Source organism: Hemibagrus wyckioides, linkage group LG26 (genome assembly GCF_019097595.1).
Source record: "Hemibagrus wyckioides isolate EC202008001 linkage group LG26, SWU_Hwy_1.0, whole genome shotgun sequence".
Classification (NCBI taxonomy): Eukaryota; Metazoa; Chordata; class Actinopteri; order Siluriformes; family Bagridae; genus Hemibagrus; species Hemibagrus wyckioides.
This window is the reverse complement of record NC_080735.1, coordinates 15,308,033-15,380,121: the sequence shown is the minus strand read 5'-3', so window position 1 is coordinate 15,380,121 and position 72,089 is coordinate 15,308,033. Positions and strand designations below refer to the sequence as shown.

The window sequence follows — 72,089 nt, the reverse complement described above, 5'->3', positions numbered from 1 at the left end:
CAGCATGAGAGATGAATGCAAAAAAAAAAAAAACACTCCATCATTTTTAAACCAGGTGCAATCAATGGGGTCTCAAGTTGAAAGCTTCTCTTCAGTAGCAGTGGAATGATTCCAGTAAAATGGTGCTGAAAATGCATTTCGATTTAAACACGGCTGTCAATGATTGCTCAATTAACCCTCATTTTGTGGGCACCATCCTTGCCATCTCTGTAGATATTCTGACTGTATAATGGTAACGTTTATTTCTAATTGCTCAATACAGCTCACCGCTTTTAGAAATCTAAATATTAGTACTAGGTTTAATACAGTGCTCTTCCGTCGGATTCCGTCAGGCTTCACCCAAGACATAGAAATGAAATTTGTTTGTCAGGAGGTTGATTATATTACAGTACAGTGGAACCTTGGCATAAGAAATGCCCTCCCTATAAAATTTTTGCCTTAAGAATTGAAATTTTGCAACAAATTTGCATCGGCATACAATGCATTATTAGCATGAGCATCAAACCGACCGCCGGCTAAGTTGCGTGTATGACCGGGCATCATTCAGAAGTTGTTTGCATCTGTGGAAAGCCAAGCGAAGCCAACCGAAGCGAGTTCACAATTTTCAGCGAAAGCTGTTCTGAAAGAGTCAACCCACGATACCAACGTTGCCTATGGCATGCGTTCAAAAGCTAGGTGATTTTACGTCTGTTTTTTGTTGACAGATTTTGTTGATGTGGGTGGTCTGTTCTATTTTTAGCCCAAGCTTGGTGGCACGACTTCCTGTGAGGACCCTTGACAAGGAATGCTTGGCTTGGGTCAGTTCTTTGTAAGCAGCCATACAGTTTCCATACGCTTCGTATTTGGAATATTGGTGATATTTTTGGGTGGCTGGAACGGATTATCTGCATTTATATTATTCATATGGGAAAATTCATTTCACAATACAAATTTTTCGCCTTAAGGGCTCGCCTCCAGAACGAATTAAAGTTGTATGCCGAGGTTCCACTGTGTTTGTGTTCATTTGCGTCAAAAGAGAAGCTGGTTAGGGAGCAAGATTTTTATAGCTGCTATAACATAAGTGAGTGGATAAAATGTGCACGGCTTTAGCAAATTGTACACCACACCACACCGTCATTGATTATTTTCCTAAACGGAACAATTTTTATTCCTTAAATATTTGACCTTGTTACCGTTGGGACACAAAAACAAGAAATTGAGCCCAGTACATATATTTTTTATCATTGCTATTTTTTCTTTTTGCTGTTTTTCTTCTTACAGACATGACATGTCTGTCGTGAAATCTTCCATCATGTGCATGTAACATGTCATCAGAAGCAACTTTGAACACACACAGGGAATTGCTTTTAGCTTAGGTTGCGTTACCATAGCAACAAAGCAGATCTCCGCAGTATGAGTCCCAATTGAGTTTAACAAGTAGCTGAGGTCAGCACAGGCCGAGTTTTCAATCCCTTTACTTATGTTTTTGTGAGTCTGAAATAAGAGTCACTCTCATGAAATGTCAGGAAGAAGAATTGTGATTATTGGTAATTATTCCTCTGTTTTAATCTAAGGATCAACCCCAGTTTGTTTATCTGTACAGTTTTTATTCTATTGATTATTACAGATTCATGGGATGTGAATGCTTGAATCTGATTGGTCAGCAGGTTTGTATTATTTTCGGCAAACCGCTAGGTCCGTCTGTAATACGTTTGATATAGTTCCTATAGTAACAGTGCATACACAGGGATTTGGATGGCAACATACAGTCTAAAACAGACTTAAGAAGATATTTATGGAAAGAGTCTCAAGTCTTAACACTTTGAAACAGTCACAGTGCTTTAGAAAGTTTCCCAGCACATGAAAGTATTTAGGACAGAGGAGTTTACACTTTCCTGGCTCTCGGTAATGAAGGAAAAGTTTTTACTGTTTTGTTGTGTGGGTTTTTTTTTTTTTTCCGTTTCTTTCCTTCTTTTTTTTCCAAAAAAAAAAGAAGAGAGAGAGAGAAGGAAAAGTGCTGGTGAGGGAGTGACCTGTGATATCACCGCTAGTGAAAACAGGAACTTGTCTCACAGATGTTCCACAACGTTAAATCTTAACGACAAAGCGTTAAAATGAGCGATGTGTTAGTAAATAAACAAAACATTGTAACCATTGGCAAATTGATGGAGTGTAAGGAGAATAAGACACTGCAGATATATAGAAATAATCCACTTCTGCGTGGCTTCACGTGAAATCACACGTTTTTGTAGAATTTCATGTGTAAATGCAATGACTCTTGTAGTGTTTTTTTTAAGTAGATGACATGATAATGCCAGCTCTATGTTTCATGTACACTGTATCTTCTTCAGCTCAAGAGCCAAAACCCATTTCAGCCCATCTAATAGCGTTTGTGTTTCAGGGTCCTTGAAGTTTAGTGCCAAAATGGGCGGTCAGCCTCCATTTATTGTTCAACCATTATCACACGTTTCCCCCCCTGCTGGCGAGGCACGGCTCGTAAAACAGACGAATAAGCCTGTACATTAACTTAATCGCCTCTGTGAAACTCACACTCGTACCCGAGCACCATCCGTTTTTTCCCCTTACCCAGCGTTTGGCACTGCGACTTTTTTTTTTTTTTTTCCAGACCACTGTAAGATATCTGTTCAATAACAACAGCAGCAGCATGGTGATGTTTGAGCTAGAAAAAAAGAATGTCCTTGTGCTATGTGGTTACAGGAAAAGTGTGTGTGTGTGTTAGAGTGAACAGGGCGGTCTTGACCTTGAGGTAACTCGATGCATGTCCTTCAGAACGGGTTCATTTTGCCGAGCCATGAAATATGAATCAGCGATGCTGTTTTGGGCGCAGCGTGCAGGAGCGTATCTCCTACCACAGCCATATTAGGTCTTTCAAGGAAGAAGAAAGGATCTGAATAAAAAAGTTCTTCGTGTGTGTAAACGTGACCACCGATAAAACTGACACTGCAATTAAAATAAATAAATAAAACTTGCCCTGGCTTTAGATAAACTGTGACCAAAGTCTCCATCCATCTGGAAAAAAAAATATCCAGAACTGAATTCCATCACCTCCTGCGTTGTGACTGAAGCAGCTTGGCCAAACAGATTGTGTAATTATGGGATGGCGTTTGGGGAGAATTGGCGGAGTTGTTAATTATGCAGAGATGACAAACGAGCATGTGTCTTGTCCCCGGCCTCCAGAGGCGGCATCGACCGCATTCTCCCTCCCGATGCTCACCTGTTGGCCAGCGAGCGCCTGCATGTCTCCCTAACCAACTGCAGCACAGGGAGGAACAGCATGGTGTCCAGCTTCCCCTCCAGAGAACACCTCATTAAGGTATTCACACTCCTCGGGGTAACGGAGAATGATTTATAGATCAGCTCAGAGGGGACGGGGGACGAGAGCACATCAGTAAGTGATGCTGTAAGCAGTAATTTAACACACAATGTGATCTTTCACACTGACACACTGATTTTATTAACACTGTTACTTTCCTCTCTCCTTCTCCTCCTTTCCTTCATCACCGTTTCTGTCACTTTGTCTCGTGCTGCATCCACCTGATTATTCCTTTTCTCTTGCATTGGCATTCTCTCTCTTTCTTTCTGTTGTCCCTTTTTTTTTACTTTTTGTCCTGTACTTTCTTTCTTTTTCCTTCCTTGCATTCATCCATCCATTTTCCCTTTGTCTCTTTCCCCCACTTTTCTTCCTGCATCCTTTCTTTTGCATCCTTTCTGTCACTTCATCCATTTTTACTTTTTTCCAATCTTGTCAATCCTTCTTTCCCCGTCTTTTCAATTTTTTTCCCTTCTTGCCCTCTCCTTTTTTTCCACTCCATGTCTCTCGCTCTCTCCCTCTCCATCTGTACTTTATCCTGTTTTCCTTAATTTCCTCCTTTAGCTCTCCTCTTGCTCTCTCACACACTCATTTATTTTTCTGCCTGTTTGCTCTTATACGCTCTGGCACTTTCTCTCGCTCTTTCCTCATTTTCTTTTCAGCTGATCTTCGAGTCTCTCTGATCATGGTGTCTTGTCTGTTTGTCCTGCAGGTTCTTCTGGCCAGCAGCTTTGTTCCTCTGTATGCAGGAGTGAAGCCAGTGGAATTCCAGGGCCAGGTAATGTGCTGTAGTGTGAGTGAGCGTCTCAGCTCTGAACTGTGTGTGTGTGTGTGTGTGTGTGTGTGCTTGTTTCCGGATGGTCAATTCCAGCTTGTCAGATGTAGCCACTGCGCTTCAGTTTAAGACACTACACATGTCAGCATACCTGATATTGGGCGACGTTTATATTAAGTCTGTAAACACACACTCTCGCATTTAATTCCAGTAGAAGTGGATGGACGGGGGATTTACAGACAGTCTTCCCGTCCTCGCTGTGGGACGAACCATCACCGTGTCTCCGTTCAGCGGCCAGCAAGACGTGTGTCCGCCTCACGTGGGTCGCAGGAAGCTGAACCTTAAACTGGCGAACATGACCGTTACAGTGAGTCTGACCTACAAATAGCTTGCTGTCTCTTATCTTTCTGTGTGTTTAAATCGTCCTGGAAAGTTTGTATTTAAGAGTGGGGAAATCGTAATTACGACAATTCTGTCGGAACAACATGGAGGTGTGGTTTCTCTTAAATGACTACAAACAAAAAACAGCAAGGTTTTTTTTTTTTTTTTTTAACACTGTACTTCTAGAAAGTGACAAAATAACTGACATCCATCATGTTTTCTTACTGACTCGTCCCAACGCAGAAAATCTTGATTTTCCTACTCGTAATTACGACTTTATGGTGTTCATGTGTATTCAACTTCGCCAAGCTGTGTCAGGAAAAATAGCTGAATTATTTATTAGACATCAGATAGGATTTAGTTTAAAAAAATTTGAATACATTTGAAAATGTCTTTTTATCTCATAAACATGTGTTTTAAAAGTTTGTCATCGTCTAGGGTTTTTCAGCCATAAGGGAGACGATGTATTGTTTTTACCTGGATGAACGTAATAGAAAACAAGCAGGAAGGACTTTGAGGTTAGGTGAAAAATGGAGGAGCTGCTTATTATTAAGTAGCGATCACAACTCTCTGCTTTCTTACTGTGACCTGGAGGAAGAATAGTAATTCTCTCATCCATGAAATATTTTTTTAAACACCTGATTGGATTTTCTTATTAGCAATATGTCCACTGACTAAAGCGTTCCATTTTCACATTTCTTCCTTCCCTTGTTTTTTTTTTCCTTCGTTCACACCGCACTAACCCTGGGATTGGGATATAAACTCACAACCATTGTTGAGCCACCATCACTGCCCCGAGCAACATTCATCAATGTTTTATAGGAATATAGTTGGTACACAGTAGAGTGCGCATTGAGCAGAGGCACTGATCTTTTTTGCCTTCGCTTTGATTCTCCTCTCAGCTTTCCACAGAGAACATCAAACGACTGAACCAGGCCTTGTTCCCGCCGCCCTTGCTCCGAATGCAAGAGTTGCATCAAAAAGGCTACGAGGACGCGCTGCACTTTCTCAGGACAGAGGGCTGGACACAGGAATGAAAAACGAGGGCTTTATTTTTATTCGATTTATTTAGCCAAGAATGTGTTCGACAGTAATTCAACACTGCGGTCGAGAAGGTTATTTTTTAACTGTAATGTCTTGATTGAACCCTGTATATATGTACATACATGATTTATTCCCAGAATAAACTGCTGTAAAAATTGTCCGGTTCTTAAATAAAAGTTGAATTTTTACTTTGTGTATTTGTTATTATTCTGCTCCTTATTATTAGACTGTTTTACACATTAGCTGAATGTTATGGGTTTCGTACAAACAGTAACGGCCATCAAAATAATCCTGAATTTAATGACAAAAAAAAAAAAAATCCAGTAATATGAATGAAAGTGTTTGTGGCTTTCACAAATAGCCAACATATTATTGTACACACTTATACACTGAGCTTCATGTTGATGAGTTTGTTAGTGTAATTTATATTATTATTATATGTTTGCAAACATTTTGAGAACCCTTGCCCTGGAGAAAAATAAGTAAAATTTTTACAAACCTAAGTGCCACCAAATTTCATCAGGATTCCCTTTGCCATTTGTGTTACATAAAAGTTAATAATGCACATGAATTGGTTAATGTTTCCATTAGTTTAATAAGCAGACCACTAGAATTCATCTGATTCCACCAGTTTAACCGCCAAATCGCTCTAGCCTACCCATTTTCACAGGCTTAATAGTCAAACCACTAGAACTGAGCCCTGTTTACTAGTCACCTTGCCTTATCGTTCAACATAAAACCAATTATATAAAAGTTAATAATGTATTAATCTCATTAGAAAGTTCTACGACTTTTTCATACTCCATGTTGCTATACAGGAGAGGAGATAATGTTGAGGGAAGTGATATGTTGGGATTTGAAGTAGGACAGAATTTGTGAGACGTCTGTGTCTTCTTCTCGAGGTACAGCATCTCCTGCCCCCTGTGGAGGCTGATCTGTTTTTTTGGAAAGTCTGCTCAACTCAAAACAGGCAGCTGGTGTAACTGTTGAAGTATGGGCGGAATGTTACGTGCAAGAAGCCTGGAGTCTGGCAGCTCAAGTTTGAATATATTTGAAGTATATTTCTGGATTTAACCGAGATGCCGATGTAGAGAGAATTGGCTTAGCCTAAGCATGACGTTATGAAAGCAGGAAGCAAATATAAGTGGGGGTTGAAGTTGTGGAGCTGAAGGAACGTGCCCTCGCAGAGCTCTTACTGGAGTGCAGAATCAAAGATGAAGCCTGTCTTATGCGAGAACACTATCTTCTAAAGCTAAAACTCACAGCAGGGTCCCTGCCACCAGTTTTTATAACAACAGCGTAACAGAATTTGTCTGCAGGTCCTTCGGTTTCATGCTCGGAGAACAAGCGTAACCGCGAGAGAGGCCGTTTGAACTCAGGGAGTCGTCTAACCTCTCGCAACAGCCGTTTTGCTCGGCCTTGATTTCGCCGGTTATGTTTCCCCGGGGAAGGGTGAAAGATTAGTGGCATGCTATGTGTGTGTTTGTGATTTAAAGTAAGAGTGAGTAAGAGAAAGAGAGATGAGGAGACATAAATATGCCTTCAACTTGCCTTCAAGCAGGCTGATGGAACTCTGTTCCGCGGGAAACGTTTGTGCACCGAGCCTGCAGGGTTTTTGCCTACCTGTTTGATAAAATGTGTTTATTTAACATTCAACACTAGGCAGCCTGCTATGAAACGTTCCACCAAAGCAGACACATTATTCATGCTATACTTTCTCTAGAGCGTGTATTGTGGGTAATTATGAAGCCCAGGCCTTAGTTAGTTATTTATCATTAGATAATTTAAGCTGGAGACAAAGAAACTTTATATAAACCAAGCCACATCTCTACCGGTTTAATAGCCAAGCCACCAGAATACATCCATTTCCACCAGTTTAAATCACAAATAATAAATTAGTTTCCCAGTTTAACAGCCAAACCACTAGAATTCATCTGTTTCCACCAGTGTAACAGCTAGAAATCCTGTCTCCCACAGTTTGATAACCAAACCACTAGAATTCATGTTTCCACCAGTGTAACAGCCAGACCACTTGAATTGATCCATGTTTCCACCAGTTTAATATCCAGACCACTAGAATAAATCTGTTTCCACCAGTTTAACAGCTAGAATTCCTGTTTCCACCAGTTTAAAAGCCAAACAACTAGAATTCCTCTATTTCCACCAGTTTAACAGCAAAACCACCAGATTTCTCCGTTTCCACCAATTTAATTGACAAACAACTAAAATACATCCACGTTTACACCAGTTTAATAACCAGACCACTAGAATTCCTGTTTCCACCAGTTTAACAGCCAAATCACTAGAACCTACCCATTTCCACAGGTTTAATAGTCAAAACTCTACAACTATGCCATGTTTCCTCCAGTTTAATCACTTGTGTTGTTTGTTGTTTATCATTCAACATAAAACCTGTTACAGAACTTCCATCACATTAGATACATGAAGGCAGTGTTTAGACGCTAACACTGCAGCTGCTTCAGTTAGTCTCCATTAGACACGAGCTGCATATTATTTACTGAGCACCATTAAGTTGATGCTGATGAATGAATTAGCTTTGTGGATCACTGGCGTTGCATGATATCCCATTCATCTTAAAACATAAGACGTAGCATAGTTGAGACATTACTCATGTTATGGATTCTCTGGAGCATCTACTGTGGGTAATTAAGAAGCATGTGTCATATTTAGATATTTATCATTTGATAATTTTGTTGCGACATTCTTTGCCTAAAGTTTTTTTTCCCCACACGGAGCCAGTTAGCCACTTACGTTCAAATGATTTCAGTTTCCTTGTGATGTGATCTTATAGGGTATATGATTCTGCACATGCTACTGTACATCACATTGCAATCACTCACAACTGGCTAGTTTCATAATGCCATCCATTTAACCCAAATATTACGGCCAGGTGCTGGAATTCGAATTTTCCCCAGCAATCAAAAAATTGAAAAAAATGTTTGTTTTGTCACTCAGAAGCCCTGACATAACTCTTAAAAAATTCTAAGAATAAATCTGGGGAAAGTGCTGTATAATCTGAATTTTATGAGTTCAATCACCAAGAGCCAAGGAGCCTTTATAGGAACCAAGTCATGTTTCCACCAGTTTAACAGACAAACCATTGGAACCAAGCTATGTTTCTACCAGTTTAATAGACAAACCGTTAAAGCCAAGCTGTGTTTCCACCAATTTTATACCCAAAACACTAGAACCAAGCCACATTCCAACAAGTTCCACTAGTTTCACAGCAAAACCCCAGGTCTGAGCTACCTGAAACAAGCCATGTTTCCACTAATTTAACAGCCAATCCACTAGAACTGATCCAAGTTTCTACCTGTTTAATGGCCAGGCCATTTCCACCAGTTTAATAGGCAAACTGCTTGAATCGATCCAAGTTTCTACCAGTTTGATAGTCACCCCAGTGGGACCATGTCAGAGTTCCACAAGTTGAACCAACCCATTTCTGCAGATGTAATAGCCAAACTGGTCATATTTTTATGAGTTTAATAGCCAAACCTCTAAAACCTAGCCATGGTTTCATAAGTATGTTTCTTAGCTTCACTTTTTATTTTAATGACAATCATGTAAACAATAGTTCTTGTCATAGTGACAAAATCCCAATGGGAAATTCACAAAAAAGCATATTGGCAGCAGAGAACTGAGTCCTTTGCAGAAACACACAGAAAGCCAGATCATACACTGGCTTTAGAACAGACACTTGTAGCTTGTTGGTGGAAAACAGATACCAGAGACCCTTGACTGCTTTCCTTAATTCTTCAGTTATATCCTGTCTCACTTGTAGCTGAACTGGATAAAACTGTCTGCCAAATGAAAGTCCATATGAAACAGAATATCTACAGCCACCATCATTAGTAAGCTGTCCATTCCAGAATTTACACTCGTAGAACAGCTGGGTGCTGTGTTTAAAGGGAAAAAACAGGATTTTATGATTTTACCTGGCTTGTAACACATGCACCTGAGGCTAGAGATTCCCTGGATCACACTCTTGGTATTTCCCATTCTTTCCAATGGAAACGTGGCTCCAAGAATAGAAGAAGCCTTAGTGTGCTTGTTTTCTGGAGGCTTCCCAACATGTGTATTCATTTGCCTATGAAATTACACCCTGCCATGTCTTGAGCCGTGAGACAGAGAGTGTGGAATAAAAAGAAAAAAAAAAAAGGCAACGCATGGACTGCTGTGTGAAGACATCCATCCTGTGCTCTGAAGTTTGTCCCTAGCATATGTGCGAGAACCACTTTGTTGCACAAATGGGACCATGCCGAGCCCAGCTGAGCTGCACAGGTTCTTTTGTAAAGAGAAAGGTTAATGTCTGATAGCATGCCAAGCATTTCAGGGTTTGCTTGAGGATGAAAAACATTGGAAATGTCAGATATGGAGGGGGAGGGGGTCTTTGTGAATAGGGCCTATATTTGAACCATACTGGGTTCCATTGGGGTAAACAGAATCGAAATGGCAAATGAGGACATCAGAGTGATGGACTGGAGTTTGATAGTAGAGGTGTGTGTTGGGACTGTGTTGGGATCTCATGTTGACCCAATAAAAAAGTCACAGGAGCAAACTTTTCTTGTTGTGCAGGTGATCAGATATGAGAGAAGCTTGTTCAGTAACTTAGGATAAGACTCATCTATTCATCTTCAGTAAAACTGCTTTAAATAAATTACTAATTGGTTCATATTTTAAAAAACACTGCGGGCCGATTGATCCTAAAATAACTGTATGGATTTGTGGGACTGGTCATAATTCCTTCGAGAGTGAGTTAGACTCTATTTGGAGGAATGGTTAGGTGACTGAGGGCAGGGAGTGTATCTCTGCAGCACATATGCTGTGGATTGGCACGGTCCGGGTGCTGAGTGTGATTTCACTGCGGCGCCAGCCAGAGTAAACACGTGGTCACGGCCATAGATAAAAAGCTGGGTTTATTACTTTCAAACTTGCCAACAATCCAAAGATATTCTGCATCTAATCGTTACGGTGTGGTCAAATTGTTGAACTGTAACTTGAATTGCAAATTACTTACAGAGTATTACTACAATGCAAATAATGGTCTGTGTTTCCCTTTTGGAAGTTAATTTCATATTGTTTCGAACTAATAAAGAAGAAAACAAATAACAAAACAACAAACATATTTCACACTGCAAGAGAAGTAGAGTGTTCAATTTTTTCCCACACAACATTTACTCGGGTTAATCACTTTGATGCCCCATTTCAAGCAGCAGGTAACACAAAAGGGTTCAATCAAACTGGCGGCACCACAATCGGCACTTAATTGTTAATTAATAAAGCAAAGTGTTTACAAAAACAGAGTCTAATTTAATTATTTGCCGCATGGCGCGTTAAGTCATTTGGAGGAAAGTAAATCTTAGTCGTTCCGCCGTGAATACGAACAACAAAACCTTCATCAATCTCATTAACTGTTGACTGGAAGTAGCATTTTTTCCCTAACAGTTATCAAAAAAACTGCTTAATGAAGTTCAAGGCAGAGAGAAATGAAAGGCGTTGAGAACGGGATGCGTTTCTGTCTTCAAATGGAACTGGACCAGCTGGCTCAAGGTAGTGAGGAAAAACATGGCTGTATAGCGACGTTGGCATCAGCAACTCTACTCTTTAAATAAACCATCTACTCCATTGCCAGGTGCACCCTAGCTTCAAACTGCCAAACTATTACCACTTTCCCAAGCATACGGTCGTAATTGAGTAAGCCAGCCTCTCCAGTGTCTTACCTCATGCTCAAGATAATTCTCAATAAGCATGCTAAAGAGATAAATGAAAGTACTCCGTCTGGGATTCAAACCAACTCCCTGTCATAACCACGGATTGTGGTTCTAGATCAGAGAGAATCGTCTCATCCTTTCCAATCGTTTCTTTCACACCTGAGATGTTTCTAATCATATGCACTATCAAGAGTGAATAATGTCTAATGTCTTACATATGGCATGATTGTTCAACCTGTAGATGCCCATCAAAGGGTTTAAATGATACGGTACTCATTTTACACAAATGTTATAGCATACTTACTGTATATCTTCCATTATCTATCTCTTAAAATTAGTAAAATTACATTCACACATACAGAGATTTTATCGCTGCGACTCTCCAGTCATGGTAAAATGGAGTCACCAGTAGGCGTTCATACTAATGGTTGCCATAGGAATAATGTTTGTCTGTTTCACTTCACAACAAATCAGTTTTCTTGCTGCTAAAATGAAACATTCTGGAGGAAGATCCTGAGTTGGTGTAAAAAAATCAGTGTATAGATCCATCATATTATACATGTGCTTCACTGTCTACACTCCTGGTGGTAGTTGCTGCACCAAATCGCTCCATATTTGAATTAAGTTCAACATTTCTCAACTTTGTCAAGTCGCTTCACCATATTGTGAAAAGCCCCAGGTTTGGGCATACTGTGATGGAAAAGCTTGCATCTTCTTTTCACCTGTGTACACCTCAAAGAAATCAAGGAAGCTTCCACATGCCTTTGATAAATCAGCTAAAAAGGAGAGCAAGATTCCTTTTCTTTCATCTGCTGAGACTGAAGCAGTGCAGTAGATCAGCAGAAAAGGCTGGAATGCAAGTTCCAACACTTGCCAACATGCCAAGGTTTAGTTTTAGCATATGCTCTCAGGGTCTTCTATAAAGTCCATCCAATGGGGTTATGGATTATATCTTGGCCATGTGATATTTAGTGTTGCATTACAAGGTAGGTTTACTTTTTTATTAGGCAAAACCTCCACACTGCAGGAGGTAAAGAGTTTCACACATCATTTTTCTTCAGTTATTGTCATTTTGTCAGGATTTCACAAAGTGTACAGTGGGTGCAAGACTCAGGGTTCTAGGATTATCAGTGCTCTAGGAATGGGAATACTGGTCACAGTACAGCTTACATTTAATCAAGTCGTGCTTTTCCAATATCGGGTATATACACAGCCATCCTTTTCTTCTTCACATGACAACCGTGGAGGGCTGGAGTGGGACTCATTTTCAGCCCACGAGTTATAGGGTGAAGATCTGTCCACACCAATTAGAGCAGACCTTTGTGGAAAAAAAAACTCCCAAACAGTACATCCTGTCCGCCATTTAGGGACGTGATAAAATATGAATTGATCATTCGGAATGGGCAAATATGTATTCTAAATGGATACATCATTTTAGAAAGCTTGCCAGGTAAGGGTCATGGGGTATGTGACTGAGACTAGGCTTTGGCTTTAAACCCCAGAAATGGTCATATTAATAAATTATGAAATAAGAATTTGTAAAAAGATTTATTGTTAATGTGTAAATACTCTGCTCTGGACATTGCACCCTTGTGTCCACACTACAAAAGGCAAAACAGCACCAAAATGCGATCTAGGCATTGTTACACACCTACACCTGACTCATTTCTTTTGCTGCCCCTGCCCTGCTGCTGCATTTCCCATAATCCCACTTGTTAAGTCTCGTTGGCACTCGCACAGCTGGTGGAGGGAGGAGCAACACGGCTGGAGCCAGGGCTTCCAGAGCATGTGTGTGACTGAGAGCTGGTCCTCGGTGGCTTTAACACCCTGCGTGTGCACCCTCTCTGCCTCTAGGATCACCTCCAGCACGGAGCTGAACTCAGGCTCTGTATCCGGGGTGAGCGGGTTCGTTTCAGACGGGTCTCTTGACAAATCGTAGAGCAGTGGAGGGTCATGACGGGTCACATAAGCCTCTGTGCAGAAGCATGTGTGCGTGTGGAAACAGGTGGTAGAGTTTTCAGGGTAGAAATTAGGTGTGAAGAAAAAGGCTTTCCATATCGAGGTACCTGGTACAGAGACAGACAAGTACAAAATAAACCTTCTGTGTGTGTGTGTGTGTGTGTGTGTGTGTGTGTTATGACTCACTGTTAGCGGGGTGCCACCTCACAGCATTCAGAAAGGCATTGCAGTAATGGAACAGAAATTCATGTTCTGAACGCTGCACTCGTCCCTGCAGCAATGGCATGAGGTCATGTCCATCTATCTGCCTGAAAAATACACACACACCGAGAGCGGTATGCTGTATTGCGTTATGAGCTGCATTTGTTTTGCTATCTTGCATTATGAGTATATGTAGTATCATATACCAAAGCAATATGTGTGAAAATCCTGACATTTTATTCTACTGGGCATCAGGTGCACTTTTGTCAACATTTGACATTTCAACTGTAGAAATATATAACCATAAACCCACATTTGTTCAAGCGATCATTTTGATTGACTGCAATGTTGTTTAATGACAGACCCACCTATCACTGGGTATGTTAGCGCCAGCTAATTTCACCATGCTGGGGAAGAGGTCCATGTTACTTGTGACTTCATCGATAACCTTTCCACCAGGTAGTTTTCCCGGCCAATGAAGGATCCCCGGCACCCGAATCCCTCCTTCCCAATTGGTTGATTTCCCTCCTGCTCAAAAAGAGAAGTCATCACTGAAACATTGTTAGCATTTAGAGTGTGACATAAGAAAATACCATTTTTGGACTAAAAAAGAAGTATTTTGATTCTAATTATTGCTCTTTTCAAGAACTCTTGAAAATGAGTGCTCTTTGTGGACACTTGGCATTTTACATAAAATACTTAATTATCATCAGAGCATCTCTCGCCACACAGACACACGCAACTAGCATTTTTCTGTCTAGTTCAACTTGTGATTAGATTAAAGAGGATCTATTTTCACTAATAATATCTCCTATTTATAACTTTGCTTGACTCACAGCTGTTCTGTTGACAGTTGGTCACCTCCTTACGATTTATAACTATGTCTTATAAAGATGGCTCTTCTACCCACTGCTCACCTCCCTCTGATGTCCAAATACACTATAAAGATGGCTGTTCTAATAACTGCTCACCTCCCTCTGATGTACAAATACACCATAATGATAGCTGTCTTACCCACTGATCACCTTTCTCTATGTATAATTACTACTATAAAGATGGCTGTTCTAATAACTGCTCTCCTCCCTCTGACATATAACTACACACTATAAAGATTGCTGTTCTACCTACTGCTCTCCCCCTGCTGATATATAACTACACACTATGAAGATGGCTGATCTGCCTACTACTCTCCCCCTCTGACATATGACTACACTCTACAGAGATGGCTGTTCGACCAACTGCTCTCCTCCTGCTAATATATAACTACACACTATGAGGATGGCTGTTCTAACAACTGCTCTCCTCCCTCTTATATATAACTACACACTATAAAGATGGCTGTTCTACCCACTGATCAACTTGCTCTGATGTATAGCTTCTACTATAAAGATAGCTGTCCTAATAAGTGCTCCCCCTTCTCTGACATATAAGTACACTCTACAGAGATGGCTGTTCTATCCACTGCTCACTTCCCTCCTAAGTAAAACTACTTTCTATAAACAGTGCTTTTCTATCCAGTTTACCTCCCTGCGGTGTATATGCTCTACCTTTATATATACCGTTGTAACCTCTGTGCACCTCGCCATGCACGGATATCTCCTCTAAGTGAGGGCCTTGATCTGAGGTCAAATAAACCAGCGTCTTATCCTTCAGCTTTAGCCGCTCCAGAGTTTTCATTATCTGACCTGAGATCAGAAAAAGGATACACTGTGATGACGCATTTGGTCGAAACAATTGATCATGCCTATGGTTATGAGATATATTTTCAATATACAAGGAAGAAAATAACAAAATCAATTCGTATCTAATCTATGCACATAGAAAGGATTTTGCTGCTTGCTTATTGGCAAACTGACTCCACCCAAAAACAGACAGTGGCATGTAAATGAGACATGCTTGCACAAGCTGTGAGACAAGATACTGACATGTGTTTCACATAAATCTCCCCAGTTACTGATTGCCAGCTGAATGTTGCAATCTCACACCACACCATGTAGGCTCATGTCTGTCAGCATCAGACACGGCTCTTCACATATCTGATACAGCTCACTAACTCTAGCTAGCTAATACAAATACAATATACCTCTCACCTCTGCTCTAGTATTTGTATTATTACTGTGTCCTTCAGGAATCTTGAAATCCTTGCATTTTGTTTTGTAGTGGGTGGAAAATGTCAAACACTAGCTTTTGTTTTAGCCCAACAACAACATCAGCACAATAATTTAGAGCATCTTGTCGATGTTCATTAGTTGTACAAAAGTGGTTAGGGGCATGTAAACTCCTTCACAGAAGTCTGATTTATGTGACTCAATCAAGTGAGAGGTCTCAGCTTTCCCAATGGTGAAGTCGAATAATAAACCAAAATTAGTAAGCTATACATATTACTACGTAGAAAAAAGCCAACACTTTCTAATGGGAATTGCCTGAGTGGTTTCCATTAATCTGTCAGTATCCAATTATTTTAACGGTTAACATTAAAGATGAAGATTATTTCCACAAGGAAGTGTTTTCCTTTCCGGGCGGGGTATTAGAAACCTGCATATCAGCAATCAGCAAGGTACTGCAAGCGTTCCAATCTTACTACATGGTTAACCACTCTGAATGCAAATCACACACTACGTTCTTCCAATCATTTAATTGCACCAGATGGATATAGATGACTAAACTCGTCCGTTCTGTAAAACGGGACGCCAGTCACCGTGGCCTCCACCATTAAATGCTCATTTGCTCATAAGTCTTTTACGGCTCAAGAAAAAAAAACTTCATGCAGTTGCACAGACAACAGAAGTGCCTAGAGATTATAGCTGTTGTAACTGGCACTGACATGAAGATAAAGATGTTATCACAAAAAGAGCTCCTCCTATTGCCTGAGTTCTTTTGGCTTGCAGCTGTTATACTCAGTCAGTCTCAGTTTCGTTCTATATACTAGCATTACAGCTGTCCTACAGACTGCTCATAATCTTCCTGAGTTTTAAGTCCCTCCGGGTTTTTGTGATTGTAGAAATTCAAGCAAGTGGATCTGAGGATTTGATTCATGTGGGTGGAAAATGAACACAGTTATCATAGAAAGTCATTACATATGTGTCTTCACTGGTAGGAATTTAGAAGAAGAAGAATCATGTGATTGTAATTGCCAATTCAAATTTTCTGCAAAGAAAAGCACAAAATCAAGGATTTTTGGCCACAACAATGACAAAAAAAAAAATCTCGGAGGGACTGTTTTTGACATGCGAAGCCCAGACTCAGTACCTACGCTCCAGTCTACCTCCATGACCGCATCTCCGTACAGGCCGTGCTGGCTTTTACCACGGAAGGAAGGAGAAGCGAACAGAGCTGTGTGAACTTGGACGAAGGAGAAGAAGAGCAGGAACGGTTGTTCAGAATTCCTGTCAAACAATATTGAATTAAATCAGCTTTATTAAATCTGGCTTTGTTAAGGATAATAAAGCAAATCTTTTTGAAAGCTATAGCGAACGGATAGGAAGCCGCATTTGCAATACAGATATTAGTGATGTACTGATAGCAAGGCTGAGATCACAAGGGGATTGATCCGATACCGTGTTCATTTACTTGAATTCATAAAAAAAACAAAAAGCTTGGCGTACAATTTTGTGATAATAATAATCATGCAAAAAAAAACAAACAAACAGCTATCTGGATATATTTTATAATTATTATAATTTTATAATTATTAATAGCAAGCTAGCAGGCTCTACAACAATAACCTGATCAAAAAAAACAGTGAATGTGCCATGAATTATGTCGCATGTGTGAGCACTTCATTTCTGCGTGCACTGAGACATATGCTTCTTTCACACTCTTTGACAAGGTCTAATCTTTCCTCTTGAGTCAAGGTGCAATTCACGGCACTTTGCACTCATTTTTAATGACCATGCTAGCTGATACCGTTCTGTGTGCTCACCTCCGCCGCCTGCACACTGAACATTAAAGATACTGATTTAATGCTTTAACATCTTAAACATAATCCTCAGTTTATTGCTAGTGGCACACAAAGCCAAATAGCATAAACAGAGCTAAATAAAAAGGTCATAAATGTTTATTGAATATTTAAATGCCCTTAGAAGTATGTACTATAATAGATCCCTCTGAAGCAAACACCTTATTTGTTGTTATCAACCATTCACTGCTAATTCGATTGGTTTACGTTGATGGAAATCTGGAGTACTTTTTTTAATTAAAAACTTTCAATGTTCACAAACCTCTCCAGGAACTCGATGGCCTCTTTGGTCATTCTCTGCGTGAGGGTCTCGGACACGTACGGCTGCTCCACTACTTCGCCTCCCCTCATTAAGAAGCAGTTGAAGTATGGGAATGTGAGCACCCACAGGAAAAACAAAGCTATGGCTGTAAACAGTGTCACCCCAAGGCACAGAACGAGCCTGCGGGATATGAGAACCAGTCCTTTGGTGTGGAGAAGGAGCAATGTGGCGAGTGCACCGCCCAGCTCTGTGTAGGGAATGTGGCTACGGACGTTGTAGAAAACGGAGCTGTGACCTGGCTGACAGTCGCGCAGGTTGGTCATGGGGATGCCGTAGAAGTGCTCAAAGCCATGAACACTGGGATGGTGGCAGTGATCGGTGTTGTGCTCACAATTCAGGCCCAAGTGCCATTTTCCTGTAAAGGAAATATGCAAAATATGTAAAAAAAAAATACATGTTGTTTCTATGCGTGGAGAATGATTCTGTCTTGATGCTTGTTAGTAAAGACGGCTGCCTCGAGGCAAAACGCAAATGTTTTCCATGCTATTTAAAGAAAGCCCAAAGGCAACTATGGATTTTTAATGATCCATACCGAATGAATACGACATGCTGAATGTCTTTGGTACACTAGGAAATGGTGTGATATATATATAGTGCATACCAATCAGAGCTGTTGCATAGCCTTGCTCTTTCAGGATCTTGGCAAATGTAATCTCCTCCTTAGGAAGGCCACCAGATACAGCAGAGATTATATACACCCCAACACGACCGTGACTGGCCATTCCTTCAGCGAAAACAAACATGGACTATATGAAATAACCGCTATAGTTTTGTGTTCATCATTGCAAGTTGTTCCCATGGTAACACAATCTACAGGTAAATCAGGAGTTTATGTGACTGTCAAACCACAGCATTTAGACATAATGACATTAATCACGCCTACAAGATATAAAAACGTTCGCTACCTGCCTTCTGCTGAGGTTAATTTTCTTTACCGTTTTCAACGTCTAAAGTAACTACAATGTAGTATGGTAAAGTGTAGCTTGACAACATACAGCATATCCTCTCCTTCTACATAAGAGTAAGCTATCATAATGAAAAGCCTAGAGTCTGACAGCTTTACCACAGAGCCCAGTAAATCTTCAGCACTAAAGCACATCATACCACCCATTCACTGAAATAACTACATTCCCTACTGGTTCGCAGCAGGATGGCAAACTAATGCTGACCCGATCGTATGGGGTATCTGCCGGTGAGGAAAGCAGCTCTGCTGGGTGTACACAGAGGAGAGGCGGCGATGTGCTGGGTCAGCTTCACTCCATCCTCCGCCAGCCTGTCAATGTGAGGAGTCCTGCAGCGCAAAACACAAAGCACATCCATTACAGCTTCTTTTCTGCCGCGCATGACGAATAAGTGAATATGCTTTATGGCTGACAGGGGATTCAGTTATAATGACTTTATCATATCAAACATTAATTACATGCTTCAGCAGAAAATACAATTTACAAAATGCAGATTTCTCGCTCATCCCAAACAGAGTCAATCAGCCAGTACATGTTTTGCGTCCGACACCTGCTTCTTTAGTTTTACACTTGAGCCGTGAGGCCGACATTAAGTAGTTAACAAGCAGTCTCAAAAACGTTTCTGCAAATATCTGTCTCAAATCACGTTTGGTTCTTTGGTGATGACGCAATGACCCATTGCTGTGCTTTACAACACAGTGAGGTAAACTATAACGTTCTGCAACTTTCCAGGATCTTTAAATAAATTTCTTTCGCATAATTTGGTATCGTTCCAGGTGAAGAACTGAGGTGCAGCAGGTAGCATCATCACCTCGCACCTTCAGAGGCCTGGGTTCAGTTCTGAGTGCACGTTAATGTCTTCAGCTGGAATCAGAATAGACCAGCACTGATTGCTGTTATAATCAATTTTGTCACTATACTTCTATATTAGGTGCCTCTACTGTTATTAACTTATCCAAAAAACATCCAAAACATTACTACTTCAAGCCAAGTGTTCCCACTCCCCATCAACCCTGACCAGGATAGAACAAGAGACTAAAGAATGAATGAATAAATGATCATTACTTCTTACTACACTCTGTTATTTATTTTTTACAAAATGTCTTTTTTCCTGCTTCTGTTTTTTTTTATGTGTGTGTGTTTATTGATCGCTGACCTGGTTTATCACCCTGGTCTCGAGGGTATAATTACTAAACATGCGTAAATAATGATGCGTAAACATAATAATAATATGTATTATACACTACTAATAACAATGCCTTTCACTCTCCCTCGACCGGCTGCCAGATCCTGCGTGTCACCATGAAGTCAGACTTCTGTTGACGTTTCATGTGTCTGAGTTGACATTCTGTATGAAGTATTGTCATTTCTCCTGACACGATCACTTTTTGATGCTTTTAACAAAAAGAAAAAAAATCCTTCACATGTACAAATCATACATTATTCTTCGTATACATGATAAATATTACACTTGCATTGCTATAATTAGTGCATGTTGCTCTTTTCAGTCTCATTCATGGCTTGACAGTGTTGTGATATTCGTGTATAGCTGTGCTTCTCAACTATCCTGTCCTTATTTCTCCCCAGTGGGCGCAAACTTTTTGTGGCAGTTTTTCATCACTGTCGACTCCTTGAACAGCTCTCACTCGGATTGAATGCAAACGTAAAGGACACTTGCCGCTCTCAATCTCCTCCTCAGTCAATGCGCCTAAAAGGAATGACACTTTAATGAATGGATATGGGAGGCAGGATGGTGAAGAGGAGTGGCTCATCTATATCACTCTGCCTACATAGAGTGGGTCATCATCTATGACAACCCCATGAAGCGCCTGATTAAACCACACATTTCTGCCCCGTCTATATTTAGGACGGACTGCTGTATTTGTTCTGCCGGAACAGCTATTTGTTTGAGATCTAGACATCACTTTTTGCTTTGTATTGCTCGGCTGTTGTGTATGAAAAAGCACTCAGTCCCTGAAGGGCTTAAATGAAAGCCGACAGTGACGCCACGCAGCCTACTTCAGAGTTGTGTTTCCATAGCATCCAAGGTCTCCTATTCCCAGATCATCCACCATCATTAGGACGAAATTAGGCTTCGAAACAGCCCAAGCCGAAGGAGCGCACAGCAGCAGGCCGAGAAAGAGCAGGGTCCATGGAGATTTCATTCTGCGTGGGGTGAAATGAAAAGACAGAAAGCATTCAAGAACAAATTCTTACTGGGCAATATTCTCATCAGCCATATGTTTATAGAGGTGCAAGGCCGGTGTTATCATTTATGAACGGAGAATATAAATGGATGAAAATTCTCACATCCTTATACAGGTCACATATGGTGAAGTGTATAGAACATCATTATAACAGCGTCCACATTCAAAGCCAAGGCTAAACACTAAACACCTCCAAATCCCACATCTCACCTTTATAACATTTCCCAAGTGTAGTAAGCCGTATTGAAGGTTACCTGACACGCGAAATGAATTATTAGCCACCGCGGCGTCAAATACAAAATAGCTCCTTCCTTCATGAAGCAAAAAATAAATAAAACTTTTATAATAGTGCAACATAAGTATCTCCGTTCAGCTCACTCTGTTGACTTTAACATCAAAACAAGGAAGTTAACGCAGACAGTTGTCACGTGACCTGCGGCCGACATTTTGATTGGACAATTTATTCTCTCTTGATTATTTCTTTACATTTTTTATTTGACCAATTATTTTGATTAATCCTGAGGGTTTTTTTTTAATCTGGTGTGTGTTTGTTTGTTTGTTTCTTTCTTTCTTTCTTTCGCTTGTTTTTTGGTAACAAATGCACTTGCGTATGATTAAGATTATATTATCTTATGTCGGAATCCAAATTTAAAGTCTTATATAAAAGAGAAAAATAAAACCGACAGAAAGCGCTTTTCATTCATTTAAACATGGAATCAAAACAACAAATGTAATCCTTGAAAGGTTGTTTATTTATTTATTTATTTTTTATTTATTTTTTGTTAAACTGCTAGAGAGCTTATAACGACACTGCTGCAATTACATGGAAATGACAAATCAAGCAAAATATTAGAAATAATATGCTCTTATTTGGTTGTCACTTATCATCTCTATATTGAGTCGTATATTGAAGGTTTGCTGTCAGATGTTTTACAGTTCACACAAGCTCTGTACAGTCAAACAGCGCCACCTGCTGGGAAAAAACTCCCTGCACACACACACACAGAAAAAACACCATCTAGTTCATGTAGATACTTTGATCAAATCCTTTCAGTACGAAACTATAAAACATCCAGGAACCTAAAGCAATAATGTTATGTGGATGTTCATTTACCATCCTTTGCCTTCCCTTTTCTAAATATAAGAGGTTAAAATATCCATCCATTCATTGTCTATACCTGCTTTATTCCTAATTAGGGTCACAGGGGGTCTGCTGGAGCCTATCCCAGCGCACATAGGGTGCACTAGGCAATAACATGAGGGGTACACCCTGGACAGGTCACCAGTCCATCGCAGAGGTTAAAATAGTTCATTTTATTATTGATCCAAGTGTCTCGCTGCACTTGAACTGATAAAGTATTGGAATCAAACAGCTTCATATATCATTATTTTTGCAGTTCAGTCTCCTGTGTACTAATAATGTGCCTGTACTGCTCCTGATACACTAGCTATGACACTATAGAGTCATGTCAAGTTAGTACATGTGAGAGTCAGCACATAACACTAGTTAAAGGTACAGTTTGTCATTTTTGAAAGTTTTCTAGGTCAATAATGATTAGATAGATGTTACAATACCTAAGAAAAATTGTGATATTGTGTGTGAGATTATGTGTGTGTGTTTGATATTTGTTTTGGAATATTTGTTCTTCTGTCATCTGAGCAATAGTAAAAAAAAAATCTAACCAAGCATGTGTTATAGAATTAGAAATTGTAACTACATTTTTTAGTAATAAATGTAATCGTTTCTTATTTGTACCATAGAAGTAGTATACAGTAGAATTGAACAAAATAAAAAGTCCTGAAGCAAAGTGAAGAAAGAAAAGAAAGAGCTGCTACTAAACAGAAACATACAATCTAGGACTAGAAAAAATAAGAAATAAAAATCAGATGATCCTCTCAGTTATGAGTGTAAAATATTTCTAATCCTAATAATAAACAGAGTAGTGAGTAACTAAGTTGTAGTATAAATATACACACAGATACACATAGATACAGACGCACTTAGAGAGTTTCTACATAAACGTTAAATGCTCTCGGAAACAAGTCTTCAGGCAAATCTTAACAGTTGTAAGGAAATTTGGAAACTGCCCCATAAGCAGTAAACCTAATGAGGCCATTTCTTAAGGTTTCCCAATGTAGTTTTTAGCCTAAAGCAATGGAACACACATGCATTAATGGCATCCCACAATGCATTGCAAGATGTAGGAGGAGAATGCATGTATGTCCTGATGTTGGATTGTATAACAGAACATACATGATAACAAGCAACAACAATGGAAAGTTCTCCTTAAGGTTCTTCATCATAGTAGAAAATGTTTGGAAAATACATAAAAAGGCAATCCTTTAGCTCTCTCTCTCTCTCTCTCTCTCTTGGTTTCTCACTTGTCTTTCACCACAGACCCAGTTCTCCTATAATAGCAATAAGTCCTTGTTTGTATGCAAACACAGCCGAGCCACCAGACTGCCAGTTAATGTTCCCTCTTAGCTAATGACATAATCAAGTGATTAATTATATACTCACAACATCCCACTGGCCAACTTGCTGTCATTTACAGCCACATTCAGTTACTGGCACTGTGACTAGCACTAGACTTGTATTAGTAATGTGTATTTAGACCCAAATGATTTGATTCCTTGATCTGATTTCATCCTTTTGTATGTCTTGTTCATGTATGTTTAATGAACATTTTGATTCGGTTTATTTGATTCAATCAAATTCCCTGTACATGTGAGTTGCATTGGTGTTTTGATTTGGTTTATTTCATTAACTCCTGTAGATGTAAACTGAATGAACCTTTTTATTAAGTTAAATCATTCGATTCACTCAAATGTCCTATGTATGTGAGCTGAACGAACCTTTTAATTTAGTTTATTCGATTCACTCAAATGTCCTGTATGTGTGAACTAAATGAATCTTTTGAGTCAGTTTATTTGATTCACTCAAATGTCTTGTATACTGTATGTGAGCTGAATGAACCTTTTGATTCGGTGTATTCGATTCACTCAAATGTCCTGCAAATGTGAGCTGAATGAACCTTTTTAATTCAGTTTATTTGATTCACCCAAATGTCTTTTATATATAAGCCGATTGAGCATTTTGATTTTTGTTTATTTGATACTGCACATACAAATACTGCACATGGAAAACAGATTTTTTTTTTTTTTTTTTAGATTCATTGAAGCCTGCAAAGCAATTTACTCAAAAATCTTTTTTTTCTGGCCCAGAACTTAGCTCTGCCCTGGTCAAAACACCTGCTCACATACTTAGTCCTGATTCATTTTCTTAAGTTGTACAGGTTTCAACAGATATTCAGAAAAGTTCGGCTAAAGAGAAGGCAGTCATTTTAAAAACTAGGAACTGCTCCATTAAAACGAGTTATTCAATCATGAATCATTCGACAATCATCGCTAAGGTCATGGTCATAAATGCCTTTTTCTTTTTTTTTTTCTTTCAAGGAAAAAATACTTCAGGAAAAAGTATAAAGCATTTCTGTATAAAGCATGAATCTCACAGCATGCTCCCAAGGCTGTGGAACATAATTGAAACATCAAATCATTTTAATTTATAAATATTGTATTATGGAGTTATGGTTTTTGGCTAGAGACCCTGCCACTGACTCACATGAGAGCCACACACACACACACACACACACACACACACACACACAGACATACATACATTGATCACAAACTAGGCAATAACATGAGAAGAAAAATAGATTGACCTTTAAACTGATCTATGAGGACTGGACTTTACTATGTTTCATATGTTGCATGCAATCAGGGGACCTGTTTTAATCAAAAAATCCCACTGAATGCACATGGAACAAAAGGGCACATCATTACTGTGACATCTTGGTTGGTTGTTTTTGTAAGTGTAAAAAATGCATTCAATTTACTTCACCCTAGATTAGGTAATACACGCTATTAGAAGATGTTCTCACCAGCAGATGGCAGTGGTACTGTAGCTTTCTGATATGGATGAACTATTTCGTTTATTTCCATTGTGTTACCCTCACACAAAGTATGTTTGTTATTCAGTTTGTATTGGTACTTTTCATAAATGAGCATCAATGACTGGATCAAATGAAACACTTAATTAAACCAGTGTCAGCATTTGTCCTTGTATCTTGTTAAAACTGTTCAATGTTGGAAAAAGTAGAATTTTTATTTCCATCCCATTCGTACACACATTTAAAGCTAACAATACTGTTTCTTAATACAAAATAATACAACGCTGTTAGGCAAAAGTGAAGCATGATACAATAAAAATATGAGACAGGATGTATAATTACACTATTATTAACATTCATTAACATTATTATGTTACAACAGGAGAAGCATCAAGCTAACTAGATTGTATAATTGAGTCGTTTCCCTATACAGGCCTCATATTAGGTCTCCTTAGATATCAGTACAGGAGTGTGGCAGATTATAAATAATATACGGCCACTTTAATAGGAACCGGGGCTTTCATGCAGTCATCAGATATGTGGTTTGTGTAAAATCAGACAGACACAGGTCAAGAGCGGTAGTTAAAAATCATATTAAATAACAGAGTTGATGGGGAAAAAATGTGATCTCAGTGACTCAGTTGTTGATGCTGGAAGTGCTAGGGTTTGAGTATTTCAGAACCTGCCTCTATTCTGGGATTTATACAGTAGTCTCTAAAATGTCACAGAATGGTACAAAAAAAAAAAACATCCAGTACAAAAGCAGCTTGTTGTTGAGAGAGGTCAGGGGAGACTTAAGCTGACTGTAGGGTTATGGTAATACAAATAATCACTTTATACAGCCAGGAGGAAAAGACAAGCATCTCAGAATACAAAACATATCAAACTCTGAGGCTTTGGGTTACACCAGCATCAGGTTCCAGTCCTGTCAGCCAGGAATGGGAATTTGAGGCTACTGTGGGCACTTTGACAGTTGAAGGTTGGAAAAATTATTTCCAGTCTTCCCCATGCTGGTTAATTCCAGAGATTAAGATGTTCATAATAAAGTGTATCTATACTGTATGAACAATTTAGATTCAGATTTGCCAGAAGCTATGATCTTTCATGACGTCCAACACGTGTTGAACACATTGCACCTCATCCACGGCACTCCCTCTTTTCCTCACCTAAGCACAGCTTCCATTTCCCGCAGGTAATTCATCTCTTGTCTGTCTGTACCTCCAGGGGCACACGCCGTCGTCTTTCAGCAGAGAGAGACTCCTCTATGAGCTGTGGCTTCAGGCTCCAATCACAGCTGGGAACAGGTAACCCCCCTCCAGGCCTGTCTTTGGCGCGTTCCAGTGCTCACAGCCCACCCAGGTGGAAGAGCCCACTACGTATCAGGTTAGGGTCCCGCAGCCGTCTCCTGCGCTCTGTGTCAGATCTTATCGTTATGGGGCAATGACGGACAGCACACCTGGGTTGCAAGCTTGGGAATGAACACTGCATAGACCGGTACAAAAGGAAAAAAGGTGCTTTTTTAAATCATCATTTGTCAATGAATACATATCATATGTATTAAACTATATAATTTTATTTATTCATGATTATTCCACAGCCCTGATTATTTTAATCATTCGGACTGGTCTGGTTCAGACTTAGTTATAATGGAAGACTTAGGATTGAACATTTGTTGTAGTTTGTCTATAAACATTTATTAAGTGTATCATAGATTCAGTCATAGATATCTTAACTTAGAAAGAATATGAATTAAACATGCATCATTTCAAAATGTTTATATAATTTATATAATGGATTTTTATTTTAAGTTATAAATATATTTTTAATTATTTCATTTTTATTTTAAAATATTTTTTATTAAGTTTATAATTTTATATAATTACTCTGAGTGTAGAAAAGCGCACTAATGAAGTAATAAATACAGATCGTTTTACCATTTCTTTAACCATTTCCTATCATCAACCTATTTTGGCATTCTCCATCCATTTCTCTTCCGATCTTACTGTAGCACTAGTACATGCTCTGCGTGGCTCGGACCTGGGCCACTGCTCCTATACCTGCAAGGGTGAAATTAATACTTTAAATAATACTTCAAATAATGCAGTAATTATTCAAGCACGAATTCATCAGACTCAGGGTTATAGTGACGGATTATCCAGGTACTGCTATAGTAAAACTTTACCTTTTAAAGTAATCTGAATTATAGTTATTTTTATGTTTTTTTACCACATTAAGACTTAGTGTTTCAGTCTCATCCCAAGATCCTTACATTATTATTATTATTATTTTTTAAAAGGTTTTCTTTTCAATTTATGATTAGCATTGTAGACATTTATTGATGGAATTCGACAACTGCCCTTAGACTTCTATTTTCAGTGATTCTCATTTGACTTTCACATAAAAATTGTCCATTCTAATCGCAACAGTGCTCCAGGGACTAAGCTGAGAGATCTTTAAGAGTTATGTGAGGAGCAAGAATAATGAATAATATGAATAAATAAACCATATTGTGTGTGGACTATATCAATTTCACATAAAAGCTTGCCTCTGTTTTTTCAAATGTATTTGTCAATGATCAAATGAAGTGAGTATGACTTTATATCAACTCTTTACTTTCACGAGTGATTATGTAAAAAGCTGTGTTTGGTGATGTAGACTTTTGCACCCTGCTGTATGTTATGTAAGGTTTTAGATCGAAATGTGAACTGATTGACCTTCTAATCTCTCTCTCTCTCTCTCTCTGTGTGTGTGTGTGTCTTTCTTGAGCTCTCTGTCTTGGTCTTGCTCTCTGAGGTTGTTCCCGAGTACACATCCGTGGAGTAATGGCAATTTGTCAGACATGAGGAAATGCCTCAAGGCCATAGAGTCATAGTGAAGAGCGAAACTCTGGGCCTTCTCTGCTTTCACTAGCTCTTTCCCCTAATTTACTCTCATTGTTTGCTTACCTAAATGCTGCATGTCTAAGGAGACACAGTTCTATGGAAAACTATGAAAATCAATCTAAGATTTAACATCTGACACGATAATTACACAATTATAGATCTAAATGTGACAAAAGAATACAACAAACATACAAAGGCATTTGACACAACATAGTACTACTCCCTTTTTTGCTCAAACAACAAAGGAAAATCCAAATTTGTATATTTCATGATATTGCCCAAAGATAGAGAAGACATTTAAGAAAGAGAAAGTTTTATTTATGGTCTAAATTTTTGATTTTAACTTTCAACTAGCTAGCTATTCCTTCTTCTGTTTCAAGGGAGAGAAATTTTGTGTTCATCGTGACTGATTTGGTTAGAAGGATGACAATATATTGTTGATTCTGCTTCCTCACAATTTCACATATAGCTCTTCATGTTAGTGAAGTGCTGGTTAGCCATAAATGTAGCAAAGGAAGGTAAAAAGCTCTAAGGAGGCTACCGAAGCACTTGCTATGCTATGGTATTTTTCCTCTGAATGCTAGCGAAAGGTTGTTGTAAACATCAATATTAGTGCAAAGTTGCTGTTTACTAGCTAGCTAGTTATTTTTTACTCTGCAGAACAAATGCTAGATGATTTTAAACACACAGCAAGCACAAATATACTAGCTGTCAGAAAGTACAAGAAAACTATTTTTGTTCATTTTGTTGATAAACTTTTTAAAGACATACCATCTTAGGCTATTTTTAGCCTAGCTGTTTTAGTTTAGCATTCAGCACTCAAGTGTCCTGATTTAATCCTCGCACTTCCACTATGACCTTATATAATTTAATGTCAACCCCCTTTTGAAAAAGTGAAGAAGTAAAAAGGTCATACTATGAATTTTCACCAATCACCACCACTCCACCCCCTCGAACAAAACTCATCTGTCTGAATTCCGCAGTTGATTTGACGTCTTCAGTCTAATAGGAGTGATTAATCTGTCATGACAGCCTGGAGTTATTTACATGCTGTCTTTCAGATTCAAGCTCTTTCTCTGCAGACAACTGCGACAATGCCTCAGGTATTTCCTTCTGCGGTCTCTCTCTGTCTCTAAACCCCAGAGTGAGTCAGTGCTGAAGCTGTTGCATAACATACGTACAGTGACATATTTAGAGTAGCACCAATTTTCAGACGTAAACATAGCTGAATGGAATTTTCTGTCTCTAAAAAGCTCTTATATTCACCATAGATATATCTTAATCTTATTAGCATTTTGCTGTAGGGGGGAAAACAATTTAAAACTCCAGACTTCTTCATCTATCTTTTTTTCTTTTGCATTAGATTTAACAGTGGTATGACCTGATTTATTTTTTCTTCTCCAGTCCATAAAAATAAAACCAAAATTATTGTTGGCAGCTTTTTATTACAATCTACCTTCCTATTATGGCATTACTAGACATGATTGTGTTGAATGTCCATTTTGTCCCATCAAATTAAATTGTCCGTGCAAAATGTTTCTCCAGCTTCAGAGGCATCTCATGGGAAAATGGGGCTATCTGATGTCCTGGAGAATTTGTCATTCAAGATGAAAACACACTGCTAGCCTTTGACATGTTCTCTTTCCTCTTGATATGTGGCCATTACCAGGAATATGCTTCTCATAGTGTTTTCAAACACTTTCACAGCTTTCTTGATGGGAAACATCAGACAATGTTTAAAAAAGAGACTAATTTAGTAGTTACAGAGGAGACAAGAGGGATTTGTGCGCTCCAAAAATTGTCTGCTATCCTCAGGCGATGCTGAAAACACAACAAAGGGCTGAAACCTTGACGAGATTTACACATCATTTGAATGGGGAAGAATGTAACAGTCTGTTATGCAAAGATTCAAATGGAGGACAGCTGATAAATGCGACATGGACTATTTGATTTTGCAAAGAGGCCACCTTGAGGTTTCTTACCTCGTTGTTTTGGTGAGTCAATCATGAGATATAATTGATATTCAAATGGATAAAGCTATGACAACACTGTTGCTAAGCAACTAGAACAGAGAACAAGGAAGCTTGCTAATAACTGAGGCTAACTATTTCACTAGCTAGCATATTTATACAAATATAAAAGCAGTGTGAGAGCGTAAGCTATACAAAACTGTCTGTTTACATTTACCTCAGATGTGTTCGGAAATAAGTACGAAAAATGTTTGTGTGACTAACGTCAGACATGAAAACCAGGCTCTCTTTATTTTCTCTCAAAGATTTTACAGACTAAAAGATCCTATCCTAAAGAGTTTGAAAGCTTAAAGGTAATGCTGTCACTTTTACAAAATGCTCACACTGGATCTGTGAATGATAAATATAGGTCTCCTAACAGAAAACTTCAGGGACACAACTTCTGTTTATGGAGCGTCTGCTATACAAATTCCTGTCTAAGTCGTTACTATAGAGACGATAATGTATTAGAATGAACACATCAATATGAACCTCACAGTGATTTGCTTCACAGCCAGAAATTATACCTCAGTGCTGTTGAATTCTCGAATCTGAAGGTAGGCATTAATTCCCTATAAGCGCAGCTCTGACGATAATTACGTCTGCTACGTCTATAAATCACAGGTTGATATTAATGCATATGTTTTAATGCTTGTTAATATGTTTCTATAGCAACGGCTTACAAAGGGACTGTATGCAGCTATTATATATATATTCTCATAATCTAAAGTTAATAATAAATGGATTTGCAGTTGAATAAAGAACCGGGGTATGATTGACGAGATATTTATGTAACATTTATAGAAGGAGTCCCCAGTTGTAACGGATATGGGACAGTCTTCCATGCTTTCTTATTAACCATGAGAGAGAGAGAGAGAGAGAATGGTGAGAGAAAGCCATAATAGAAAGTGGCAGACATGTCATAATATTAAAAGCAACCATAAAAAACCAATGTGTCATTTGTTAATGAATAAAAAATAGTAACCATTGCTCAAAACGTTGGTTGTATAAACAGATTAACTTTCACATATAACAGTACTTCTTGAACAATCGGAACATATTCCGAGTGCTCCACAACTGTCGTTTTGTTGTCACAGTTTATACAGAACTACATTAACATAAACACTTATGTTCCTGAGTGACCGTGACACAGCGGTCTACTCTTAACTATATTCGATGACATGAAGAGAAAATGCGCCAGCTGCTGTACCGTACTTGGCATAGACGTAGGATTTGATTGCTGTTGGTTGTTAAACATAGTGAATTTTAAACTAAAATGATATCATTTTTGAAATCTCTAAGGCATAGACATGCAGTCAACTGTAGTAGCTGTCATGTTTTTTTTATTCTTACACACAGAAGACAAGTGGGGAAATAACCTACTATTGGCTCCATCTTTAGTGTGTCAGAATGTGCAGCTTCATTTTTTCTGGTGGTTCTTCCTGACTGACAAGGCTAAACCACAGTAAGCTGAGTACATGTGGGAATGTAGGACACGTTTACTCTGGGAGTTTGCTACTGCAAACTCGAGGCTTAGCTGTAAAAGGAAGCAGATTAGCCAGTTGTAACAACTATATCTAGAATCACTTGCTAGTTTAGTATGCAGGCTTATAAATGTTTAACATTGACGAATTGTTAATGTATGGACACTTCATTTTATTGGTGCATGAACTATTTTGGAGTGATTTTCTTTGCTTGTGTCGCCAATCTGCAATGCTGGAGGAAGTTCAGAGAATAATTTGGGACCCGGTGCTAGATTAAAATAACCGTAACAGACTTGGAAAAATATTAGATCATGATATATCTGTTTTCTGCATGGACCAGGAATTGTCTTTTTACTTGATTACAAACTCTGACAAAAGAAAGGAGTCTCCAGTGTTAGCATTTTGTAATGGTCAGAGGTAAAGTCTTGACTTAAGTCTTCAGGCTGGAGAGCTTTCCAGTTTCTCAGTAACAAAAACAAGCTGCCAAAATATTTGTTGGTCTCATTAACTTGATGATAAAAAAGAGAAGCTGGTGATGGAAAAGTTTGTTTGAAAGCCTTTATAGTGGAAGTGGTAGCCCAGTTGGACTACTGTTTGGAGGGCTGTGAGTCTGAATCCTAGGGCTTCCAAGCTGCCACTACTGTACCAGTCAGTAAGGCCCTTAACTCTCAATTGTCCACCTGTATAAATTAGATAAATGTCAGTTACTTTGGATTAGGGCATCTGCCAGATGCTATAAAAGTAAATGTTATAGCTGCTATGTTAAGACAATATAAGTTGATTTACATTCCACAATATGGAAAATTTGTAATCATTACCACATCAGAAAACAAAAAATCTCCAAAGATGAAAGAAAACTTCTATTACTGCTATTACTACAACAGAAGAGGAAATATGTGCCAATTTGATACTCAACAAGCTTAAACCTAATTGTTAACTAAACAATGCCTGATGTGAAATTGGTTATTTCTCACACTGACATGCATTTCCCATCAAACACAACTCAGACTGGTGTTTCAATTAGCCTTGGGCCGTGCATATGCAAACTAGGCACGTGCCATTCGCAAGCCTGAAGGCCAAACGGACAGCCCGGCCCCGGCAGCACGTGTCTAGAGATCAAACGTGATTCATGCATGAGCCAAAACAAACAATTTAACATAGGGAGCTATTTCCAGAGCTTCCAGTGGAAAACAAGCAGTCTGAGTCCCTGCTAGTCGGGCTGTGGTCCCGGCATTGTAATGTAATGCAGAACAAATGGAGGCCATTAGCACAGCAGGCGGTGACATTTTTTATTATCCACCAGAGAAGATGTGGCGAGATGAAGGCATGCTGTGGTGATCGTGGTATTCCGATCAGTGCGTCGGGCAAGAAGGGCTTCACGTTTTAGACTTTAGATTTAATCCACCACTACGGGTTTCGAGTGAGAGTGTCAAGACTCGCAATGTGTTTTTGCTTTTCAGGGTTCATTTGGAAATCCTTATGGTGTGATGAACGAGCTGTTGTGAGTGATGTCACTTTCTTATGAAAGCCAAAACGATGTTTGAGATGTTTCAGTCAAAGGAATAGAGGAAAGGGAGTTATCAAAAGTTTATACAACTTGTTTATTTGGCCAACCAGCTATCACTCCTCATCAGTCATTAATTTGTTTGTGTGCTGGCGTGTGCATTCATTTTAATCATTCATACCAAAATAACTAAAGGGGCAATCAGAATAGATTATAATGACAACTTAATTATTTCTTTAATAAGAGTGTGAATTGATGAAATGCAAACTGCCAGTGGCTTGTTTGAGCTTCAATGCATGCACTGTTAGATTTATGTAAACACAATAATTGGGTTTTCCTTGAGGTGTGAAATTTGTCAAATTCTCATTTCCATTTTTTATTTTTTTTTTTCAGGAAAGCTGAGTATTTCAGAATAGCGATGACATACCACCTCAAAGGATTACTGGCGCTGAAACGATTCCACCCAAAAGTATTGCGATGTCAACACTTTGAAGTTTACGTTAATGGATAATTACCCGTTCTGCTTCATCCTGCGCCAAGATGTTGACACTACATGGTCCATTAAGTCATCCAGCTCCCTACTATGTGTGAACAGCTGAAAGCCACATTGTGATAGATTCCCTAGAGGAACTTCATGTAATCTTCTGTGATGTGCTCTCTTTATTCTTGCTGTCTTTATTTCGAGACGGCATGCAGAGGATGCCAGTTTCCGAAGGGCGACTGACGCAGGTGTTGACAGTCTGTCATGATGTTTCAACATGTCCGTCCTCCTCGAACCGCGCTGCTTCTGGGATTGTATAAACAAACCTACAGGTGTTTGGGTGGAACACATCTCTTTCAACTCCTACACATGCCAAGATATCATCCATCACACTTCAGCCGCCGTGCCATTATTTTCTGGAGGATTTCAGCGAATTGCACTCGTAGTCAAAGTAATCTGTCTTTTTTTTTTTGGCACAGCATATTCATAATTTTGTTTTTAGATTTCCTAGAGCATGTTTCAGTGCTCTTTTTAGCCATCGGTGACCACGCTAAACATAGCAAACAGAATTCATGTTCTATCAGAAGGCTTTCTGGGTAAGTTCTGCTCCAGACATTTATGCTAATGCTGAACCAATCCTTCTAACAAACGTCAATCAAGATAATAAAGTGTTGGAATGATGTTTAAAAGGTTAATGAGTGTTCCCTCAAGGAGAAATGAGTTGGAGTCAATGAGGACATGTTAAGATAAGAACACTATTCCTATTTAGAAGATTTCAGCTAACTATTTTTACATGCTAGTGCAAGAACAAGTGCCTCTAATGAAGGCCCATAGTGTCACAGTTGGGACTCTGTAATGTATAGCCAGCTGTATATCCCAGACTATGTCATTCTTTTCTAACGGCAAGAATAAAAAAAAAAAAGGTTATTATTTATTTATCTTAGTTGTAAGCGTAATGGATTGCGCATTTAAAATGGAAATGGAGTTTAAAACCAAGTATGAATATTTTTTACTCTAACTGCAATTTTACTCAGGAAGCACAGTTAATATGATGTATTGTCTTTCCACATCTGGCCTAGTGGAAAGTTCAAAAATTAAAAACCTCTAATGGCTCAAATAAATTCATATGATGGTACATATTTGCTCTGTTGTTCCTCAAATTAAATTTGTGCTGTAATCATAACGGGTTGCTTGATGTAAGGTGACAATTTCTACACTAGCTTCGGAATATAGCTGCAAATGGAAAAAGCATGTCTGTGGGTGGTGTTTTTTAGGGTAGTTGGAAAATTCTCTGTGGCTGCCAAGAATTTGTTATAAAGCAACTAATCAGAATTAAAGCTAAGCAATTTGTGCCAACATAATCCATGGCAAGAAAATGGAAAGTATAAGTGTTGTTAGAAATGCGTGCGCACCACAGTGACCTTGTTTCAAGAAAAATGTCTGCCATTTTCAATTCTTAAACCTATCGCGCTAGTTTTTGTACAGTTTTTAACACTCAGCTGATCGGTTTAGACCTGGCAACCCCGACTATGGAAGGCTGTTTTAGTTCATAGTCGGTTGGAAATGCCGAATGTTCAGGCGCAGCCCAAGGGAAACAAAGAATTACTCCATTATTCATGAGTGGTCAACTTCTTAATAACTAAGTCTCTGATTTTCTTATTCCTTAGAGGAATCTTTCCATTGTTTATCTTCTTTAGTGTCAAAGTAAAAGGTCACCGGCAGTCTGTTCACGCTTCCTCATGCTGCCATCACCAATACATGATCCACTGGAGTTGTCTGGTTGTCAATAGACAAAAAAAATGCCATTTCCTTTGCCTTATAGTGGAACCCAAAGTAAAAACAGTGGCGAAAATGAGACATAGCAAAAATAGAAATCTCATTGTCGCTTTGCATGTCTAAGACTGTTGAACCCAGTAGTTTTTTGACATGTTGGAATAAGCCAGGTCAAACTGGCCGACTATCAAACAAAATCTTTGAAAGAATTGTGGAACAGTAAACCTCATCGTTAGCATACAGGAAAGAGAAATATAAAACACAATCATTCTGGCATTAATCACAGACGACAGAGGCAGCGGTTGGGCCTGAAAGATGACGCGCCAAGATAATCTGGTCTCTTGTTCTCATTATCATGTGGATATGTCATACTTGCAAAGCGAGTATTGTTTAGATATCAATATTATGACAAGTGTTCATTTGTCTCGGTGAAAGAACTGTGCCAGAATAATCACTTCTAGAGAAAGGACACTGAACTCAAATTAGAGACAATTTCCACCAAATGGCAAATGTCGTTTGGGATTACTTTAATACTTGTCATCTTTTTTTTGGTCTCATTATTTAACTGTGATGCACAATGGAAAGAATCTTTTATGAGTGACTTTTCTGCTACAATTATTTTGGTTGAGCATGTCTTCTGCTATCATCAGAGGATACGACGAGTATTCAGCCAAATGTCATCAGATGCTCTGCCAAATGCACTGTCATATCCGGAACACTGAAGATAATCGAGACCAGGTATTCCTTAAACTGACTTGAACAGCATTAAAAATGGCCTAAAAGAGAAACTTTTTGTAGCTTTGTCTGTTTGTTTTTAACCAACAACCTGCCAGATGTTAATTACTGCAGTGGAAATAAGTCACCTCAACACTGCATAAATGTCCAGCGAAGTTACTCTTAAACTTAGATGTAAAGAGTCAAAAGCCTTTCGAGGAAGATGGATGCTTGGGATTTTTTACACAAAATCATGTGTGTGTGTGTGTGTGTTTTCACACTTGCTCTTATTCACAGCCCATCTGCTGGTGTGTTCTTGATAAAATCCAGAGCATTATGGGAATGATGGATGGCGTGTCAGATGGCTCATCTGTGAGCACTTGTGTGTGTGTGTGTGTGTGTGTGTGTGTGTGTGAAAGGCTCTCATGCTTCCAGATCTGCCAAGATCATAATTCAGATTTCAGATTAGCAGAAATCTTTGCAACATTTCTTTCATAAACACCTTCTTGTTTACATGCTGTTTGCTTCACACCTGCTTCAGCTCTGCCCTAACAACACCAAACCTTGAGATTTGTTGTGTCTCATTTGTTTTGGGTGTCTTGTTCTATTAACATTTACTGTGTGTATGCCGTCTGTCTTGAGTTAAGCACGAATGTGTGCTTAAATTAGTATTCAGAACTCAGAAGTAACTACTTCAACACTATTTGGAGAATGTTGGACTTGAGCCCATTGTTCTTGTGTGATATCAGCTTTGAGCAAGGAGCAGTATCAAGCCTAGCACAACACCTGACACTGACATAACAACAATATGTCACACTGACATTTATATCATTAAATATCTAAATGAACTAATTAAAAAAAAAACTGTTCGATGGCAAAATATGACAGCAGTAATTAATTAATAGTATCATTACTTGAATGTCTACAGAGAACATTGGAGGAAATGGAATCTTAACTTTAACTAACTACGAAATCAATTTTTTTTTGGAGAATTAAGAACTAACTTAAGAACTTTAAAACTAAATAAAATTAAGTCGTCAGAGTGAGGGATGTGCTTTTTAATTAAAAATTTAATTAAAAATGTAATAAATTATTCCTTCATACCTTTCACACTTTGCAGTTACATGACCTCAGATAAGTACTTCCTGGCTACATAAGTGATCCAAAGTTAACTGTAGGAACAGAATAATAATAAAAAAAAAACACTTTTTCATGCACCAATATATGGGATATGTAGCGAACTTCTATTAGATGTTTGTTTCAGTGCTTGCCATGTTCTTATTTATCGATCCATCCATCCATCCATTCATCCATTCATCCAATCCATCCATGCATCAATTTTCTGTACTATTCATACTACACAAGGTGTCAGGGAACTTGGAGTCTTTTCCTGGGGACATGGGACACAAGGTGAGGGAACACTGGATGGGATGCCAAAGCTCTAAGGCCCACAATCGTACACACACACACACACACTCACACTTTGCAGACTGATAATTTAGAGATGCCAATGGTGGTGGGATATGGGATGTGGTAGCTTAGAGGTATTGGACTGCTGATTGGAAGGTTGTTAGTTTGAATCGCAGGTCCACTAAGCTGCCATTGCAAGGCCCTGAACTCTCAGTTGCTCATTTGTATAAAATGAAGTCCCTTGGGATAAGGGTGTCTGCTAAATGACAGAAATGTAAATGGTGAAGGAAACCTGTGTACCCTAAGGAAACACTCACTGTGAGGCAGGATTTGAACTCAGAGTTGTGCGGCAAATTTGCCTACAACTAAATCAACATACCCCATGTTCTCATTCGTGTATAACCATGTTTGTCTTTTTTCATTTTTAAATCGTCCCTTATCGTCGCTCTTGGACTATTCTGAATGGCAAGCCCAGATATTTGACATAAGCACATCCGTAACCTGACTCTGAATACACATAACTTTCTCTGCGTAAATACTGACGTCAGTTTTGGCCTCAAGTCTCAAAATACGGCCTTGTGTTTGTAGTGTGTGGTTTTGAAGTCTAGCAAATTATTGATGACACATTCGGAGTCTGATGACTCATTTTCTTGCAGTGCCATATTTCTTGGATTCTTACGCAGAGTGATTTACAGAAGTGCTTTGTAGTCTTTATCAAAAACACATCCTCATGCTAGATCACTAGGTCTGTGACTAAGAACACCGGCAGTCCTAAAATGCTTCCATGCGTTACTGTTTCTGTTGTCTCTGGTTTTTAAAGAAGCGCTTCAGTATTTTTTCAACCTGCCACATCTGAAGCATGTGATTACCATTTACAAGAATTCCAAAACCTTTTTCATTTAATGACAGTCTGTAGGGCAGGTGTTAAGGCATTAATCGCACCATGCTTTTTGCATTTTTTTTACTAGTCTTTCAAAGATTGGAAAATTTTTGGTTAGGGATACAGTGATCATGTAAACTGTGTAAATAGTCGCATTCAGTGGGTTTGAATGTCTGTGTTCTGACATCAGAGATGGATTCAGTTGTAAGTTTGTAATGTTATTAAAGCTGGCAAACAGATCCAAACTGTGAAACAATCTCAAAAACAGGCACAAAAAAATATATATATATATCAATCAACAAATAGTAATTTACATTTCTGGCATTTGGCAGACGCCCTTATCTGGAGCAACATCTTTTTATACAACCGAGCAAGTGAGGCTTAAGGGCCTTGCTCAGGGGCCCAACAGTGGCAGCTTGGTGTACCTGGAATTCAAACTCACAACCTTCCAATCAGTAGGCCAACGTCTTAACCACTAAGCTACCACAATCACTAAGCTTCCACATCAGAAATAAAATGCAAAAAAAAAAAAAAAACAGGAAGTGCAGTGAGATTTTAAAGAACAGGATGGCAAACACATAAATAAAGGCTTCATATGTCAGGTAATGAGCTCATAGTGAGAATCGGCGTATGTGAAGGATGAGGGTATGATTGGGAACAGGTGTGCCTTGTCAGAGGTGTTGGGGATTTTAGTTCATCGAGGAAAGCTGAGTTCTCAGTGGATTCCGACATTGGCTTGATGCATAAAAGCAGATTTATTGAGACTTCCTGTCATATATTTTAGTCTTAAACAGTTTAACAGGTGTGTGACAGGTACAAATTTGAGTTATACATTGAAATACGTCAACAACTGCTCCTAGAATTTGTGAGTTTAGGTTAGAAGATTAGGTTGAACAGCACTGGAGTATTCCTTTAACCATGAACACCTGGGTCCTGAGCTTTGTCATAGTTTTGGACGATGGTTCTTGTCAGACAATTTTAGACAAACAGTGTCTAGAAAATCAGTCTAAGCTTTTAAGCATTCTGTTATTGATTAAAAGTATGATGGCAAACTAATGAACGGTTGATGAATTCACACAGAATCACACCACAGATTATATTTATATTTAATAACGAATGCCAAATAAAATTAATCTTTAATTTGCAATTTACTTTACAATGCAGGTCAACGTGTCGAGCAAATCAATACCCGTGTTTAAAGCTGTGTGTGTGTGTGTGTGTGTGTGTGTGTAGATAAATGTCTTATTCACCACCACCACCAACAACAACAACAATCTACACATACAATCTAAGCATATAACAAATAAACAAAGAGTTATCACATACAATGATACAACGATCTTATACAATGAATTACAAATAATCCTCACAAACATCTTGTGTGACAACAAACACATAATCCTCACAAACAAGCAATGTATCCAACAACTAAACAAATAATCCTAGCATACAAATATTTTATACAACAAATAAATAAATAATCCTTGGATACAAACATCTTCTGCAACAAATAAACAACGAATCCTCACACACAGACGTCTTATATAACAAATAAACAACTCATCCTTGCATACAAACATTTTATAAAACAAACAATCCTTGCATACAAACATCATGTGCAACAAATAAACAACTAATTCTCACATACAAATATGTTGTATCACAAGAAACAGCTTAGGTACTGATGAGAAACTGATAGCACTGAGAAGAGAAAAAGAGTAGAGAGAAGATGTTATGAATTATTTATTTAGATTTTTTTATTATTTAATACAAGCTCAGAATTTATATCTTATCTAATGCACATATAGGCTAAAGGGCTGTTTTCATGAACAATGCAGAAACAGCTAAGGGTCATGGTCCAAATGATTGATTGATGGAGGTTTTGAATCAAATGCATCTGAAATGAGAATGCCTGGCAGCACAAAGTGGCCATGATTAAATATTGATCCGCTGCAGCTATTTGAACAGCTTCCTAATGAGAGCTCATCTACATGTCAATCACAGCCACCCGGCATCAAAGTAACCTACTTGTCCATTGTTATCTGGGTGATTTTAAATATCCAACATTTTCCAACTATTATTATTATTATTATTATTAATAATAATAATAATAATAATAATTATTATTATTATTATTATTATTATTATTATTATTATTATTATTATTATTATTATTATTATTATACATTTGTTTTTGTTTTTGTTTTATTATTATTATTTTTTTACCTTAGAAAACACAATGCTGTCCCATGAGATGTCAATCGAACCGTTCTGGGCTGTTTTGCAGAGCCGCTTTATTACAGATGTATTTTCTTGGTCGAACGTGCACTTAAAGTGTGGACCATAAATGTGCACTAAAGGAGCCCTGAGGTTCTTTAGAGTAGTAGTAAAGTGATGAAGAGCAGGCACACTTCGGGAACAGTGAGCCTCTGTGGGTCCTTCGTGGCTAATTTATGAGTGAAATCTCATCTCGAGAGTGTGATTCCAAAGCCCCTGCTTTTGATTAAGTGCCGATCTGCGCTGTCATCAGCACTATCAGAGCAATGATCTCTCTAACTGCATCTCTGCACACACACTTAGATATCCACCTACATATACACACATCTCTGTCTCTCCCTCTCTTTTTCTCTGACACCGTCTTGGCTGTGAACTAGGCCATTATTCAAGACGTCAGCATTAAAAGCCCATACTGATCACTCTCAGCATGGCATTTCAAAACACCGGCACCGATCGCCTGGCACATGATCGCCCTGACAAGGTCTGAGGCTATCCGAGCCTGAAGATACAAACAGCACTGTCAGCTCAGGTCTATTCTTGCAAAAACTGCAATCCCAGTCATTACAACATGACTGGGCTGCCTCCTCAGCTTCCTTGGATTTTAACTTATTTAGGATCATATTCAGTTACAATCCCACGCTAACTGAAAATTGCATCCTTGTTTGACAAATAAGGTTAAACCAAGCTGGAAATGCTACCATATGGAACTATTGGCAAGGGGAAATACATAGGGTTATGCATACAGCAGTCTATATGTAACCTCAGTATTATATAGCTCTATTATGAGGTTTAGTTCTGCAGTAGTGGAAATGTAAATCACAGTATGGCATAATGCTGATAATAATGATGATGTACTGCAGGTTCACACTTCTTTATTTGTCTATTTTCAAATGCAACTAAATGCATTATTTTAGTCTAGGCTCTGTATTGTTATTTAATCATTGAAGCAAAAAGTGTTCATGTGAAGGTTTTACTGTATGATGAAAAAATCTGATGATTCTATACAAATAATGCTTTCATGCCAAAACTGACAAACTTGTTATACTACTATGAAAAATCCAAATATATATATTTACAGGCTATATGAAGTCTTGACACATTCCAGGCTTTTGTGATGTAAAATATTAAATCAAATCAGTCGTATCACATGTTTTCTAAACTTTATTGTAAGCAACTAATAGAATTAAAGTGAAAAAAAAAAGCATTTTGAGAGAAACGAGAGAAAAGAAACATTATGGTTACATAAATGTGAATATATTGGTATTTGGAGCTTTATCCACTTCTATCATGAGTCTCAGATAAAGAGATATAGAGAAGCAGCCTAATAGCATGATGCTGCCACCACCATGCTTCAATGTATGTATGATGTTCTTTGAAAGGTCTGGTTTTTGCCTCAAACATTTTCTTCTTCTTACTATTTTTTTTTATTCTATCATATACCAGACCATAACACATTTTGGCACATGGTTTGGACATTTTATTATTATTTTTCTACCATATACAGTAGTTTAGACATGTGAAGAATACAAGAGATTGTTCTTACATGCAAGAAGACACCAGCTCTTAGCAGATTTTTATTCCTACAGCTCATTTAATGTTGCTGTAGGGCTTGGTCTTTGGCAGTCTCTCTGATAAGTTTTCTTCTCGTCCCTTTGTCCAAATTGGATAGACGTTCTGTTCTTAGTAATGTCACCATGCGGCTCCATTTGTTCCAGTTGTTGTTAATGGCCTTCTCTCTGTTCTACAGTACGTTTATAAATCTAACATCTTTCAAGGGCTTGACAAACATCGAGCAATGCATAATATGGCTAAGGTTGCATTAAGCGAATATATATATCTAGGAAATATCCTCTAACATTTAATTACCTCACAAGATTCTTGCATTTCCAACGTGTCTTGAATAGTTCTCAATCTCATGTTGACTACTTTTCCTTCTGTCACAATGTGAAACACTGTAAGATGCTTCGTTATCAACTAGCTCCATACAGCTGTTTTTTTCATGTTGCCAGATGCAGACAATTCTTTACATCATCAAAGAAAAAAACTTAGCTAGTGCCATTACTAAACTCCGCTCGAAATACTGCTTTATGTGTCTGAGGCTCAGCAAAACACACCAAAAAAAAACTCCCAAAAAAAATCTTCTTTTTGGGGCGGCTGCATTATCTTGGAGTCTGTTGGGCTCAGAAATCCCAGCACACTCATGCTACATAATCCATATTAAACAGGATTTGGAGAAATAATGAATATAAATATGAAATAAATAAATATAAAACCAGCTCAAAGATGGCTCGTAAACAAGACATCAGTGGTGCGGTGTGGAACACCACAACAAAAGCGCTAAAGCATTGCAATCCATTAATCCTCATGCAAAGAGAAGCAGCCGTAATCCATGTGGAGAGAGAAATCGAGGCCTCCAGATGTCTGTATGAGATTAAAATGTTCACAGTCTCGTATGGTTTCAGCTCAATGTAGGATCAACATGTCTTCAGCTCTGGAGTGCTCATGCTGGTTGTTGTTTTTTTTTTTAATGATTCTTTACATATTAGTTCATGATCTTTAATAACTGATGTTTTCGCTGTTCTGGAGAACATATATACATTTGATAAAAAACCACTGACTGATTAGGGCAAAGCTTTTCTGTACACTTCTGTATCATTTACTACAGAAAAAAAAAGCCAAAATGTCTGAGAAATATATATGCCTGGAAAAGTCTAATACATTTATGCATTGTTATTTTTAAGCAGAAAAAAAAAAAAATCCTCATGCAATAATTTATTCTGTGAAATAGTTACACCTGCCAGCTAAGGTTCAGCCAAGGAGCTTCCACACAGGACTACTGCACATGAACATGCATAAATAAACAGTAAGTAACGAGTCATGTGTTGAAAAGTGCTGCACAATATGGACAAGGTTAAAGAAAACGGCTTATATACAGTAGACCTCCAGGAGATATAGATAGATGCCAAGGATGACATTGGCTCAAGATGATAAAGAGTCTGAAATGAAATTCAGGCTAAACTACTTGATCATATCATCAGCTGTGATTTGTGTTCGAGGCCAAAGACTTTTCAATCGTAGCTTGGCTAAAGAGAACATTATATGTGGCGTAGAATCCAATAGAGGATCCATAAGGTAATAATAATTTATACCTCAAATCCGTCTGTAACATAAATTAGATTTAATTGGATTACTAACCCTAACCCTAACTTAATTTTTTTTCCATACATTTCAATGTAGGGTATATTTTGTTTCTTGCTTTACTTTTTCACTCTTAGGAATTAAACTCACACACACACACACACACTTTTTATTTAAACGTAATAAAAACGTTTACTATTTAAACGTATTTTTCAAGCGACATGGAATAACGGTACTGATTTCCGAATCATGAGCCGATTCTTTATAACGAATCAGTCAAACTGGTTCAGAAATGCACCAGCCTCAGTGTTATCGATTTAGGAATTTGAATACAGTTTGAAGAAAACTTTAATTAATATAAATGAGCCTTAATTTATAAAATAGAAATAAGCATAAATTGAACACATAAATGACACAATCAACTTACCTATGAACCCAAGCTTCAACCTACCAGGGAATGTGCTGAATCCAAGAATCAATCCTGTTATGTTTTTTGAGCAACTTGCTGAATCAGCTGTCATCAGTTAACCCACTTGGTCAGCTTCTTAGATTTGAAATCTACCAGAAAACACACCTAAAAGCCACTAAACAAATTAATATTTAGCTATTTAAAAGTTTAATATTGCCATACCGGACATTGAAACAGCCAGTTTAAAAGAATTGACTCGGTAAAAGTGAATCAAACTTCTCTTAACTAGCTTAAAATCGGGGTTTTATTCACACTAATTAACAGGTCAACCAATAAGATTAGTTAATATAACCTCTATAGCTGTACTAAAAAAACAAACAAACAAACAATAACCTTCATGCTAACTGCAGGGAAACTGTTTCCAGATAACCTTTAAGAATTGTCTTCTTTGACAAATTAGTGTACCCTATTAGTGTAGCAGGAAATGATCTTTAAAAGTAACAGTAAATACATAACACCAGATGTGTTAACACGAGTTCATTATTAGCGCAAGAGGTGACCTCTGTGTGTGTTAACCAAGAAATGCCTATCATACAGCTCTGGAAACAAATAAGAGACCACTGCAAAATAATCAGTTTCTTATGTTTTTTTTTTCTTCCAGGTTCGTGTATTGGTGAGATGAACAGCTTTGTTTCATTTTTTGTGAACTGCTGACAATATTTCTCCTAAATTCACAATATAACTATTGTTATTTAGAGTGTATATTTAAAAGAAATGACAACACATCAAAATAACCCATGCAGTATTTGCAGAGCTTTAATAACTCAAATAAAACAAAATGCAAATCATTTGTAAACAAATTGTGTTAATGCTTTGGTTAAATAACATTAAGAAATCAGTATTTGGTGGAATAACCCAGATTTGCATGAGTTTTGGCTCCATGATCTCCACCAGTTTTTCACATTGCTATTGGGGAACTTTATACCACTCTTCTTGCAAAAAAGCAAACAACTCAGCTTTGCTTGATGGTTTGTGACCATCCATCTTCCTCTTGATGACATTCCAGAGGTTTTCAATAGGGTTCAAATCTGGAGATTGGACAGTGGTCTCTGTATATAGGAGGATTTATAAATAAAAATAGATTTGTTTATTTCATCTAGGTATGAAGACTTTTGGGGGAGTAGTTTAGCCAGGATAACTGTCATTGTATACATGACACCAGTAGCCAGACAGGGATGCTGGATGAGTTATTCAGTGATGTTAAATTGCAGTTAATGAGTTGCAGCTCATAATGTGCTTCAAAGAAAGCACAAGATTGTTAGACCTTAGCATGACAGCTATTAGATGACATCAAAATGTCTAGCTAGTGATGACTGACTCGGGTGCAGATACACTAAGCTACATTCACTATTCTAAAATGTCTATAAATGACTGATAAAATATATTGTGAGGTTGTATGAAATATGACAAGATGCGATTTATGATATGATTCAGCGGATTCAGCAGGGTCAGGTTTCTTTGTGTTGGTTTGTATAGACGGTGATGTGTTGCGTGTGTGTGTATTGTTTACTGTATTCCTTCATAAAAAATGATCTGACTTAAATGGGTTGTCAAATGTAAAGTGACAGAACTGGCCTCTGTGTGTAGAATAAGAGAGTGACAGAGAGAGAGAGAGAGAGAGAGGGAGAGAGAGAGAGAGAGAACTGGAGCCATAACCCTTAAAATAATACAATTGTAACTGCACATCTGCTGCTTTTACACACATATATACACACAGAGGCACACGCCTGTCATTCTCCCCCCCTCCCATACACACACACACACACACACACACACACACACACATCGGCTGTGTTTTCCTTGGGCGCCCTCTCTCTCTCCCTCGGTCTCTCCTGTCTCCTTAGTGACAGTGTTGAGGCCTCTAAATAAGACGCTGCTTACTATTCAGAAACAGCTCTGTTGAGATAGTGCAGGCTTTGCAGTAATGGCCTCCCCCTCCTTTTCTTCTCCCCACACTAACTCAAGGCCTATTCTGCCATCCTGTCCTATTAGATTACACTGGAAAAATTACATTCCATCAAAGGGACTTTGCATTCATTGTGGTCTGGGCTTCCCTATTATTAAATCTTTGTCGATCCTATTCAGGTTCCTTCATCGGTTGGAAGAATGAACTGACAGACAAAAAAAAAAAAAAAGCAGAGCATTATCCTTTCAGCTCATACACAAAGTGCAGCTCGGACGGACGCAACTGCGAGCACTCAAATTAGGGGAGGTGTGTTGGAAAACATTTACTCTATTACACACACATGACCCGATATCACAGTTTGAAATCTATCACGTTTCCAGACAGAGTCACATTAAGAGAGCTTGAAATGATTTGTGGTTTAAATCCTACGATTTTAAGATCCATATCCATATCATTTTGATCATCAAGGTTTGTGTAGATTTAACGTTCCTACCTTATGGCTAATTATGGTGTAAAACCTCCATTACATCAACTAATTCTATTATAAGTATGGTATCAAACACTTGGGAGCATGCTGTCATAGGAAAATGATTAAGAACAGAGTGTGGGGGATGGCCTGACACAAAACAGAGTTACTTTTACCAACCCAGAGTTGATTATTTTCCTATCACTGCATGTCAAAAGGGTCCTCTTATAGCAGAGCAAATCGAAACCAATCATTTTTTGCATTAATTACAGAGTATGTAGTACATTTACAGTTATATGTAATGTTGTAGAACATCTGTAAATTTTCTTAATACTTACTTTACAACAGCCATAAGCAGCCTTCAGTCTCTCTTTTTCTCTCTTTTAGAGTTAAAAAAATAAATAAATTCAAGTTACTTACAAAATTTCTCTTACCTGAAGATTTCCTCATGTTGGAAAACCTATAAAGCTTAAGCTGTGGGCACTGGAGACTCCTTCAATTAATGTTAAAAAAAGAAAAGCATCCCATTCCAGAAAACTGAAATAACACACACACTTTTTTAAAATGATTTATGAAGAAGCACAATGTTAACAGATGTAAATAATAAGTCTTTATGCTAACCGGTTTAAATTTTTAACCCTTTAAAGTCTTATCTTTTCATTAATCTTAATGCATATTATTCAGTAAGTAATATGAAATATTCATTAGCCACAGTGAAACAGGAAGGATGATTCCATGTCTGGAGTGCTATTTATCTTTTAAAACTATTTAAAATAAAAACAAAACAAATAATATTCTATCTAAAAAATATATATATGTATATATATATATATATATATATATATATGTTTTATAATATAATTTTTTATAATATATTTTCAAAATATTTAACACCTGACTCATAAATATCAAAGGCTTTAATTAAAGAATTGCTAAATAAAGAAAAAAATGAATATATGTTATTTGTTTTAAGAAATGAATTGTTTTTAAATATTTATTAATGTATATTTAATCAATTAAATTTATATTTAAATCAATCATTTTTCTTTGTTTATTTATTATTCGTTCTTTATTTATTTTTTATTTAATTTTACAAAATTTGGTTATCTGACATTGGCTACAATTTGCTCATAAATTAGTAACAGCTTATAAAGTAACCTTTTTTGGGGAAAATGAACAAATACACAGAATGTGTATGGTTGTTTAAAATGTTTCCTAGCTTTACTTTATATAGGTGGAACACAAACGATATGGAATCTATATGGAGGGTAAAAAAAGGTCTGAAGCAGTCAATGGATCCTGAGTTGGTGGGTCATCTTTACCCTGAATCATCTCCAATTCATTGCCTCAAATGACTCAAGTGACAATTCATTTATTATGCATCTGGAAATATCGAGTGACAAGACACGAGCAAAATAGCCGGACGCAAATCCAGTGACCCATTGGAATCGTTTGAGTGAGCTCAATGTATTTTTGCCTATCAATAAGGTTATATTAAGGTGACTCAAGAGGTGCGCTTGCCAAACGCCTGCTCTTGTGAAATTGCACCCTGGAAACATTGCTGTTAAGCCGTCATATTTGACTGTTGTGTAAATGATATGACGCGCAGTGGATGAGGCACGTTCTCTGAACAATTGTGCAGTGTTCAGAATCTTGTCAGCCCTAATATTTCCAAACGGTTTGTGCTTGTACGTCTGTGTGTTTAAATGCAGAATGCCATGGAGAAACAGGACGTTCCCACATGTTTAAACATGGCAGGTCCGGACATTTCAAAACCAGGCCAATGCACTGTTTCCTACTTAGAGAAGTGCCAAAATCTGCAGTTTAGCAGCAAAGGGAAGATAAAAATTCCCTTGATGGAAAAGCTAACACACAAACATTTCTAAGTTATAAACAAAACTGCTATTTTATTTCTGGTGTCTGCAGGAGCTCATGAAAATGAACCTCAGAGTCATTCGTCATATACGGAAGAACACAAACACCTAAGCTACCGTTAGCCTAACACTATGACTTCATTGTGAGACGGAAATAAACAAAGCTGTCCTACTGTACTGTCTAATTTAAATATTACCAAAGGTATCCATCACAGCCCTAAGTGAAAGTAACCCATTCACTGAAGGGGAAAGGACGCATGATGTGAAAACTGCCATCTGGTAGCAGTGATGGAAAAAAAAATTAGCCAGTAGATAAAAAAGTAGAAAAGTAGTAAAAAAAATTCAGTTGTTTATTTCTTCATGGTCCACACACGCCGTTAGGCTGGCTACCACGAACGGTATGATTTATCTGTACCCAAAATCGGAGGACAAACATGATTGATCGTTACAAATGAGGCGTACACAAGCTGATTTATTCCCAAATGGGTGACTTGCAATGAGGAATGTTCTTCCTTCTGTGTAGTGGTGGAAATCATCATTCTAATAATGCCACCTTTGCTCCTGGAGCACTTGTTGTTTGAGTTGAGTATGTGAGCTTTTAAGCTTGCAAAATTGATTTTGTCTCAGCACAAGTCTCATTAAGTATGCTGAGGACTTTACTGCCTCTTGCGCATCTGATATATTCTGGAAAGGCTAGAGAGGGTTTGTGGTAAAAAATCCTGTTTATTTTCTCTGCCTGCTAAATATATTTGTTAGAAATGAAGGCATCTCTATATTTATGGAAGACAAAATGCAGAATAAATTGCACCAAAGCTCTCGCCTAGAGGAAAATGATCTGTTGTGTGTCTATGAGTGTGCGTGTGTGTGTGTCACTGTTATGGGTCCAAATTAATTATCACTTATGTCAATAACCATGACTGTAGCATGTGACATGATTTCAAACATCTGCACCAGTTTCATCAAGTCACACTCACACTGTCCTGTCCCCTGTTCAGCACAGATGTTAGACCTATAATGTGAGAACTATTGAGTAATCACAGCACTACTCTCCTCTCCAGAGAGAGTACTATAAACCATTTCCACCCCACGGCCCCAACACACTGTCGTTGCATGTTGATTCATTCGAACATGTATTCCCCATGGGTGGCTTTTGAAGTGTTCATATAGAAGCTGGCTTTAATGCAAACTCCAAAACCACACCGTTTTTTTGCAAGCTTGGGGAACATTTACAAAAAGACGAGAACCATGTGGTACCACGGCGATTAACACCAACGCAACCGATTTTGTCGCAATGCCGTTACTTTGAAGGGATGGCTAGGCTTCTAGGCGTGATAAATATGTGATAAATGGGGATTTGCGCCATAAAGATGTTAAGCAGAGGGAAATCATTCTTAAAAATGTCTCTGGCGGGATTGGCCCGTCGTGAAGCGCCTTGTCAGGGAGGCTCATGGGAAGGTGCGGGGAGAAGGGGAGGAAATATCGCTTCCTTTTCAGGCCCAAAGAGCGCAAACTATTTTGATGTATATTTCATCTGCTCCCAATTTTTCATCCAGAGAACATCTATTCTCACTCTCTCTCTTGCTTTCTTTGCAAATCTCTCTTTCTCTCACTTCCCCCGCCCTTCTTTCTCTGGAGCATCATAAACATGTTTGAACCAGTCAAGCCCTCTCTCTCTCTTTCTTTCCCGCTCTCTCTCTCTCTCTTTTTCTTTCTCTCTCGCTATCTCTCTTTCTGACTCTCTCTCTCTCTCTTGGTGCTCATAAATCCAGGCGTATGGTTTGACACCTCACCGAGAAGAGTGGAGCGCTGCACACTCCCAGCTGTACCATTCCTCTCTCTAATGCACTCTCGGCTCGCTCTGGAGCGCCGTGAGGTGCATCTGTTTAAAATCATTCTCCATTTTAGCCCAATTAATCATATCCACACTTAGGCCTTACACTCGAATAACATGTTAGAAGCTCTGCTGTCAGACTGAAACCCCAACGTGCCAGGATGGTGATTTGTATAGAGATTAGTAATGCACTTCCCAATCAGTTTTCCTATAATAAGACGAGACCTTTGGATTTTTAAATGACATTCTTATGGGAATTATACAGAACTGGAGGTAGCAGTCTTCAGGGCTTGACCCACGCCCTTTCTGTGCAAATCAAACATTGTTTTCGCTTAGCACTTTTTGAGACACTCCCTCAGAGATCCGAGTCAGATAAGTTTCACTTAGCTATAAAACATTGCTTATAGCAGAAACATAGGCAATAAATAAATCAGAATATCAGTCCATGCCTAACGTACACACACTCCCTCACACACGCACACACCCCAGGCGCTCCATATGGAAGCCATACGATCGGCTCGAACCATGTGTAATATCCATCATAAGCCCTTATCCATCATGTGGGGAAGACATTTGATTGCGTCTGTGCTGTTATTGCATTACATCAAAGCATCACGTCGAGGATTTTCTGATCGCGTGTAGACTGGCCACTCGACTATTGGAGACAATAGAGTGATTTTAACCAGTGTATCGAGTGACACACGCACACACCAGCAGCACACACAGTTCCAGGATAATCCTAGGTACATTGTTAATGTTCAGCACTTCAAGAAAGAAATGCATACGGATGTAAACCTACATGTGCACGTGAAGCCTAATGAAAAAGAGCCACAGGCTTGACTAGTGAAGCCCGAGGTGTCTGTCTGTATGTGTGTAGTTGCATATACACTCACACACACACACACACACATACACACACACATACACACACGCGTACATATGTGTCCCAGGATATTTGCAACTGCTTTGTTTGCACACACAGAAAGACTCTGCAAATAGAAACCAGGAGAATGAGCAGGCTCTAACAGAGCACTTCTCCCTCGTGTGTGTGTGTGTGTGTGTGTGTAACCCAAGTGAGATCATTATATAGAGAACAGATAGCACAGTGTGTTAGCCATGATGGGATTTTAGCTTGGCTGGGAATGACGGCTTGCCTTTATCGCAAAAGAATGCAGTATCTCCATGTGCCAATTCCGAACACTGTTCTGATGGATTATGGATTCCAGGTGTAAGGAAATTTTTTATAGACGTTTCACAAGTGAAAGCATTTTAGTTCATCGCTTGTATCACTTTCAATAAAAAGCAATAATATCTGCTGAGGGACAATACAGATAGGGTGTGGGGAATTTTTTTAATAATAAAAAATATGTACAATACACTTTTAAATCCATGGGAATTTACAAATCTATTTTATACAAAACTCCTTGAGAGGATGTTTATGATGTAAGGAATACACAACACATTCTCTCTCTCTCTCTCTTTCTCTCTCTCACACACACACACCAATATTACACAGATGTAGCAAATACAAATACAAATACAAATAAATAAGGACATGTAGTATATACAGGAATTACACGACAGACAAAATCCCACGGTGTGAGAAGCACATGGAAAACAATATACTCTTTGCGCCTTAGGATTGTTATGGTTTGAAATTTGCACAGTGTTTGCACAATATAATACGATAACCTAGGCAAAATGAAAGGAAATATTTGTACAAATGACTCAGATATCTGTATTTATTATTGTATTATTATAAAATGAAATAATTTTGCTGTAAGAGGCACACTGAGCTATGTATTATATATATATATATATATATATATATATATATATATATATATATATATATATATATATATATATATATATAATTTGAATCACTATTTTAAAAAATATGCACTGTGGCTAACCGTAAAACCGTAACAACCCTATTGCACTTACAAGGAACTCACACAGAATCGATAATCAGCACAGCAAGTATGAATCGCAATTTGTATAACTGTAATTTGACACATAGTAAAGGTGCATGCCCACAAATCAGGAAGTCATGATGGAGGGGTAAATATACATGCAGTCGCACACCACTTCACGAGTCCACTTCATTTATGGATCAAAGCAAAACTTCTCACCACATGCAACACTGGACTTACAGAATTTTATTTGAAACACAGATTACGCTGAGGTGAAGGTTAACAGTCAGTCTGCTCTCCCGGTTAAGTGCCATTGCAAGAAACGGAATATCAAGGGATAATTAAAAGAAAAAAAAAGAAAGAAAAGAAATAAAACTCACTCAGGTTATAGTTGCATATCCATTTATGATCACTTTACAGTTTTTTTTCCCCAGTTGCTGTGTTTTGTTTTTACCACCATTCTTTCCTTTTCTTCTGGCTCTCTGGTGGATGGAAATCCTTCATCGAGAACGTCAGGGATCAAGTAATCGCTTTCACAATTTCCTTCTCCTAACTCTCTCAGAGCCAGATGTTTACTCAGAGTTCTGATCCTTTCAGTGAATGATCCGTTCAATGTTCTTTGGTTCTTTCTGTTCTTTGTGTTCCTGAGGAGCTGAGTTCAGGAGGGGGGGGGTTAAAATGGTATGTTCCAGTGTAAGCTTCAGTGCTGTTCTATGACTGACCTCAGATGGTGCTTTTTCACCTTGGGTTCTACAGATGTGGATGAAACAAAGCAGGCTTTTGGTTAATTGAGGAGAAAAAAATCTGTGGACAGAGTTTCTCTTGAAGCTATTCAACTATTCATTTTCTTTAAGATTGAAATTCATGTTCTCTGTCCCAGTCGCAATCCCAAGGATAAACGTTCAAGCAAGAAGCCCTTCATTTAACACAGCCACAGACCATCACAGTGCAGAGATAACCTGATACAGAAAACGGTGTTTAAATGAGGCCCTTACTGTAGTGAAGGACAGGCCTGGCATGGCCTGGAGTCTGGAAAGTTTTGAATGTTGTCGGGCCCTGACCTCCAGCAGTGATCACTCCCACCTCCAGCCTGTAGGCTGATGCCAGCTGCAAGCCAGGGACAACAAGAACTTTTCTTTCCTGGAGAAAAAAAAACACAGGAGAGGGTAGATGAACTGTAAATACAGAACATCAAAAGTAAAGCTGACTAGAGTCGATATTTTCTACGGCGTAATCGGCACTGGTAGGACATCCGCTTGCAAAGATTCCATTAAGTGTCTTTAAAAACATGGCAACAAACATTACTTCCTGGCTGTCAATGGCATGTACAAACCAGTGAGGGAATGCAAATGGTGCATGGTACAACACTGTGTGACACATAGTGTATGCATGATGTCATCGAAGAAATTAATCCTGTTTTCCACTAGCCTAGCTTTTTACCTAGATTTGTTATCACATAATCACTATTAATGATAAAGACTGAACTCTAGAAAGGAGTAGGACATCTGTCTAAAGTCAAAACCTGAGCTGCTTGAATGACTTAACTGCAAGCAGCAGTTAAAATGGGGCATCACATTGCAATGTTTAAATACATTTTAGTCAAATATTTCAGCATGTTGTATCTCCTTATATTCACTCCCTAACAAAACCTATTTTGTTTAGGACGTTGCTTGGACGTTTTTTTTAAAAAAAAGCTGAACTTTTTCAACTTTGGATGTTCCACTGTGTCAAAAAAATAAGCAGACGGCAGCGCTTTTTAACGGAGGCCGCATTCTGCTTGCCTTGCGGCCGTTTCCCATAGGATTATATGTAAAATTTGCACTGGTGTTTGAAAAAAAAAAAAGGGCCAAGTGTGAAAGCAGCCTAAAGCAGTCACAAACCTCCTCAATCAATAGAAAAAAAAAAAGTGTTTTATGCTGTGAACCAAGACTAATAAAATGGACTTCTTTTTTTGACTATTAAAATACATGGTCAATGCCGTTCTGTGAGTTTAACAAGCAGCCCAGGTTTTTGTAAAAGCCTCTGTATATGACAAAGGCAGTGGGGCAAAACCCATTTGGCGGCAAAGTGAGGAAACTGTAAAGTAGAGCTGGATTACAGACTCACTGGAGGAAGGATCTGGGACTGAGATATGAGGCTGTTCGCCTGGTTGTTTTTGCGTCTCTCAGCCGTGACGTCTGCCCAGGTGACTTGGTAACCTGTGACCTGCTGAGGGGGTCGGGTTACAGCTACCACCCATGAGAACAAAGCCGTCACATTGCTGTCATGCACCGAGAAGACTGCAGTGAGGTTCTCTGCCCTTGCCTGGATTTTTGCAGGCGCAACTGTAAATAGAGAAAAACAATTTTAAGAAAAAAAGAAAATGAGCTAAATGTGCACTGAATCTTTTACCTAACATTTTGGACAATTTGTTATTCTTATTCATGTAAGTATCTAGTATTGGTGACTAACCTGGATCTCCAGGGCAGGTAATGGGTTTGGTGCTCTTTCCCTGAATGGATGCACATGGTGGGGTAGAGAAGGTGGTGCTCTCTGCCTGTGTTCGGCTCTTGGACCCAACCGCCTGGATAATAACTTTATACTTGCAGGAAAACTGTAGACCAGGTAAGCTAGCGTAATTCTCCTACACAACACATAACAAATAAAGGATTCACAAAACAAAACATTGTCTGACTTGATTGTAGTTGATATTCACAACAATTTATATTATTATGACATGAATTATTTATTATGACACAAAGACCTATATTCTAATTCAAGACCACTGCTTTTGGTTATAAATGAATTATATTCAGTTTGCTAAATGGAGCTCTTTGTGATTGATGCAGGTGAGAGTTCCCCTTCAGTGTTTTTCACTAGCAGTGATCAATTGTTTCCTGCAGTAATTTTTCTTGTAGTTAAATTCCTGTCAGGTTACACCGCCTCATACCTGTAAATTCATGTGAGGTAAGACAAACTAAGATGGTACCTGTGTAATGAGCTTCTCTTGGACTCGGGTTCCATTATGAGAACAAAACTCTGGGAACCACTGCACGCGGTAACGGCTCACATTCGGGTCTGATGAAGAAAAGAAACGGTGGCTTTAGCCTTGAAAAGAAGTGAAATTGCTTTCGACAAAGCCAAATACAGAACATATGCATCATACTTACTGGATCTACAACGTGTGTCAGTTTCTTTTTAGTATCACTGAGGCCATCTTGATAATGTACCAAAGTGATAAGACTTTTTAAATCTTGCTCAAATCTGTTTCTCATCCATTAGAAAGATCATGGCTGCATTTGATTCCAGGTTTTTATATAAAAATGATTTATGAACTCTGTCCCTGGATCAGTACACAATGCTGGCCCTTTTTTCACTACATAAAAGGATAAGATTAAAAAGACACCATGCTCTCCAGGGTCAGTTTAACATCAATCACAAACCGTTGCTATTTCTTTCTTAGTACTGTAAAGACAGTCATGTCAGCACATGATAAAGAGGACACTGATTTGTATAGACCTCTGTACCAAGAGGAAAGGCTGCCATTGTTCTTCTTTTAATCCTGATCCTTAACTTTACGATAAGCAGTTTGTTTACACAAAGGCAGATCTATGCTTTGAGGTAGCGGCCTTTTCAAAAACCGTGCAGGGTTTTTCCCCTGTAGGCCTAGACTGATGAAAGACACAATCCATCACTTTCCTCTTACCTCGTTTCTTCCAGTAGACTCGAACCTGGAGTTGTCCATCCTGGTAGAACGGTGTGCCCACATCCAGAATGTCTGACTGACCTTTCTGAATCACCGGGCTGGCTGTGGGTTCTGATATTAAAAGTAGAAAATGATTATGATGTACATAATGAATATAATAAATGTTATCCACATTAAAGGTAATGGGAGATTAGAACACATTGACAAAAAAACCCTTATTAATATTATATAAAGCGTATAATTTGTGAAAGACTTGTGTATCAGCAAAGAAAACCACATCCACAAAGACTAAATGAGAGGTGCCAACACTGCTAACAAGAAAATCCTAAGAGTCAGAGAGAAAAAACAGAATTTTACCGCGAAACCCATAGTGTATGGTTGGCGAACGATGTTTTTTCAGATGTGCACCAAGCAACAGTAAGAAATAAACAGCGTCTCCATTTTATTGTACCAACCAAAGAAGCCACTTGATTTCTACTGGCTCGTAAGACCGAGGTTTGTGACTTCACAGGTCAAATTTCTCCTATATATACACTCTGCATGAAGCAAGAGTAAATGTTTGCCAGAAGCGAATGTCATCTTTTATTTTATTTGCGTTCAGTCTGACTGCTGCTTTACCTTAAAAAGCAGTAAAGTGTAATTTTCAGAGGTTTCCCAGATCCACAAGGGGTCAAAAATCGTAAATGCTTGAAATGTACAATGTTCAAATGCCCCTCTTCTAATGTCTGTGTTTAGCAAGCCAAAATGTACCTATCATTCTGGTGATAAGTGTCTAAGTCTGTTACATACCGTTTTTTTCTTGCTGTGTTGAGAAGCGCAGAATAGCCTTGGAGCTCTTGAGAGGAATCTGCTCCCAATATGACACGGACTGGAGCTCTACTGTGTAACTCTTGTCTTCCCTCAAACCCTCCAGCTCCACCGAGTCAGAATCCTGCAGACACACACACACACAGTAAGCCGCTGAGACAGGAACATTGCAATAGCATAAAAAAACAAACTTCTTAGGATGAACTATTATTAATTTTTAGATAATAGATTAATTTACAAGATTTAGTAGGATTGTACACAAGTATATGTTTTTTTTTTTTTAAAGAAGGTAAATATGGTTATTTTTAAGCTCAACCTTTAGATCATCGATGAGTATTTTATATGACAGTATGATGTAATTCCATATTTATGTGTGCGGTATTCCGGTATGGCCTTGGTAAGCCTAATTGCATCATTTTCCTTTTGTAATTGAAGCTTCAAATGCAGCACGGGAGGTTCCGTATTAAACCACGGTTTTGATGTGTCCCAGTTCATCCAGTGGTTATTAAAAAAAATTTCGTTTAACAAGAAAATGTCAACAATCCCCCCGCAAACCTTCTTTAAAAAATGCAGCATGTACATAAAACACAAACATTGCTGCTGCCATCGCCAAAATTGCAGGGGAGGGGAAAAAAAACAAACTCCTTGAAAATGATCTCACTCAAAAGGAAAACAATTTGGTTGTTATTAAGAGATTTCCCACTCTCAAACGCAATGAGAATTGATATGCTGTTTTTGGCCATGCGCCGGACAGACTCGTGAAGTGCAGCCTTTAGCCAGTGGGTTTTGATGCAACGTGATACCATCCTGGCATCCAATTTAAGGCTTTGAATGATCAAAGGCAAACTCGCGAGTTGTTTATCTTACGCCTCTTTGCACTGTTATACTTCATTTGTTGTGGCTCGTCGAACAAGAAAGGAAAAAAGGGGGGATCGTCTGGCTTCAAGCTAGTGGGGTGGATTTACACCAGGTTTGGGGAATACAGAGAAAGAGGATGAACTGAAAATGAGAATGGAAGAAATATTTGTAGGAATTACCCCACTGATAGTCTTTCTCTTCTTCAGACTAGATGGCATGGTGTGCCCTCCTTCACCATGTGTCAAGCTCCAGGACAGTTTGTAGTGGTTTACTGGGACATCTGGGTCTGCTGGAGGCACCCAGCTCACCTGCACTAATACCGACCTGTCCGATCCAAAGGTCATGTGACTGACCTGTAGGTCAGAGGGCACTGGGGGTGGGGACGGATCTGTATGGGTCAAAGGGGACAATGCGATTAGAGGGAAAGTAATGTTCCCTCTGCTACTCTTCCACCTTGAGTGTTTTTTCACAAGAACGTGGTGCATTACAAAATATACTCCATGCTATTCAGCCAAATCTATAACTACTGCATCTGCTTACTCTAAACTCACATACCATGGACATCTAAGCGCACCTTTAAGCATATTTATATGTACAGTAATCGTGTAGTTTCTACATTGCACTGTCATCACACTTTATACTGTAATGACTCATAATAAAGAGAATAGGTTTCTTTTTTTAAGTCTGCTTCCTCATATTGTCACAGGAAGTTTTTCCTCATTTTGACTTGCTCATTAGGGATCTCACTACACCCGGATTTCTGTAAAGCTGCTATGTCTATTGTTAAAATAGCTATACAAATAAACATGCTTGTGTGATCATCATAATGTAAGCAACAGACTTGCTCCAGTGAAGTTGGAAAAAACTCTTTCTTTCATGTACAAAAATATTACATATTTTTTTATTTCTATTGACAAAACTCCACACTTTACATTAAACTTTACATTTTTGTTGGTTTTGCACATAGGACAGAGATAAAGTTGAAAAAGCTATTCCTCTAACATGTTCTGATTGAACTTGCTCTACCTTTGGAGGATCTGAAGTGTCTGCTAGGGGTGGTGTATCCTCTTGTTCCATGTACATTGACTGCTGCTACTCTGAACTGGTACCAGCGACCTGGGCGAGTATCAGCCAGCCACACACGCTCCTCTGAGGTCTACATCAAAAACATGGCATTCAGTACAACAGACAGAAGGTACAGCATGGTGGTCGTTTTGTGAAAAACAAAACAAAACAAAAAAACCCCAGAAAGATTGACTTATTTCAAGGAAGGCAGCATAGATCAATCAGTGAATAGCTGGGTGGATGAAAGAATAATGGATCTACATGTTCACCCACACTGAAAACAGGTACCAAAACATATCTTTCCAGGTGCAGAAGTATATAATACATCTTTCACTTGGGAATGTACATGGTGTGGCTTTAAACCTTATTTAAAGTACACAATTGAGTCTTAAGGACCGCCGCAGTACCTTTGAGGCTACGTTTATACAGTGCTTTTGCTGGATTCAAAGAATTTCTCAAATAGAATACGGCTCTTATTTGCTCCTTCAAATGAACATGTTTCTATCTGTCCTTGGCTCATATGAGCATACAAATACACACATACACACACACACACACCTGTGCTACCACTTCCCACTCGGTCGCGTCATCCTCACTGGGGTGGATGCCATAGTTCCAGCGCCTCTGTAGCACGTTTAGCACTGGCTCAGCCGACACGTTGAACTTGGAGGACCAGCGCACCTCTAACACGCCAGACGGCATCTCCTCAAACACTAGCTCCTTCCTGGGCTTCAGTGGAGCCCCTGATCAGCAAGGAATATAAGCAATATGTAAGACTTTTATAAGAAGAACTTGCAGGAATACACTAAAGTGCCAGTACTGTGGGCTTCTTCACTGGATTAAAATAAAACGGCAATGCTTTTTTTTTTTTACTTAATTAAATTGGTTCGATTAAGTAAAGGAATAAAGCATGATGAGACATGCTTTAATAATAAAACAATCGATGACAAGTGGATGTGATGGTTTGTCTGACTCACTGTTACCACACCAAAGATTTATTATTGTCCAATAACAGCATGCCCTGAAGTGCTTTATTTCTCTTACACTTTTTTTTAATATAAAAAACACACATTGATCTAGTTAGTTCCTTACATGTTCACGATTATAAACAGTCCTTCCTCTTCCAACTTCTTGCATCTTTACGTTTATACGAGAAAATGAAGATGAGTCTGTCATGTTACAAAGAAACCAAAAAGCTCTCCATGTTGCACTCTTTCCTGTGTTTTCTGTGTTGGTAAACTTTGGTTTCAGTTTTATCTTTGACTGGTTCAAAGCTCTTAAAATGGAGACTCCTTCCAAAATATTAAAAAAGCATCTTCTCTCAAAGATATACTTCTTTTTGATTATTTAAAATGAGTTAATGGATTTTAAGTCCCCATGTCATTTATTACTTCAAAAATGAAAATGCATTAATATAAGCACATTAACATACGCGTGTGAACTGCCTTGCAGACTAAAGGATGAAGAGTTGTAATATTCAGTGTCACATGTCAGTGCATTTTCCCCTTTTGTTGTCTTTTCACTAGTGCCAAGCAGCATTCCAGCTTTTTAAACCATGTGTTGGCAAAAGCAGGGGTGAGGGGAGGTGTTTGAACACCCCTGGAGTGTTTATATATAACACATGGTTGCATTTAAGTAATATGTGGAGAAAGGCATTATTGGGTCGGCTTTGTCGTGTTATACCTCTGTAGAGATTTCTGGGTGGCTGGCACGTGTGCCCGCAGCCATTGGCGCAACACTTCTTGTGACCCGGACACTCCTTGTCCTCCTCACAGCTCTCCACACAGGCGGCTGCGAATCCGCTGGCTCGTTCTGGAGCCGGACATTCGCCCTGTTTCAGCACCATTACAGAGCGCAGGAACTCACAGCTTGTCACACACTCGCCATGACGCTTGGCAAACACACGCTGGGACGAAGAGGACACAGGAAACCGTGTCAGCACAATCACATACATTTGCTTTTAACATGCAGCACTGGTGACCTTTTATTCAGCAATTAAAGCAGGAATAAACCATATGGCATTCATGTCCAGGAACATCTCTATGTAGCCATTTAGGCAAAATCATGGCCAGTAAAAATAGGTTCATTTATGATTTATGTGAATTGGTGTAAAAGAAATGGGCAAACCCTCATAGCTGGGAATGAGTGCTTGCTAAATTTGACATCTTATATCATTACATCATTCTAGAAAAAAAAAAAAAAAAAAAGTTGAACCATGTATTTGTTTAATCCCGGCTATTTGTATGGTCGATGTGCCATGCATTTATAAGTAGCCCGATCGCTGAATTATTAAGCAAACCCAATGTGTATGGTACTAAAAGCATTTTATCTTTTTGGCAGTAAATCTATGACCAGAGTCGAACTGGTACTGCATGTGTTATTAATATACAGTATAAAACAGTCTAACTGGATGAAGTCTTTGGCAAGGATGCAGATCTCAAGATGTTTGAAAAATCCCATTGTTCTTGTGATTTTATGAACCATGTAACAGGAAAGGAGAAACACTGCTTAGCCAAAAATCATTTCATATTATACAAGATACATACTCGCACACATTTAGAACAATTACAGGATACAAAATGTCAACTGAACTCTGTAGGAAAGAAAAAAATAGTTGGAGTTTAATAAAAGGAAGTTAGTTTAGGTTATTATTTTTGTCTGCTAATATCAGAGCCAAGTCTATCAGAAAGAACAATAGACAATAAGCAGTATTTAGATAATCAGAACACCAGAGTCGGGCGTTCTGAATCATAGAGTGATTTTATTCTGTTTACTAAGTGCAGACTAAGAGCAAACTTTGTCCTAGCCAGTACCTCACATGGCTCTCGACAGGACCCATCCCTCTGTTCCCAAGATTCTTTGCACGGCTCCAGGCACTGCGTACAGACAGGAGAAAGGTTAGGTTAGTCTACCACCAGCAGATTTTATAGAAAAGCCGCCCATTAAACTGGCAAAACGCTGCAGCGCTGTTGTGTGTCTATAAACTGTCTTGTCCTGATTTCCTTTCTGTTCCTTTCTGAGGTGACACGAAAGAAACCAAATCCTGCACTTCAGCCCTCAGCAACATTTGACATTTACATTTAGCAATGCAAATGTACTCTTTATTCTTTTCCACAGTAATACGCCTTGACATTCTGCTTTCTCTCTCCCTTTCCTCTCTTGGCCTTGTCTCCAGTGTCCTCTATCCAGTCACCCCACAGGGAGCAATTCTCCTCCTGCATGAATGAGCAGGGGTCTGCACGCCTTGGGGGAATTCGCATTTCCAATTTCATGCTGTAATAATGAGACACGCCGGTCACTTTGCCATAACACTGTTGCTTAAAGGTAGAGTGAAACTAGCAGGGATGCACAATTCATCATGTTTTAATTGTGGACACAAGCTGCCTTAGTTAATTAAACAATATGGTTTATGCTGAGTGGAGCTTCATTTAACAGTCAGTTTGTTTGCACAGTGTGGGAACATATTCAGTAGTCTTTATATTTATAATTTAATATATTAACCATTCTCCACCTAAGCTTAAAACCTAATATATTTATCATATAAAAATTAACCTTTAGTCATTTTCATAAAAAACATAGATTTATTATTTAAAAGTTTTAGTTTTTTTTAAGTACTATATAAAATATTATAAATTTATTAATTTACTATTAGCTGTTTAACTGCTTTGCTGTTTTAATAATTCTATTTATATTTTAATTAATTCATTCTAATTTTTTATTTTCATTTTTTAAATATTTATACACTCCAATATTTGCATTCTAACCTGTGAAAGCTGAGATATAAATTCAGTACCTTATTAAGCACAACAGCGGCTGTTATTGGTTTAATCTGTGTTCGCTTACTGATGAGTTCCCATGTGTATGTGTACAGATGTTTAAATGTGTGTGGCTGCTTAAAGGACTATTTGAGGCCAAACTTTTTCCGAATGAGAATGGGAAAAGCCGTTTATCTCAGAGGGCAGACATTTAAAAAAAAAAAAAAACGTGAGCAGGTTGTCGGAAACTATGAATAATGGCAGCGAGGCTAAGGAGTACTGAGTATGAGCAGGACTAGCCTGTTTTATGGAGCACATTGTGGCTAGGAACCTGCTGAAAAAGGCCTGAGGCAAGAGCATACTAATCACCCCAAACACCCTCGGCACGCTGGTAGAAGATCCTGCACCCTGCCTATGATTCCCATGTTCGCTCAACTCATAAACACTGGTAGTTCTCTGGTAGCTATTTTAACAGGTCTGAATCATTATATCCATCACTGCCTGTAAAAGGCGGGTAAGTATTCATTTGTTTTGCCCGTTCAGTAACTGCTCATTTGGAGTTGACTATAATTGATGGCGTGTTTCTTCCTGGGTGATAAATACATAAAAGAGTGCATAATGGAGACTTACAAATCAACTTAAGAGATCAATGCTTCTGGCCTGGAACAAACAGATGTTCTGACCTGCTAGGTTTTAATTCATAGATGTTTGGGGGAGGTTTTAATAACCGGAGAAGGAAAAAAATACTTCTTATTGACTTTCATTGGGCATGTATGTTTAAATGTAGTACACTTTACTCACTTTAAACATACTGTAATGGTCCGGTCACCTCACAGTTAAACGCTGAGACAAAAAATAACGAATCTCTCCAGACTCAAATAATCTTTTTACGAGCGATGTGAGGACAGAATACCACAGCTCACAGCCGAAATGTTTCGGCAACGACTTGCTGACTTTTTGACCAGGGTGCAAACGCAATGTGCTACATGATCATAAACTTGTTCATTTATTTTAGCTTGTTTTAATGTACTTAACTTGCAAATCTCATGGCTGTATGTTATTACGTTACGCTGCCACTTTTGAGCTTAGTCTATTATAGTTCTGGGCAAATACAAGCAGCAACTGCACAGTAGACTAGCTAATGAAATGATCATCTAATCACCATTTCACACACATACAGTTTATTGTGCTGTGATCTATCTTATCAAACTGACCTTGTTTACAGCTAAGCTGTAGACACTTCTCTACTTCTCCACCTCTCACACTGCAGCCCACTGCCCTGATGGTCCCTGGTATTCAGGAGTACATTCTAATCTGTCAGACTCTGAGCAACGCAGCACTCGCCTAACTCAACGGCTCTCTCGGCTTGAATATATCACCCTCTTATATGATGCATTCCACATTCGGTGGGGAAAACCACAGGACCTGGCTATTAATCACACGCACCCGAGCCAAGTCTGTGGCCCTGGAGGATTAAAACCACTGGCCCTGAAAAACCAGGGAGTACAGTGATCACCTTTCTAAAACCACCCTTCAGCTCGTGCCAAGCTTTCACGCGAGGCCGTGCTAATCCACTTGAATGATCCCGAAAGCACCGTACCGGTATTATACCCTAGCGCCGGTTAGTTTTCCGCCCCATTTCAGGCGCAAATCGAGCATTCCTTTCCACGCTGCAAAATAAAGGTTATTTAAGAGCAGCAGACAGAGCTAAAAGAGGTCACTACAACGGTAAGCTAACCATCTAGACCCTTAAATAACATTGCACCTGCACTGTTCTGATACAACTCCTCATGTCATTATCAATCCCTTGATGAAATTAATTGCATTTGCAGATATATCATAACACCTCCCCCTCGCTCGCTCTCTCTTTGAGATTCTAACCTTTCTACTTTGACTGCTTCATCCATGACTGTCAAGTTCTTGCAGTTAGCGCAGTAAAATGGGGCAAATTTTTTTTTTTTTCTGTCGGCTCCTGTGACATCAAGTTGCTCGTGTTTCCATCTTCTGCCTCACTTGCAAGTCGCTTTGGATATAAGTGAATGTCAAAGGAATACACATAAATGCAAATGCAGGGTATTGGACAAATAGTAGGTCACATTTGCTGTCCAGAACATGTAGATGTCTGGGTTATTATAATTTTTTTCCCTTTGTAATTTCCCAAAGGACAAGTAGGCTCAACAACCAGGAAATAAAAGAAAATAAATCACTGCTCCAATGAGCAAACAGGGCTGGCCATTACACTGGAGGTTTTCCTTGTCTTGCCTTGTAGGCTAGCTAATGAATTTATGATATGTCCACCCGTGATATATAATCTGCACTTTAGCCAAGCGTGACTCTACAAGGCAAATCAGAGACATTTCTGGCTTCTGTCTTGGGCAGTTTTTAGAACTGCAAGGAACCAAACCACATCAGGAATGTCCATGCATAATACTAGCTGTAGGTAAAGAGCAGGATGTTCTCTCCAGGATTTGAGAACCTGCCCAGCTAATGCCAAAGGACAGAGTGTGTGTGAGAGAGTGAGAGGGAGAGAGAAACAAAAAAGTCAACGTTTGTCTGTGGTTTCCATTTGAACAAACTGCATTTGCTTTACAAAGTTTCTAGGCCAACATTAGTGGGCCCTCTGCCATGTTTCGCTTTCCTGAGCTTCTCATTCACTGAATGGCCACAAATGAATGTGTGGACATAATCACAGCAGCTTAGAGTGTTCTCATGGTATACACTAATTATGCTGCTGACATTTAAATATGTCATACTTAAAAGGTTGCAGAAATGTAATGACATTCAATGAAGTGCAGATTGATGACGGATTTTCTTGTACCGTTAATGACTCTACAGGCCGTTTAAATGGGCAAATCTCTGGACGCATGGGCTGCAGGCTAATCCCTTTGGAGTGCTGTTTAAGTGGTGCTGTTGTGTCTCTGTGCTGTGCTGTGCCAACTCCCTGATGAAAAGTGACATTTAACATTGGTTTTAGCGTTCAACATATTAGACAAAGCTACATTTTGACCCAAAGTTTAGGTTCTTTGGGAAGAAATAAAAAGAGGCAATGGCTCCAGTGAATTAAAGTGATTTACAAACACATGACCTCAAAATAATCACTAAAGTATTCTCAAATAATAAGATTTTATATTAATTATTACTACTACTACTACTACTACTACTATTATTATTATTATTATTATTATTATTATTATTATTATTACTGTTTTTTTCAGATATTTCATATTATTTATTTATTTGTTTATTATCTGGCTGCAAAATGATTGATTTTTGGTTTATTGAGAACTTTGTGTTTATTCATTTATTATCACATTTATTCATTATTAAAATTACTATTATTATTATTATTATTTATTTATTTTTTTTTTTAATTAGTTGTTATTGTTTTTTTTTATTGTTTTATTGATTATTACTGATATTACTGATCTTTTTCTTTCTTTTTCTTGTATCCTGGTTGTGAAACAACTGACAGCATACATACTGCTCGCTTGTAAACACCTTGATGATTATTTGTATTCTGGACAAAGAACCATCAGGACGACAACACAGTAAACAGTGTAACAAGAACAAAGACTGACTTTTTGCTATGTGGAGCGCGCGCAGCATGTCGTGACGATGCTGCCAAGTCAAAAAGTCTTTAATCATGCCATCAGATGTGAAAGGCTCTGTTGTGGGATTCTGCTCTAAGCACATGGTTTGACATTCAGAGGCCTGGGTGCACCTGAAGGCAAAGAAGGAGGAAATGATGATGTGAAGTACCTCTGGAATATCATTATAACCCACTTGTGTGACACTGGGAAGCTAATCTTAAGCACAAAGCTTCCAGACAGAGACTCATAAATAAGTCTGGTTCAATCTTATGAATGAATTGTGTTGTATTCACTTACTAATTATTCGCCAACTACACGTCTTAAGAGCAAACTCTTACTAAATAGCAAAGGAGACCTTTTAATTATCTAATTGAAGGAGCTGAGTGAGGTAATAGCGCAATTAAGCATAGTCAAATAGGTGCAATTTGGCCTACTGGCAAAAGCTAACGCCGTTACTACTGACTCATGGGCTTTTAAAAGTCTATTTGCCTGCGCTTGATGGATCTCTAAACCAATGAGCGTCTGCTAGAATGAATAGAGAGAAATTGGTGGTGTTTAAAGTGAATTTGAGGAGTGACTCTCTGGAGAAAATGTGTGGGACACTCAGCCAAATGTTTTCATGGAAGGAGAGAGGTCAAGCCTCTGGATGTACTGTGAGACCACTCGGGGGGTTACGTGGGAAAACATGTGCGTCAACAGTGGGGGGAAGAAAAACCTCAAATGTCTCACCAGTGACAGTCTATTTAGGCAGCCTGCTACAATCGAGAGAAGGGAATGACTCCGGTGACACATTCCTCCCCTGTTTATAGTGATCTTGACCCCAGATCAGCTGGTGAGATATTTGAGGGTTTTTTGTTGTTGTTTTTTAAGAATTGTATGCATGTGCACTAGATTCTGCTTAAATACATGCAAATGTATGTGTAAAATGGAGACAGATGAGAAAAATATCCCGACTTTGTACCATACATCAGAGAGAGAGAGAGAGTAAGAGAGAGAGATTGAGATGGTGCTCCATATTTTACACTGAGCAGCATTATAATGAGAATCAGGGGAAAAATCTGCAGGAGCAGCTTGTCAGCTTTATACCTCTGTGCTATAGTATAAAGCTGACAGATAACATACAACCAGCCAGCATAAAACACTCCAGAACATGCTGTTATTGGAAAATAATCAACGACAAGATGGAGTGATGTGGCCCGACACAGTGCGAACAGATTTTTTCTACCCTGAAGTGGACTATTTTCCAACATCACCACCTGAAATGTTTAATTACATGTTTTATCCTACTAAACAGTTATAACAACTGTTATAACAAAGCCTCACTATTGCTTCTCTCATACTTGAATTTAAGACAAAAAAAGTACAGCATGCTGTGTAGCTCTGAAGACTACTGAATGTAGGAAAGGTTTTATTTCTGCCTGTTCCTAAGCACTGACACTAGAGACTCCATCCAGAAATGCTACAAAATTAACCAGATTACGAATATTACATGCTGGTCCATGATTAGGTTGCTACTACAGGAACAATACCATATTAGAAGTAGCATATCATTTATATTATTTATACATTTGAACCTGTGATTTGACCTTTTAACTAGAACTACTTTTAGAGCTGCAGTAATAGAAAATTAATTAACACCTCTGCACCAATCAGCGCAAAACTATTGCTCTGCTGGCAGTTTTGTTAATGTGATGCTTCTCATAAATCATGGAAATGTCTTCAGGAAGCATGATGTGATGTGTTTGTGAGATCGCCCACACTTAATTCCTGGAAGCTGTAAGATAAAATCTGACGGTGTTTAATTACTGAAGCAGAACTAACACTTTTGAGTAGGTGGAGCATGTTTGCATCGTAGTTTAAAAAAAAAAAAACAGACCTGAAGGAGATGCACCAGTGCTCTTGTTTATTTGTATAAATTTGATTTGATCCTGAAAAGAGTTCATGCTAGATTTAGGAAGAGGCAGGGGAATCGATGCAAAAAGTTTGTACTAAATATTCTAAAATAATAATGTACTAAACAGCTAAACACACAATACATAAATGTACTGATTCGATTTTGCTTAATACCCAATGTTGTTAAATGTTAGCATTTCTCAATGTGTACATAGTGATGTAACAAACGTTAAACTAATAAGAACAAGAATTTCCCTCATGGGATCAATAAAGTATCTATCTATCTATCTATCTATCTATCTATCTATCTATCTATCTATCTATCTATCTATCTATCTAATATAATAAAACTTTACTAAAAGTAGGCAAAAATACTGAAACACAACTGAAACATTCTTGCAGTCTGTACATAGGATGCACTTGAAAAATCTTATTTTAAGCGTGTGGACATTTTATACATCTTTTGTCCCGAAAAAAGAAATAAAAAAGGGATCATATTCTTGAGTGCATAATTTTCACCATGTCGTTCATCTCATTCATTTCACACTGATTAATTTTCCAGGAGCTCAGCCAATATATCACACGTTCACGTTAGGGTTTAAAGCACCTAAGAATAATGGTCTGCACTAAGAACCGTCACAATGCTCTCAGCGTGATGTATGATGTCATTATGGGAGGCGGGTGAGCACGCCGATGTTTTAAAATGACCGATCTGCGCTGGCTTTGTGTCAAGCAGCAATGTAATGCTGTGTAATTTTGACAAAAATTACCTTTGCGCATTGCTTATGGCCTTGACACCAGCCCAGGGATCCATTACTCTGCAGAGAGAAGGAGAGAGGGATACAGCTTAGAACTTATAACATTATAATGAAACAATTTAGGAGAAAAACACATTTCGATTTATGTGAAACATGGAACTACATCTGGAATTAGAGCTACTGGTAAACTGAGTGGGACAAACAATTAAAAACAAAACAAAAAGTTATTGTAAAGGTAAAAATAAAATAATTAGATGCAATGCACAACAACATGTCACCTGAGTAACCCTGACCTCAAAGTGAACCTGACCTATGTCCACCTGCGAAGACAAACATTCACCTAGGAGACGTTCTGAATAGCTCAGAGCTCAGTCACCAAGGTGTGCATGTTGTAAACCTCTCATGACCTCTTCTTATCACAAAGTCTGTTTGCATATTAAATATCGTCATGGTCCTTAGCATGTTGGGAATTGTCACAAACACGAGCTTCTTTAAACAGGATTTGTTTACTCTTTTCGTTTGCTCAACAGCAGGGTTTCTTCAGCATGCACTGAACACATGATCAGTGTAAAACACACTACATGGATGTTTTTATTCCTCATGCATCTTTAATCGGACCTGCCATGGGCAGAGCCAGACAAATCCTTTGTGACCAGTGAAACAGGATCAATAGCCAAAGCCTCGGGCGGGAGCACGGTGTAGTTCACGTGTGTTTGTGCCATAAGCTCCATCCAAATCTTTCCACTGAATGCATGATTTATGAAGTTTAACAGAAAAAAATGCATTGAAATTTCATAACCTTTAAACACCGTAACATCATTTGAACATAGTTTTCGCCTGGCTTCTTTTCTTATGTAAATGCAGAAAGTGATCAAACATGACAGCGTGTGCTGTTGCAATGCTGTTACACCCTGAAGTTCATTCCAATATAACTATATCCTTAAATAATCTTTGTATACCACAAGACATTTTTGTATACCATAAAAAAAACATTTTTTTTTTATTTGTTAATGAACAAGATTTTTTTTAATCCATGTTATGGTGTAGAATGTAAAAAAATCCCGTTAAAACATTTTTGAATATATAAAAGAAAAAAAGTATAGAAAAACCATAAATAAGCAGGTTTGCCTCAGACATCTGAGTGCTAACACTGGAGACTCCTTACATAAATGTTAAATAAAGGTCTCCTTACAGAAAACCTCAACATATCAACGATTATATGTTTTCCTTTATTAAATAATGACTTGTTTTTTTAACGTCAATTATTACACCTGGATTATGTTGTCAGTTAGCTGTTACTTTAGAAATGTTAACATATTTGAACAAGCAGATTAATACAAAGCTGTGATTTGACAGAAAATAATTCAACAGCCCTGTGGGATAAAGTAAAGCTCATTTTTGGATCAGATCTCTAGAAAGAGATTAAACTGGTTCAACAGTATGGTCAATAAACAGACCACCTTAAAAGCATGCCTCATTTCCTTAATCTCTCATCAGCGTGACCCTGGAAACCTTTGTGACCTTGACAAAGGCTCATCGAATAAACCCGTTCAAATGAAATTTCATGGTCACACTTTCTACCTCCTATCTAAAAAGGGCAATAATTGACAAAATAGTTCTCGTCATCCTGAGGGAGCTTTTCAGAAGTGGGCGCTGTAGATTGTGGTCACTGGCAAATCAAAGGCATTCACTCAAGGATCTACGAGGCAGATGGCCGCTCTAAGAACACTGGCTGTTGTTTGAAGAACAGTGGCCTTTCTTTTCACTTCCCCAATGAGCATCATGTCCGTTTTCTGATAACGTTTCCTAGGTCACTGAACCAAACAGATAAGCTTGTGCGGGAAGCGACGCTGATGTGATCGGCCTCCTCCCAGCGTGTTCTCAGACAGGCTGACATCACGGGTGCTCGCTTATGGATAAACGTCTTTTAGCTTCGAGAGGATTTTTTTTCCCTTCAAGTATTTGGGAACACAACACAGGATTGCCTTCTTTGGCTTGGGGCCAACTTCCCAACACAAAGATTAAAGGATAGCGCTACTATATACACATTATAGTATGGATTTGTAGAATGAATGGAAAAGATTGCATATACAGTTTTCCTCCCCGTGTTGAATCACGCCAGCCTGTGCAGACTCTGAGGCACAGCTTTCTCAAAAGGGCATGCTAAATGAGTCTGGCTGCTCTTTAGTGGGGCAGCTGCTGTTCATTGAAAACAACATAATTCATGATTATGCTGCAGAAGAAGGGATGAGTACAGGCATAACCATGATAACAAAGCAAGCATACAAACACATACATCTTTATTGTGCATGGATGCTCAGACACACTCACACAAGCTCAAGTATTCTTGTGGTGATAAAGAGTACAAGTCTATGCAATAGATTTCGCAAAATCAAGATTCCTACTTGGGATAACGTTTATGTCATCTCATAGCTCTGAGGTCCACAGTTCCATCTGAAGCTTGATTAACTGCTTGTGTACTTTTTTATGTTCTCCGCATGTCCATTTGGGTTTCATCCAGGTTCTCTGGTTTCATCCCACCTCCCATAATCATGCCAGTATATGTGAATAAGCAAGTCTACATTAAGTGTGAGTGTGTTTATGATGTGGACGGTGCTCTGTAACGGACTGGCATCCCATCCAGAATGTATTCACACTTTACTACCGGTAAAGTAGTTCTACTCCTAGAATGGGATCTGGATCCACTGTGACCATGCTTGGGACAAAGCGATCTCTGTAGATCAGTGAATGATAGGAGAAAACGGCACAAAGAAACAAGTAACCATGCATCCAAGCTATGCTGCAAAAAAAGCCATTCAGACCTTACATATTTTATAAATTATATATGATTTCATAAAAATCATAAATTTGGCTTTATATATATATATATATATATATATATATATATATATATATATATAAACATGCATCTTTAGTACCTTTAAGATGATTTTTTTTACATTTTGGAATAGTTTAGAACAATTTATAGTATTAATAATAATAATAATAATAATAATAATAATAATAATAATAATGTATTCCTTTTAGGAAACTATAAACACAGAGCAATATAAATGTTTTAACTGACTTATAATATTTCAGAAATGTATTGCTTTTTTTTTTTTAGAAAACAAAACCAAACCTATATCTCTCAGTGACACAAACAAACAAACAAACAAACAAACAAACCAAAAGACTAGCAGCTGTTACTTTACACACTTCAAAACAATTCTCGCTTTATTTTAACCTATACAATCCTACATAAGATTACATTTTTTTCTTCTTTTATATGTATTCGAATATATATTACATATCTTTGTCGAAAAATCACCACAGGCGTTTACCTGAAAGTGGGTCGGCGCGTGAGCGATGCGCGCGCTGTGAAGGCTGAGGCACCTGGCGGCGCACCTTGCGCGAAAAATGCCGCTGAGAGCCGAGGACGAGTCCTGTTTCCTCCCGAGCGCAACTCCGCAAATCAGCGCCAAAATAATCCGAACCGGGACGGCGGCACCCATCATGCGCATCTCTCGGAGGGTAAAAAAAAAAAAGACGGTGCTCTTTCGCTCAAAATCTATCCACACACACACCGAGAACGTGAAAGTGGATTTGCTCAAGAGCGACGGTCGAAGCGAGACTAAAAACTTCAATCAGAGAGCAAGGGGTGGAGTCAAAAGGAGAAATACTGACAGGCGATTGGCGGAGATGAGCGACTGGGGAGCCACGCGCGCTCTCAGGTGCCGCTTGTGTTTGCTTGGCAAAGCTCGCGGAAAGCAAGCTGGTGCGCGCGCAGGGGATAATAAGGCGGTTTTCCACACAAGTTATACAAACATGTGAAATTAAGCAATAATCTCTAAACAGTA

The 72,089-nt window shown here is 38.5% G+C and overlaps 3 protein-coding genes across 8 annotated transcripts in view; 1 reads left to right on the top strand and 2 right to left on the bottom strand.

Moving 5' to 3' along the window:
• Positions 1-5,698, top strand: part of pnpla4 (patatin-like phospholipase domain containing 4) — an 8,739-nt gene extending 3,041 nt beyond the window's left edge. For all 4 annotated transcript variants that reach the window (XM_058380331.1, XM_058380333.1, XM_058380330.1 and 1 more), the window contains 4 exons: positions 3,178-3,313; positions 4,023-4,088; positions 4,300-4,452; positions 5,369-5,698. In XM_058380331.1, the coding sequence (XP_058236314.1) occupies positions 3,178-3,313; positions 4,023-4,088; positions 4,300-4,452; positions 5,369-5,503 (490 nt within the window). In that variant the 3' untranslated portion in view covers positions 5,504-5,698. The remainder of the gene's footprint in view (positions 1-3,177; positions 3,314-4,022; positions 4,089-4,299; positions 4,453-5,368) is intronic.
• A 4,732-nt stretch (positions 5,699-10,430) lies between these two features.
• Positions 10,431-21,259, bottom strand: sts (steroid sulfatase (microsomal), isozyme S). Of its 3 annotated transcripts, none has more exons than XM_058380326.1 (10): positions 21,062-21,259; positions 20,664-20,810; positions 18,852-18,973; positions 18,284-18,406; positions 17,623-18,037; positions 16,652-16,788; positions 14,950-15,087; positions 13,771-13,930; positions 13,388-13,509; positions 10,431-13,308 (listed from the first exon to the last, which is right to left on the bottom strand). In XM_058380326.1, the coding sequence occupies exons 2-10, from the start codon at positions 20,807-20,809 to the stop codon at positions 12,905-12,907; spliced, it is 1,767 nt and encodes a 588-aa protein (XP_058236309.1). In that variant the 5' UTR covers position 20,810; positions 21,062-21,259; the 3' UTR covers positions 10,431-12,904. The 3 variants fall into 3 exon arrangements, with proteins under 3 accessions (XP_058236309.1, XP_058236311.1, XP_058236310.1); XM_058380328.1 differs by having other exon boundaries at positions 14,962-15,087; XM_058380327.1 differs by having other exon boundaries at positions 21,106-21,259.
• Positions 21,260-51,755: 30,496 nt separating this feature from the next.
• On the bottom strand, positions 51,756-71,878 carry anos1a (anosmin 1a). Its single transcript, XM_058380984.1, has 14 exons — positions 71,574-71,878; positions 68,242-68,289; positions 61,047-61,109; positions 59,917-60,139; positions 58,792-58,976; positions 58,195-58,324; positions 57,348-57,556; positions 56,293-56,434; positions 55,504-55,614; positions 54,787-54,875; positions 54,270-54,441; positions 53,925-54,142; positions 52,814-52,958; positions 51,756-52,568 (listed from the first exon to the last, which is right to left on the bottom strand). Exons 1-14 carry the CDS (start codon positions 71,751-71,753, stop codon positions 52,519-52,521), a joined length of 1,965 nt encoding a protein of 654 aa, XP_058236967.1. The 5' UTR covers positions 71,754-71,878; the 3' UTR covers positions 51,756-52,518.
• Positions 71,879-72,089: the final 211 nt, after the last annotated feature.

Excerpts from the sequence above, each read along its gene's own strand:
- sts (XM_058380326.1), bottom strand. The coding sequence starts at position 20,809 with ATGAAATCTCCATGGACCCTGCTCTTTCTCGGCCTGCTGCTGTGCGCT. Across the intron at positions 18,038-18,283 it reads CTATGCAACAGCTCTGATTG|GAAAATGGCACTTGGGCCTG; the intron begins GTATGCACTATA and ends TTTCCTTTACAG. Across the intron at positions 13,931-14,949 it reads TTACAACGGTATATATAAAG|GAGGGAAATCAACCAATTGG; the intron begins GTAGAGCATATA and ends CTTTTTGAGCAG.
- anos1a (XM_058380984.1), bottom strand. The coding sequence starts at position 71,753 with ATGCGCATGATGGGTGCCGCCGTCCCGGTTCGGATTATTTTGGCGCTG. Across the intron at positions 68,290-71,573 it reads ACGCGCCGACCCACTTTCAG|AGTAATGGATCCCTGGGCTG; the intron begins GTAAACGCCTGT and ends TTCTCTCTGCAG. Across the intron at positions 58,977-59,916 it reads ACCCAGAAATCTCTACAGAG|GGGCTCCACTGAAGCCCAGG; the intron begins GTATAACACGAC and ends CTTGCTGATCAG.